At 39.7% G+C, this 72,089-nt stretch overlaps 1 protein-coding gene across 1 annotated transcript; it reads right to left on the bottom strand.

Moving 5' to 3' along the window:
- Positions 1-22,494: 22,494 nt before the first annotated feature.
- On the bottom strand, positions 22,495-57,364 carry LOC140136345 (probable ATP-dependent RNA helicase DHX35). Its single transcript, XM_072158074.1, has 17 exons — positions 57,282-57,364; positions 56,604-56,746; positions 52,206-52,376; positions 49,950-50,054; positions 49,545-49,606; positions 47,882-48,055; positions 46,359-46,427; positions 44,767-44,895; positions 41,707-41,888; positions 40,243-40,444; positions 37,253-37,479; positions 32,184-32,278; positions 30,377-30,454; positions 29,753-29,801; positions 29,045-29,279; positions 26,685-26,796; positions 22,495-24,777 (listed from the first exon to the last, which is right to left on the bottom strand). The coding sequence occupies exons 1-17, from the start codon at positions 57,313-57,315 to the stop codon at positions 24,739-24,741; spliced, it is 2,106 nt and encodes a 701-aa protein (XP_072014175.1). The 5' UTR covers positions 57,316-57,364; the 3' UTR covers positions 22,495-24,738.
- Between the last annotated feature and the right edge of the window lie 14,725 nt (positions 57,365-72,089).

The raw sequence follows: 72,089 nt of genomic DNA, 5'->3' as shown, positions 1-72,089 counted from the left end.
CTTTTACCGGGATGAGCGTAACATCAGGATTGCGCACATCATTGACGTGACGATCCGGTACGAGTCGGCTGACTCACTTGCGGTGGCGGCAAGGAAGAAAGCGGCGAAGTACAGGCCACTCATCCCCCAGGTCGCCGAACTGACGGGAGTTCCACAGGCGAGCATTACAAGTCAGGGTTTGGTGCTAGGTGCGAGAGGCGCAGTTCCCCCGGCCACGATCAAAGTCCTTAAAGATCTTGGGGTCAAAAGGAAGGGGTTCTACGAAACTCTCGCTAGGCGCACAATCTTGATGTCGTTGGACATGATTACTGTACACGGCCGTGGTTGAATAAGACCATTTGAAAACTGTGAAGCGAGTAGACCCTGCAAAAAGCCCGGCAATGCCGAGTAGAGTAGCGTGGGTCAAAAACGACGAACGGACTCGAACTAGAGGCTCCCAAAAGCCCGTACTGTACTGCTAATCCTCTTGTTTGGGCAAAAGGGTTCTGAGAAATAGTCGCCAAAATAATTGGTGCCACAGGCTCTGCCCGGGGTCACTGTGTGAATGGTAAAGCGTGGAAATCGCTCAAGGGCAGAGAAGTGCAATTACCAGCCGAATGGCACGCGGTAACCCTTCCGTGTCGGTACGCGAGTCGGTAACTCTCTTGGCGAGGAGAATCCGATCGAACACCCCCTACATGTAAGGAGGTACGCCCGCTCTGTATCGGGTTCGCAGTCTATCTAAAGAGGTACGAGGTCAAGGATAGATAGATGGTAGACCTGCTTAGGCAAGTCTGGGAATAGGTGTCTGGTTCTCCCAAGATCAAAAACTTGGTTGTGAGCAGGTACGTGCCAACGGGACCTTGCCGCCAGTGATGATAGGAGGAAAGGGAGTCGCCTCCGATTGCGGTTTTCCCCTTCTGAGGTAGTTTTTCCATAGTTACACGGTGCTTGAGATACTCAATTTATTGGGTTACTCGCACCCGAGGGCATGGCGCCCATGAACAGCCATAATTAAACATACCGCTGAACCCTAGTGGGGAAGCTGGTCATGTACATAAGTAGCCAAGGATCAACTTAAGGAGTACTACTCGTAACTTCAGGAAAAGGATTGGCTCTGAGGACTGGGTCGGTCGGGCCGGGGCTGGAAGCAAGCACGGACCCTCTCTTGCAAAAAACATAACGGTCCGATCGTGAACTTGAAAACCCGGCCTAACTTGCGTAATTGGTTGTACCGTACCGTTTAAGGTATTCTGCAAATCCGTGTTTAGGGTTGCACAAACGGCGCGGCGACCAATTATTAGCCCCCTTTTATGCACTCCTTCGCCTCGGCGGAGTTGAGGGCTGCTTGGAGGGAAGATTGGCTGAAGGTGAGTTTGAGTCTCTCCAAACGCTCGGGAATTCGATGTGAAGATTACCCATTGAGCGACAGGATGCTGTGAGGCACACTCAACCGTCATGTGAACATCTACGGAACAACTGAAGTCAGACGGCGGAATCTGTTAGCCTTTCCAGAACTCCATCTCTGAAAGGCGCGGCCTGGTAAGCGGCTGCAACTGTTAATTAAACAAATCAAGCTAATGGACGTTTCCTATTCTTATATCCCCCTACAGATTCTACCCTTGATACAAGCGTAAAGATGGAGGTAAGTACCCCTAGTATGAGCAGAAAGCAAACCAGCCTTTCAGGAGAAAGAGACGGCTGGAACGACTGAAACACAACGAGTCTACTCTAACCGCCCCGTCGCCGGGAGTCGGCGTAAGTAGGCCCGTCCCCATACCGAGGAAAAGGCTTTTCTGCGAAGTGTCGGATGGGAAAAAGTCGTATATTAATATTGACGCCGAACGATCTAAGAAGCTGGGACGATTCCAGCTTTGCGTTGCTGATGAAATTCATTATAAATGCAGTACCTGTGGTGGGCACACATTGTCGAGCCTTGAAAAATGTGTGGCGCATTTGAAAACGAAGCATTGCCGTGAAGACTTCGAGGTGGTTTGCGGGATAAGGAGCACCTGTTTGCAGCGGTATAGGTGCATATCTTCTTGGCGACAGCACCGCACATTTTGTCTTAGGCAGAGGCACATTGAACAGGGGAACGACCTGACAACCCGTTCTCCTTCCAAGAAAAAACAGCGGAAGAGTGAAACAAAGTCGAGGTGGCTGAGTAGGGGTGATCAAAAACAGGACCGGCTTGATGCAGGCAAGCTGCGTACCTCGATCGCGGATGCGTTATCACACAGGGTTGGTGGTGTCCCAACCCCTCTTGGTGATTTAACTTTTGGTACCCTCGAGACAACGCCTCCGGCGAAAGCTGCCTTCGCAAAGGTTGCCGCTGCTTGTCCGGAACCGAAGGTCCGAGAATACTTGGAGGGTATAATCGGCGAGGGCTCACCCCTTCCGTCACTGGGACAGTTTAGCTTGGATTCTATTGCCCTGGTCACCGACCGTGACAAAGTCAGACAGGTCGGTGCCAACCCCATGCAACGGCAGGGACTAGGAACAAAAAAGGGAGCCACTGGCACAGCAACAGAGCAGCGAGAAGTGCTGAGAAGTTCCATGCGAAAGTAGGGGACTCTAAGAGGTGGAGTAGCCATCGGCCAGGTGTGAGGTCGAAATATGCCCATGAGCTTTTATCGGGCAATGATGATGGTAAATGTGAAATTCCGTCAGAGGAGGTGGCGCACAAGTTCCGGGAAAGATTTGGGGTGGCCTACGACCCCATCGACGCAAGTGCATGGCGTCAAATGGCGGTAGCTGACAACTCGGGCTTGCCAGAGCCCATCTCTGTCGCCGAGATCAGTGAAGCAATAGATCATGCCGGCAAAGGGAAGGCACCCGGACCTGACGGATTAACATTAGAGGCGCTCCGCAAAGGGCCAAAGGCCCTTGCAGTACTTTCCGCGGTATTCAATGCTTGGCTCTTGTTAGCGGAGGTACCTGCTGAACTTTGTATTGCCCGAACACTGCTCATTCCCAAAAAAGGGGATCGTAGCAAAATAAAAAACTGGAGACCTTTGACCATCGGATCTCTTGCCAATAGGTTGTTCAGCAGGATTCTCGCCAGAAGGCTGGATCAAGCCGTTGAAATAAATCTGTGGCAGACAGGTTTTAGGAAGAGTTTAGGCTGTGTCAACAATTTATTCATGCTACGGGAGGGTATTAGGCTGGTAAGAGGGCGGAAATCGGAGATGCAAGTGATCTTTCTCGACATCCTTCAGGCATTTGACCGGGTGCCCCACGCCCTGATTCATGATGTTTTAGTCAATAGGGGGTCCACCCTCATTTCATTAGGCTTATCATGTCCATGTATCAGTCTGCGACTACCAAAGTCGAGACTGCCGCCGGATCGACCGAGGATATCCGAATCCGGCGGGGGGTGAGACAGGGTTGCCCGCTGAGTCCTACACTCTTCAACCTCTGTATCGATCCCTTAGTCGAGACCCTTTCCAACATGAAGGGGTTGACTTGGGGCAAAACACCCAATGTCAATGGTTTCTCCGTACTCGCGTTTGCTGATGACCTGGCACTAGTCAGCGAAACTAGGTTAGAGATGCGGGCCCTGCTCGGAGTCTGCCAACGTTACCTCCGTGACTGTGGCCTGAAGTTCAATGTGAACAAATGTGCTGCGATGGCGTTTAAGAGAGGTAGCTATAACGCTGGAAAAGCGATACACCACATTGAGGGTGAACGGATCCCTGTCCTTGAGCAGAATCAGTACACACAATACTTAGGTGCCCGTTTCGGCGGGAGCCGTATTGAAGTCGGCGAGTCTGCGATGGGTCAGCTTGAAACTCTCCTTGATAGGGTGGACCAATGTCCGTTGGTGATGCACGAAAGAGTGGGGTTGCTCAATGTCTACCTGATACCAAAGATTATGTATAGTCTTGTGGAAGGTTTCGAAGGTGTAAAAGCCGACCTGAATGAGATGGACTTAGTCATTAGGCAGAGTTAAACAGTGGCTCCACCTACCGATGTGCACACCCGATGGGCTGATCTGATCTGACAGCCGCTGAGGGTGGGCTCGGCGTAAGTCGCCTGGCTAAGCAGGTCCCTTCCCTGCGTGTTGGGATGCTACTTCGAATTGCGAAGCAGGATGAAGACATAACTCTGAACTCACTGTGTGTGGAAGTGGATGTGGACGGGCTGATCACCGAGCAGGTTGATAAATTTGCTCTAAGTAGTCCTGTTGCATGGCAGGTCTACCAGACGGGCCGTTGGCGCAAAGCTGAACGTGCCGAGTGGAGCCAATTGGGTGTGGCTGGCCACAGGGTGCTCTGCTTCGGCGAGACCCCCATGTCGAATAAATGGATCATGAACCCGCCGCGGAAACTAATGAACGGTGATATTTGGAAAACCGGTCTGTTACTGCGAGCAAACATAGCGCCCACGAATACTAGGCGTCACTACGTCAAGAGTCTCGCCAGCGTGGCCACCAACAATTGTCGGTATGGCTGCGTAGAACCCAGTGGCGATGAGGAGGGGACCTTGGTCCCGTCCAAAGAGACACTGGGCCATGTCTTGGGCCCATGCGATCATGGGGCAGATCCGATTAGAGCCGTGATAAGAAAAAACGCAAAGCCACAAAAACTGGTTAGATGAAACCTAAAAGAGTCACATATGACAAAGAAAAAGTGGTATAAAAACAGCAAATCAAGACCCGAAATGGCCCACATAATCTTGACAAAGTCAAAGGCGGCCGAATGATATCAATAGAAGTAGAGTGCACATACAGGGAGAAATTGGAAACAGACTCATACAGGTGCAAAAGTGACAAGTGGAGAGGCATGACCCATGCTGACAACAGCAGTATCATGGTACCCATAAGTGTACAAGAAATAAAAGAAGCCTTAGAGCAGGCCAAAACGGGCAAAGCCCCAGGCCCAGATGGTATCAAAACAGAAGATATCAAAAAAGATGCAGATTCACTTAGCATAATATGCGCCTTATTAAACTGTTGGCTCTTAGAAGGCAGAGTACCAGCCTCACTAAACAAAGCGCACACCACACTTATTCCAAAGAAGGACGATTTAAGCAAAATTGCAAATTGGGGGCCTATAAGTGTGGGCCATGCAATAAACCGGCTATTCTGCCGAATTATAGCACATAGATTGAACAATAACATCAATTTAAACATACGCCAGAAGGGCTTCCAAGAAGAAGCGGGGTGCGGGGATAATATTGAGTTACTCAAAGATGCGATCAAGTTGGCGAAGAAAGGCCATCATAATTTGAACATACCGCTCATTCTACAAAATCCGGTGCCAATCCACTGTAAAAATTGAAAAAAATAAAGTTGTTCAAAAAGACCTGATTTTTGTGTTTTTTAAGAGCAAATGTATCACTACTTTCAGATGTAAAGATTGTCAACACCACTTGTATATTTTTCTTTCAGGAAGTCATGATGTTTTTTAACACTAAAACTCAATGTAATGTGAGCTACGTTACCGACTACAAAATGGGCTGGTTTTACTTAATCCAAGGTCATAAAAAGCAAACGAAAGATCACTTGAGTGAAATGTAACACCTATTTCACCATTTCATAGAAGTTTTGAAGATGCATAAATGAGTGCGTAACGTAGCTCACAGTAACGTAGTTCACAGGTTTTTAATGTTTTTGATGTGATTTGCGAACGTTAGAATGTTATGTCGGTTAATTCTAATATAAATGGGGTTCGATCACTGGTACCTATCACATATTATTAGGAAGTACTTGTTATACAAGTGCATACTATGGAATTCTGGTAACGTAGCTCACCAATCTTAACATGGTCGGTCGAAATTTCAATGTTTACAACATTTCTATGCCAAAAATGCTACAGCATCACGATTTTTACTGTTATTTTTAAAACCTATGAGTGTTTCCTTTCAAAACCGTAAACTACGTTGATACCTCTGTTTTACGCCTTTCCAATAACGTGTGTTAAAAAGTGGTAACGTAGCTCACAGCGCTTTGGTGGAAAGTGCAATTTATTTTAGAATTACACAAAGACGTTTTAATCACTAAAAATAATGTTGATATGCAATATGATGGTGCCTTATCTAATTAAAAACAACAAATATGTAAAGATATCGCATTTATTCAAAGAAAATATGAAGGATCAGATTTGACACTTGAGCAGTGGAAACGCAATTTTAGCGATTTTCGAGCCTTTGCAAGGGTTAATCAGGCTGAAGAAAGCATTTAAAGTATGGACAACTATATATGTCCGTGTAGATCTCGTTTAGTTCTACCAGAAAAACAACATATTTGATGCCCTAAATGCTCGACAAAGTATTTGTGGACCAAAGAATGGAAAAAGGGCTATTGGCACCGGATTTTGTAGAATGAGTGATACCCTTCCTCGATTTAAAGGCTGCATTTGACAGCGTGTCCCACCATCTAATCTTAGAAACACTGGCGGACAGGGGCTTAGCCCTACACCTAATAAAGCTCATCCAATCTTTATATACAAGCACCTCCACCAAAATCAAGACAGAGGCTGGATATACAAGAGAAATCCAAATAAAACTAGAGTCAACAGACGCTGAATACAAGCCGCAATTTGACCCCTATAACTTGACCCCTGGGTTACGGATGGGGTCAACTGCTCTTGCATTGTGCTTAGGATGTCATAAGAAATATTCCTGGTGAATTTCAGCTTAATCGAACTTAAACATGGATTTTGATTTTTTTTTATTTTTTTATTGACCTTTTGACCCCCCTTAATGACCTTTGACCTCAATGAAAAAAAAAACCTATGTACACAGACAAAATGCATTGTTCTAATTTTAATTTAAAAATTCTACTATGTTCAGTTGTCGAGATAAAAATTCTTGAAGTTATTTAGTTAAAAACAGGAAGTGACCCCTTAATGACCTTTGACCCCCAAAATAAAAATACTATGCATACATCAGGTAACACTGATTCATGTATGATGGTTATATTACTCTGGTCTGTTTACATTTTGAGATAAAAATTTTTGAACTTTTTGGTTTTTGACCGGAAGTAACCCCTTAATGACCTTTGACCCCAAAACTGTAGGCATCCTAAAGATCCTGGCTAGTAGCAATCCATGTGTGCTAATGGATACTCTCTGCTATATAATTTGTAAAGACAGTGATTTTTTTAATATTTTTAGCTTTCAGACCGGAAATGACCCCTTAATGACCTTTGACCTCAATTCTTTTTAGGAAGTTTTAAGCACTGCCACATGTTGATTCATATGCATGAGTCACATGATCATTGCATGAAATTTGTGGAAGGAGTAGCATTTTTTGTGAAATCACATTTTTGACCATTACAGCTAGGTCAAAGGTCACAGCAAGGTCAAAGTCAAATGGAAGGTTTGGCCTAGTCCAGTGGTCATTTGGTTCAAGTATGGTTGAAATCTGTCGAAGCATAAGAGAGCTAGGGCAAAACGTGGCAAGTCACGCAAAAATGTCACGAGTTGCCAGAAGAAGAAAGAAGAAGAAAGAATTGAGAAGAGACAGAACAAGCCGACATTCGTCGTCGGCTTGTAATGAGAGGTCCGTCAGGGCTGTCTGCTGAGCCCCATACTGTTTAACATCTGCCAAGACCCACTCGTGCAGACCCTTTCTGCCAACGTTACCTCCGTGACTGTGGCTTGAAGTTCAATGTGAACAAATGTGCGGCGATGGCGTTTAAATAGAGGTAGCTATAACGCTGGTAAAGCGATACACCACATTGAGGGTGCAATGAACGTATCCCTGTCCTTGAGCAGAATCAGTACACACAATACCTAGGTGCCCGTTTCGGCGGGAGCCGATTGAAGTCGGCAAGTCTGCGATGGGTCAGCTTGAAACTCCTTGATAGGGTGGACCAATGTCCGTTGGTGATGCACGAAAGAGTGGAGTTGCTCACCCCCTTCGTCACTGGGACAGTTTAGCTTGGATGCGATAGCCCTGGTTACCGACCGTGACAAAGTCAGGCAGGTCGGTGCCAACCCCATGCAATGGCAGGGACTAGGAACAAAAAAGGGAACCGCTGGCACAGCAACAGAGCAGCGGAGTGTTGAGAAGTTCCATGCGAAAGTAGGGGACTCTAAGAGGTGGAGTAGCCATCGGCCAGGTGTGAGGTCAAAATATGCCCATGAGCTTTTATCGGGCAATGATGATGGTAAATGTGAAATTCCGTCAGAGGAGGTGGCGCACGAGTTCCGGGAAAGATTTGGGGTGGCCTCCGACCCCATCGACGCGAGTGCATGGCGTCAAATGGCGGTAGCTGACAACTCGGAACCAGCTCTTTCTTGCTTGGCCCAAACTATATAGTCAAGTAATACCCAACAGAGGTTGGCCGGCGTAAGATAGGTCATCGACTTTGCAAAAAATCCTTAGCCAGGGCTGTGGCGAGAAGGTAGTTCTGCTAGCGCAGAGCCAAAAAATCTGTAACTCTGCCACTGCTCAGGAGGGGAGGCAAAGTCGACGTCAGATCAGCTAATCAAGGCCCAGTCGCTGAGCCACGCGACCTCACCCCGCCAAAGTGGGAGGAGGTCGTTGGGGCAATGTGATTTCTGCCGCAGTGCTTTCCTCTGTAAAATATTACGAAATTGACTGTCGCGCGGGTAAACGGCGGGAGTAACTATGACCATGTCGAGGAAACTGCTTTTCTGCGAAGCTGCTGACGATGGGGATAAAACGTGTATGGTAGACGCCGAACGATCGAAGAAGCTGGGCCATTTCCAGCTTCGTGCTGCTGACACAGTTTCGTATAAGTGCAGCACCTGTGGTAGGCGCGCACTGTCGAGTCTTGAGAAGTGTGTGGCGCATCTAAACACGAAGCATAACCGTGAAGCCTTCGAGGTGGTTTGCGGGATTAGAAGCACATGTTTGCAGCGGTATAGGTGCATTGCCTCATGGCGTCAGCATCTACATTTTGTCTTAGGCTTAGGCATTTTGAAGAGGAAAACGGCCAGACAACCCATTCTCCCCAGAAAAAACAGGGGAAAAGTGAGACAAAGTCAAGGTGGCTGAGTGTGGGAGATCAAAGACGGCTTGATGCAGGCAAGCTGCGGACCTTGATCGCGGATGCTATTAAGCACAGGGATGGTGGTGTCCTATCCCCCATTGGTGATTTAAATTTTGGCACCCTCGAGACTACGCCACTGGCAAAGTCTGCCTTCCTTAAGGTTGCCGCTGCTTGTCTGAAAAACTATATAAGCTCTTCGCCTGCGGTATCTGCCTCTCATTCTTCTCCTAGTCAGCATGGCGTGCAGAGTAGTATTAGATTTCATTCAATTCGATGCACCGTCATCGGACGAAGAGATGGACATATATGCTGAGCATATGCTAGCTGACATTGACACTATATGACGAAGATGCCGGGAAATTACCCACGATCATGTGCCAATTGCAGGTTGAATAACATCTACTGTCCATGCGGTAAGAGACCGCGTTCTTCTTACGGATGTACAACGTGTAATCAGTACCTCTGCAGGGATCATTGCTTTGTAGAGTATCACAGCCTGTGAGAGTAGCGGTGGTTGTAAAGTAGCCGGCAGTTACTGCAGTACTTTTTCTTCTTTTTTTTCGGCACCAGTTGGTAGGATTTGAAATAGGTGTTTATAGAGGCGCTGGAACCCTGGGATGATCGTGACTCAATTATCGATGTCATTCGTGACGGTTCCGGCGTAACCCCACACGGGCGAAGGGCTCCCTTTGCCAGCTCTAGAGTGTGGGTACCGATTGGTGTTCGCTTTTCTTTGTCCCCTAGAGTCCCTGCCAAAAATAGGTTGCAAAATCACATCGTCCGGCAAAATTTCTTACTCCGTTGCCCACCAACGTGGAATGTTACACGTGTTGAAGATATGTGCTAAAAACACAAGTCCCGTACTCCGTTGCCCACCAACGCATTTTTTTACAATACGTGTGCTCCGCTGACCCCAACGCTCATAGGATCTATCCCAAATTACTATTACCAAAAAAAAAAATATAAAAAAAAATTAGCGTTGGTGGGCGGTGGGCAACGGAATACGCGAAATCAAGCTCTGCTTGTACAATTTCAATGTGCCTATCCTTTACATGGGTTCCGTTGCCCACCAACGTGCATAGACTTTACGTGTACTCCGTTGTCCACCAACGCTAAAATCGGAAATTAGCACAAGAAATAGAATTTTTTTTACTCCGTTGACCCCCAACGTTCGTAGAACCTATTCCCGATGTAAAAGTATTGCTTTTCATCAACGTCTTCCTCGTTCCATCTGTCTATAATCTTTCTCGAAATTTCATTGCTCCGTTACCCACCAACGTGCATTGACTTTACGTGTACTCCGTTGTCCACCAATGCTAAAATCGGAAATTAGCACAAGAAATAGAATTTTGTTACTCCGTTGACCCCCAACGTTCGTAGAACCTATTCCCGATGTGAAAGTATTGCTTTTCATCAACGTCTTCCTCGTTCCATCTGTCTACAATCTTTCTCGAAATTTCATTACTCCGTTGCCCACCAACGTGCATTGACTTTACGTATACTCCGTTGTCCACCAACGCTAAAATCGGAAATTAGCACAAGAAATAGAATTTCGTTACTCCGTTGACCCCCAACGTTCGTAGAACCTATTCCCGATGTGAAAGTATTGCTTTTCATCAACGTCTTCCTCGTTCCATCTGTCTATAATCTTTCTCGAAATGTCATTACTCCGCTGCCCACCAACGCATTGACTTTACGTGTACTCCGCTGCCCACCAACGTGGAATGTTACACGTGTTGGAGATATGTGCTAAAAACACAAGTCCCGTACTCCGTTGCCCACCAACATACCTTACAATACGTGTGCTCCATTGACCCCCAACGTTCATAGGACTTATCCCAAATTACTATTACAAAAAAAAAAAAATTAGCGTTGGTGGGCAACGGAATACGCGAAATCGAGCTCTGCTTGTACAATTTCAACGTGCCTATCCTTTACATGGGTTCCGTTGCCCACCAACGTGCATTGACTTTACGTGTACTCCGTTGCCCACCAACGCTAAAATCGGAAATTAGCACAATTAGAATTTCATTACTTTTCATCAACGTCTTCCTCGTTCCGTCTGTCTACAATCTTTCTCGAAATTTCATTACTCCGTTCCCCACCAACGTGCATTGACTTTACGTGTACTCCGTTGCCCACCAACGCTAAAATCCAAAATTAACACGACAAGAATTTCATTACTCCGTTGACCCCCAACGTTCGTAGAACCTATTCCCGATGTGAAAGTATTACTTTTCATCAACGTCTTCCTCGTGTATATACTTAACGCGTCTGTTAGTTCGAAAACTTACAAATAAAACACAAGTCCAGGGTTCTGTTGCCCACCAACGTGCATATGTTTTACGTGTACTCCGTTGTCCCCCAACGTTGTGCTGCAGATGATAAAGGTGCGCCATCACAGAGGATCTTGTAGGATGCAGTACTGTTCCATTCAAAAGATATTTTAGGGGTTTTGAAGGCTCTGGGGAGTGCCCTAATGCTACGGTGAATTGGGTGCCCGGAGGATGCAGTACTTTACCCGTTACAACTTGGTAGAAACGGAATTGGAGGCTCCTGAAGGCTCTGGTACTCTGGCACAATATTGACTATTGGTGGTTAGGGATAATGATTCATTTTTGTTTTAAAAAACACCTCTCAAAAGGCCAAAATCCAATAGCTTCCAGGGGCCTTCGCCCCCTGGACCCCCACCAGGCGCCCTAAGACGGGCCCCTGGAGCCCACACGTTCGGGCTTTTTTCAGCTTTTTTTTTAAAGCCTAGTTCACACCGGTCACAGCAGTGTATTTCACACTTTCCATATCCACATAACTTTCTTGATTTTAATTACAATAGGATTCCCCCAGGGAGCCTAAGTCAGTCTATTTAGTTCAAGTATATGGACTGTTCCATTTTCATTGTATTGCAGTTTTTCAACTTTGAGTAATAACAATAGAACATGCATAATTATTTAGGACTCTTGGTGCTACTAAGCAACCAAGATGCATTTTATTTCACTTGCATTTATGAGATCTTGGTGTGAAGGTGGAATTGAGTCCATCTCCAAAAAGCAATTCAATTTGTTTGTAGTTCAAATGATAGAAAGTAATGAGACTTCTATCTAGTTTTGTTTGTGAAGCAAATTGGCCAAATTTTTGTTCTACAACACACCATCTGTGAGATGATATCCAGAAGAGCTAGTGTAGCCTGGAGTTTGTGTGATGACGTCATCTGCATTTGCTGCAAGTCAACTGAGACATAATATGAAGGAGTAAATTTGCCTATATTTATTGAAGTATTAAATTTTATGCATACTTTGTTTTTAAGTAATTATTCATCCAAACATGATTGCTGATGATTAAAAGTGAATATTTAACTTTATCTTGTGATAGTTATGCATAGTTGTGCACCTAAAATATTATCACATTCTCTATAAGAAATCATTTTGAAGTAATGTTTGTTTTAATTTCACCTGAGAAATGAGAAATTTATTATAGAAACAATATTAAAAGTTGTTTGTGTTTATTCACATTATATAATCAGTACAAGAGAACTGTAAGTTTGTACCCAATTTTATAATATATATGTGTACATCCATATCAAAAGGATGCACTTGTCGGCTGCTACATGTGTCTCATTTCACAAAGCTAGAAATAAATACCAGACTCATTTCAAGTGTAGGTCACTTCAAATCATCCCCAAGTCACATGGTTAAGGAATGTTCTCTGTATTCCTAAACCATGTGACTTGGGATGATTTAAAGTGACCTCCACTTTGGAAATGAGTCTGATATTTATTCCTAGTTGATAAGTGTCACCTAAAGCAGGAAGAGTGTATCGTACTCCCCAACAAATTTCTAGTCCCCAGAATCTTATATAAGCTGGTTTAAGGTGGTGAGGGTAATGACCATGACTTCATTATTATGGACAGACTAGTAAAAGAATTGTGCAACCTCCCGGCTTACACACCAGACGGCTTATTGTATTCATAAAACAAAGCTGGAGGCTTCAGCATATTCCAATCAGGTGTTCCTACTCTACGTATAAGTCTCTTGAATAGGCTTCTTAATAACAACAAAGATCTCACCCTCCAATCAATGCTAGAGACCTATGAAGCTAATAAGAAAATATAAAACCTTGTCAAGAAACAACTGCAGTCAGTGAAGGATCAAAATAAGCTGCTCTTGGACAAGCTGGACGACCTAGAGAATCACAGCCGTCGCAACAATATTGTATTGTTTGGAGTACCTGAGGCTGAAGGTTCCGTCAAGGCTGTATGCAGAGGGTAAATGACATTTTTCACTTTGCCGGCCTTTCTACAAAAGATTATGCAATTGAAAGATGCCACCGGACACCTTCATTTCGTCCTAGAATCATCCATGTGCCATTTTCTTCCTTTATCATGAAGGAAAAGGTGAGAAAGGCATGTATCTTTAAGTTCAAGACCAGCAAGTATCATAATGCCAAGCTCTTTGTGTCTGAGGATTTCTCCCAGCGTGTTCAACAGCAGAAAGCAGAAAATGACAGTTTAAGAAGCTTCAGGAAGAAGGAAGAAAACCTTTTTTTGTCTTCCCTGACATTATTAAATATAGACTCTCCAATGGTTCGGTACTCACGGCTAAATAAAGTAGAACTTGAAATAAAGTAGGCACTGTTTTTAGTTTTTGAAGAACCGGGACATTATCGTTCTACGGTTTTTTGAACTTTGAACTTTTGAACTTTGAAGATTAAAATGTTTTTGTATGATTAAATTTTGTGTGTGAACAGTGATACAATTTGCCACTTGAACAAATTGCCACTCGTACTGTAAACCGACATTTTACGAGAGAATCAAGCGCTTGCAAGAGGGAGACTGGAGATATTTTCTCATGCATCAGAGCGGTCAACTGACTGCAACAGCCTGGAAGGACCGCAGTCGTCAGCCTGGAAGGACCGCCGGGTTATTGTGGTTATGTCAACAGCCCATCAACCCCAACGCAACGCATATGACTTTGTGATGTGTTAGATGAAGGGCCATGGGAAATGGCTGGTGCCTGCTCCGCTTCATGCTATTGACTACAACAACTATATAGTATATGGGAGAGGTTGATCGCAGTAATCAACTCATAGATCAGGTAGGACTACCCAGCAATGGTGGCAGCATATATTGACATTTCTCATAGATATCACTCATGTCAATGAATACATGTACGCAGAGCAACAACGAAGCGGACTCAAGCAACAGGAGTTTTGTCTTCCGCTACTGAGAGCGATAGCTACTGAGAGCGATAGCTACTGAGAGTGATAGCAGTTTCAAAGATTGTCCCACTTCTCACCATTGCCAAAGGAAATGAGGCAGACAGAGACTTTCCTGGCCCTGAATAGACAGATGCCAATGGTCGGTCTAACAGGCATAAGCCTATCGCTGTCAATAATTTTGATGCCAGTATCATACCGGGAATACAATTTAGGAAGATAACAGTGTAGGAGTGGCCCGAAGAGCGATGCAGAAAGCACCAGGTAAGAACCGCTGATCAACAGCAGACTGATGAGAGAGACTCCGTGAGCCTGGGAATGATTTCTAGTGCATTTTCTGCCACCGGTGCAAGCGGCAACAATTCGGACGAATTGTGGCAGTACTCAACTTCCGCTACCAAGAGCGATAGCAGCTTTGAAGATGATCCACCAAGGGCCGATGCCAATGGTTGGTCTAACAGGCGTAACTATCGTTAGAACAATTTTGACCCGTATTATACCAGGAGTGCAATTTAGGATGATGTGGGTACTTGATTATTTCATGAAGTTCTTTCCTCTCCAGCTATTCAATCATATTGCAGACTAGACCAGTGAGAATCTTACGGCAAAGAATTTGATACCAACAAGGGTTAAAGAGATATTGACATTCTTTGGCATACAATGCTCATGAGATTTTCCAAGCCCATATGCTGAATAGGCTTCATACTTGGATATTGAGCTAATCATCAGGATTCTATAAATCTCCAGTTTCATACACATATTTTTTTTATATTTGTGAATTTAATAAATGTTTCCTCAGTTTCTTCAATGATTATATGGCTATGTTATTAATGTTGATTCATAACCTCATTAATAAACGCGATGCGTGCGATCCAATCATATTTTATTATTTGTGAAAACGCGAACGCAAATCGAGGTCATTAATATCTCACAATTGACCTCAAAATGCGTAATTGTTCCAATGTCGCACACAATTGACCGGCGTTATGCGTGTGTTGTCGTCAAACAAACTGTCAGGCGCTGGCTGTCAGATTTGGATTATGCGCGCTACCATATTTGCACAGATTGTGATACGCACTTTTGTTATTGGTCGTCATGTTTTAACCTGATCGATTTTGGGAAAGGGAAGATGTAAAAATCATCTATTTTGATAAAACTTTTGTGTTATTTTGTAAGGTGAAGAGATTAAAGTGACGGTTATGAATGAGGTTAATAACTTTGCATCAGTAATATGTCGGGCATTGTGAAAATTCTAAACATTTTGCTTTGGACCTCGGAATATTCCTCGGTTCCAAAGGCAAAATGTTTTGATTTTTCACAATGCCCTCCAAATAACCGATGCACAGTTATTAACCTCTAAACTGGGCATAGCAACCAGCATCTGCATTGACCTGTGTATTGATTTCTCAAGTGCAGATCCTGTCTTCATAACAATAGTTAACAATGTATAATTTTTCTATGCCTCAGCTGATGGAAACTCAAACTGAAGTAAGAAATATATATGGGCGAGCTCAAGACTTTGGAAATGCCGGAAGAATCTACAGAGAAACCATCGGTAATGATAAGTGTCCCAATGAGCGTAGTAGTCAAGCATCTCTTCTAGTCAGAGTGCCAGGCTCAGGGCATAGCATCTGGATTGATGACGTTCTCCCCAATATATCTCGGACAGTCTTACATGAAATGGCCATTCCCCAAGCCCCCCCCCCCCACATTCATTCCCAATGTCTATCAACTCCTGTTACTATTAACAGATCTTCTACTAGTACTATGATCAACAACATGTCAAATCCCCATGACCAGTGTCATCTTCAAAATAAACTTATCACGCAACTTATGATCGCTTCCAAACTAAATGGAAACTAGTGGACATTAGCAACAGCCAGATCTTCGTTCAAACCCCAAGAATCCCCATTCCCGTCATCACCTAAACTCCAAGGATCCCCAGTCGCATCTATCCCTCTGGCAAATAGGTTCAGCGGATTATCAACAGATGTGCCTGATACTGACACAACCTCACAGCATGATGGTATTACCTCACAACCAATATCACAGAGGCCACATCTCGTAGCCCCCGTGCATGCCTGGAAAGAAACCAAAGCTGCCTAAAGTTGTAATAATGGGCGATTCTATCTGAAAGCGGATTGATAGTAAGCGATTGCTGAAAAACGCTGATATTTCAAATCTCAGCGAGAGTGGTCGCTGCATCGAGCAAGTATCTGAGGATATTATCAGACATCAGTCAACTATTTCTGCAGCCGACTCCCTAATTATTCATGTCTCAACCAACAACTTGCAACACGATAATCTTGACCAGATTCAGAGAAAGTTAACAAAACTACAGAACACAATCAAGTCCCATGTAGGTCGCGAATGTGAAATGGCGTGCACTTTGCCCAATGAAAACCCAGCTCTTATATTCAAAGACAATAGGGTCAAGCAGGCAAAATACAAGGCGGCACATCCTCTCTAGCCATTGCAATCTAATTGGGATGCAGTGCAAACTTCCAACCCAGACGAGAACCATCTTTAGATGAGGCCATGATTGGCTACAAGGGGAGCAAATCTTGGATCAAAACAATGTGGCTGATGAAAAACAATGTGGCTGATGAAAAACAAGCCCACACCATGGGGTTTCAAGTGTTACATTATTGCAGACGTCCTCACGGGATTTGCAATTTAACTGATCATGCATCCAAATGAGAGAAGACAACGGTACCGGATTTGGTGAAGCAGTCAGTGTGCCAATACTCGATGAAAACCATCAAATATTTACACACAGATTCTTTACCAGAGCTGGACTTGCAAAGATGTTGAGGAAAAGGTAAAAAGTTATAGGCCTTAATCTCAAGTTCAGTGTTTCTCTTGTAATGTGTATGGTCATTATCAACTAGATTGTCCATATGATCATAGATCTAATTCATCTACACAAGGTGCAAGACGATGCAAACTGGCTTCAGCTACATACACACTTTTCCAGGTACGATAAATCTGCTCCATGCCCACCCTTGGGGTAAAAAAAAAAAAGCATGTTAAAACTGCTTTGGCAAAAAGTGTAAATTCAGCTTTACAAATCACTATGATATGACACAGGGGAATCATTTTTGTTTATTTTTCACAGAATTTATCAGCTCAAGAAGATGTTAACTGGTATTTCTGGTATACCTACAAGAAATTGGTCAAATGTCCCTGCGGGAAATTGGACGGGTGGTAGCGACCCACATAGGCCTATTAGTGATGTGTCACATCAACAGGTTGGTGGTAGCAATTCTTTAACTTCTTAAAGGGCGGACTACAAGGGCCACTATACGACCTGGTGAAAACAAGAAGGCTCAAATTAAAGAAATATTTGCATTGGTAAGAATGTGGTCAGGATATTAAGATGTTAGCAGATTCGGGTTCTCATTACCCTTTTATTCAACAGAGTATTTGGCACCAGACGTAAAGGATAGTCTTCGTCCTGACACTGAACCACTTCACACTTACACAAGATCCGATTAAGTGCATGGCATCGTTGACATCATTTTAACTTTTGATAAGGTGGAAATTCACCACCTTGTCCGTATAGCTAATATAGCTACGGCTGGAATTGTGGGAATGGATTTACGAATGGTGTGCACGAAGGCATTACTGATTTTGGTTGTGGTTAACTAAAGAAACTTTTCTGCCATGTTGCAGTGGCATCTACCAGTCTACCACTACCATTCTGCTTGGAAATAAACCAGGGTTGGCGCGATTTATATCAAATGATTTTTTTTTAATCGCTGATTTAAATCAACTTTTTCAGTTTTTACTGTTTTTGATAAATTTAAGTTAATTTCTATCTTGAATTGCCTGTTTTACTTCATTTGTAATGTTTCTACACATTTTGGATACAATTAAATACCTCTATGATGTCATTTTATCTATTGCTAAAAAATCATTTTCAAAGTGCAGAATTCAACAGGTTTTTTCCCATGATTTTACCAAATTTTTTCTTCGAAATTTTCACATCTTAAAACATGTTTTGATTTTTTGTAAATATCTGATAGGATTGTGCATATGTCTAGCATTCCACTTGTCTCTTTAGACTTTATCATGGGGTATAGCAGTTCTTGCTATAAAAAAATATAAAAAAATCATTTAAATCAAAAAATCCGATTTAAATCAAATAAATCAATTTTTTTATTTTTTTTTTAAAATCAAAAAATCGCCAACCCTGAAATAAACCCATGGTACAGGGACGACTCATACGACGGCCCAATACTCCCAAGTGGAAAGGCAGTTTTTGTGGATTTTAAGAAATTCCAGAGTGATTTTCGCCTCAGTCTTTCTACTGACACCACTGAAGACCTGTTGAGGATCTGTACATCAGGGTCAGAACCAGCATTTTCTACCAAACCAACCATGGAGAGATGGTGGGCAGAATTTACAAGATGCCCTAACACAGTCCCCTATGGTCCATGAAAATGAGACAAAGACAAATAAATGACACTGCGATGAGAATTGACTACATGGTACTAAATGTTCTTATGTGAATTTATTTGTTGTAATGTATTAATCTTGTACCAGGGCTCAATTTATATCAGGTTAGTACTAGCTTCTCTACCAAGTCTAAAAACTAATAGTTAACAAATTTTATCTACAATCCATAGTCCATATACGTGAAATTACTGTTTTATGAAATGGCCTTGGTGATTTTCATTCCAAATTTTCATTTGATTCAAGAAGAAAAAGTATTAGCTTTACTTAGACTCAGCATACAGTGAGAACTCACATTTGGTCAAAAGTCGCTGACAAAGTTCCAACAAGAAATTTCCTGCAAATGCCGGACCCAATGGTAAGACAACAGGGCTTTGCTTTGATTTGCTGGGGTTAGAAAATCACTATAGTAATCACAAGTACACATGCACACATATAAGACATGTATGTTCAAACCCATTCTATAAAGAGACAGAAAGGAAAACTCAAGTCAATTTGATATGAAAAGTAAAGAACTATTATGAACCTTATATGGTCAGAGACTATTGAACTTATGCCACAAGCAATCACATCAAGCCAGCCAATCAAAATTTAATCAATTTTCCTTTTTTTTTGAAGGAGTAAGAATGTTGGGATTTGCTCAATATCATTTTAGGTCATTATAAATTCATTGTGGCAACACCTTGGGTACGATTATCCAATTATCTAAAGATATGATATTTGATTCTTATGATTAAACATGATCATTATGAACTGATAACAAAGTTGTGACTCTCAGTCTTAAAACAGCTGAGTTATTGTGGTGATGTCGACAGCCCATCAACCCCAACGGGATGCAGCATGACATGACCTGTTACTGACTACAACATATGGGTTGGGTTGATCGCAGTGATCAACCCAGGGAGTACTACTCAAGTGGTAGAAAAACCCAGCAATGGTGGTGGCATATATTGACATTCCTCATATATATCATTCGTATCAATGCTTACATGTGCGCACGTGGAGCAACACCGACACGGACTCAAGCAACAGGAGTTTTGTCACGATTTGACGGCTGAGTTGATAGGAAGCTTCCAAGGTAGCGCCCGAGCGTTCAATCGGGTTATCATTTATTATTTTTCCCCAACCCAGAAAATCCCTTTGTGCCAGAACTATGTGATAGCAATCCATAGGAGCTAAATTGCAACACCAGATTGTAAATTTCAATCAAAATGGAGATTAAGCACCCTGGCTGTTCTTTATAAGAAAGGTGATCAAACATATCCAGGAAACTATTGTGGTATAGCAGTGTCAAGTAATCTATGCAAATTATTTTGCTTAGTTTTACATAATCGTCTTGTTTCATTTACAGATAAATACAAGACCAACAGAGACCAACAGAAGAACTATCAGATGCCAAGACTGAATATCTACATGTAGTGTGAGCACCTATGTATGGTGAAAACTCACTGAAACGTGCATTTCAGGCCAAGAATGGTCATTTTTATGGATTCATTTCTTTGTCCAAATTTTCATTTGATTCAAGAAGAAAAAGTATTAGCTTTACTTAGACTCAGCATACAGTGAGAACTCACTATAGTAATCACAAATACACATGCACACATATAAGACATGTATGTTCAAACCATTCTATATAAAAGAGACAGAAAAAAACTCAGTCAATATGATATGAAAAGCTGAAGAACTATTATGAACCTTATATGTGACACGATCTGGTCCATGGGGGCCAAAGGCTGCAAATTTGAAACTGAGATAAAGGTAAACATATGGAGTAAAAAACAATAAAATACATAAGAAAATAGATATCAAAAATCTTCCATAACTTTAGAACCAAATATGCTAGACCTTTGGTGTTTTCAGTAAATGATAGCCTATTGTATGTATAATGTAATAATTACAGTAACTCAAATTGCAAAAATGCCTTCTTTGGCCCCCATGGACCAGATAATGTCACATAATGGTCAGAGACTATTGGACTTATGCCACAAGCAATCACAGCAAGCCAGCCAATCAAAATTGAATCAATTTTCCTTTTTTTGAAGGAGAAAGAATGTTGGGATTTGCTCAATATCATTTTAGGTCACTATAAATTCATTGTGGCAACACCTTGGGTACGATTATGATGGCCGATTATCTAAAGATATGATATTTGATTCTTATGATTAAACATGATCATTATGATCTGATAACAAAATTGTGACTCTCAGTCTTAAAACAGCCGAGTTATTGTGGTGATGTCGACAGCCCATCAACCCCAACGGGATGCAGCATGACTTGACCTGTTACTGACTACAACATATGGGTGGGGTTGATCGCAGTGATCAACCCAGGGAGTACTACTCAAGTGGTAGAAAAACCCAGCAATGGTGGTGGCATATATTGATGTTCCTCATAGATATCACTTGTATCAATGCCTACGTGTGCACGGAGCAACACCGACACAGACTCGAGAAACACGAGTTTTGTCAAGTAGCGCCCGAGCGTTCAATCGGGTTATCATTTATTATTTTTCCCAATTTGTTTCCAATGTGATAGCGATCATAGGAGCTGAGCATTTAAAAATTGCAACACCAGATTGTTAATTTCCATCAAAATGGAGATTAAGCACCCTGGCTGTTCTTTATAAGAAAGGTGATCAAACAGATCCAGGAAACTATTGTGCTATAGCAGTGTCAAGTATTATGCAAATTATTTTGCTTCGTTTTACATAATCGTTGTTTCATTTACAGATAAATACAAGACCAACAGAAGAACTATCTGATGCCAAGACTGAATATCTACATGTAGTGTGAGCACACATGTATGGAGAAAACTCACTGAAACTTGCATTTCCGGCCAAGAATGGTCATTTTTATGGATTCATTTCTTTATCCAAATTTTCATTTAATTCAAGAAGAAAAGGTATTAAGTTTACTTAGACTCGGCATACAGTGAGAACTCACTACAGTAATCACAAATACAGATGCAAATATAAGACATGTATGTTCAAACCCATTCTATAAAGAGACAGAAAGGAAAACTCAAGTCAATTTGATATGAAAAGTAAAGAACTATGAACCTTATATGGTCAGAGACTATTGAATTTATGCCACAAGCAATCACATCAAGCCAGCCAATCAAAATTTAATCAATTTTCCTTTTTTTGAAGGAGAAAGAATGTTGGGATTTGCTCAATATCATTTTAGGTCATTATAAATTCATTGTGACAACACCTAGGGTACGAATATCCAATAATGATGGCCGATTATCTAAAGATATGATATTTGATTCTTATGATTAAACATGATCATTATGAACTGATAACAAAATAGTGACTCTCAGTCTTGAAACAGCTGAGTTATTGTGGTGATGTCGACAGCCCATCAACCCCAATGTGATGCAGCATGACTTGTCCCGTTACTGACTACAACATATGGGTGGGGTTGATCGCAGTGATCAACCCAGGGAGTACTATGTGTGATAGAAAAACCCAGCAATGGTGGTGGCATATATTGATGTTCCTCATAGATATCACTTGTATCAATGCCTACGTGTGCGCAGAGCAACACCGACATGGACTCAAGCAACGCAAGTTTTGTCACGATTTGATGGCTGAGTTGATAGGAAGCTTCAACAAAGGTAGCGCCCGAGCGTTCAATCAGGTTATCATTATTTTTCCCAACCCAGAAAATCCCTTTGTGCCAGAACTATCTTTCGGAAAAGTCACCTACTGTTCAAGAAATGCCGGGTCTCGTAACAACAAAACAACGGCACAAAGTGCTGAAGATATCTGAAAATGAACACAAGTCCCACAATCTATTGCCCACCAAATGTTAACATTGGTAGACCCGGAAAATCCATTTGTGCCAGTACTCACTTTTGTTGTAGCAGGTTATAAAAATATTGCGCAAGTGTTGCGCCCAACTGCATGTATGCCATTCTAATGATTTTATATCAATCCACAATGTTATGAGTCTTTGCCAATTATAAGCCGAACAAAGTATAGCACATTTCAAAAGGTGATTCCTTGCCCATAAATACATTGTAGTTTTTTCATACTGGTAGATTTAAAATTGCTTACACAGTACAGTTCAAGCACAAAACAGCTAAAGTACCCTTTCATTGATAATGAAGTGGTGCAATTACAGTGCTAAAAAGTGACTTATGTTGCATTATGATGCCCAACCCAAATACATTTGTATAGGGCCTCAGGACACTTTACAGCAATCACTGATTACTGTAGCCAAAATGATGCTATATGGTTTACGGAGTTTTCTTGAGGTACAGTAATCAGCATATAAGCCAAATCGGCACTGGAAGTTTTCAATGCATTGTGGGACAGTTTTTGGAGTTTTGGGACGCTTTACCCTTTGACCTATTGGGAAAATTCAGAAATATTGGGTTTTGTGCATACAAAATATAATCTAAAATATTTTACAAGAATGAAAACAAACCCAAAAAACATTTGATAAATTAATTATTTAAATATTTATAATGATAAGATTATGACAATAATAAATTAATTACCGTAATAATTATAGCAATTTCCCTGATATGTCGGAGGTCAAAGTGTTCCAAAACTGCTCTCAAAAACCGTAAGTTACAATGCCGATTAGGCTTATTCCTGTAGCCCAAAACATGACTTGGGCTACAGTAATCCAAGAAGTTCCAAAGAGTACCGACTCAAAATTGCCCTTTGTGTAATGCTAAGGTAATCTGCAATTTTGGTTTCTTGGACGGCAAATAATGTTCCTTGGCATTTGTCGGCTAAAACCCAAAATGGAATGATAATTGCCGTATTTAAACATTACAAAGGCTTGCACAAGCAGTGCTTTGCGCATGTTTTTTGGCCCAACGCCATACATGCAGAATACAAATAACAATACACTTTGAATTGGAGTTTGTCAGGCGCATAGGGAAATTATTTGCCTTCCATGGACGTCAACACACACATGGCAGAGTCAGTATACCCTTTGGTTCTACCTCATTGATTACAAGACACTCCATATGCCATTGGGCTATTCCAGTTGAAATCCATACACCCCCTATGGAAGACATAACTATTGGAATGTCATCTTTCCCTGGGAAAGATCTGACAGCAGGCCAGACCATGGCCAGAGGGTAAACATGTTTTGGTTTCTTCCACCTTGAAAGCAAGGATAGTTGTGAAAATAATGGGCTAACTTTCCCCTAGGCCATCAAATATGCCATGAATTAGTAGGACTACAACTGGTATCTACTGGCCAGTTGATACTCCTATTTCCACATTTTTATGTGATCCTTTTAATAATCTCCCACACAGGGAGTGTGAATTTCAAACAGGTTACCTGAATGGGTGCTCCATTTGAAATCTACACTCCTGTGTGGGAGATCAAGGTCATGTCTTACATATATAGGTGGTGTATGAATTTCAACAGTAATTACCCATTTTAGCATCTTTCAGGTCCAGGATGCAATTCTACCCATCAAAGACTAAAATGCTTTTTAAAACTTTACAAAAAAGGTTATAAATGTTTTGGTTTTGGTCAAAATGTTTCAATAACATTAGAATTTCAGGTATATTTTAAGGTCACGAACACTACATTTTAAAATGTTATCAAAACGTTTAAATATAGTTGGGCAGACATTTGTGCAACATATGTTGGCAACATTTAAATAACAATATACATGCATTAAAATGTTTAGAGCCATGGTTTCAAAAATGTTTTTTGAATTTTATTAAAAAATTTTATACCCTTTATATACCCTTATAACCCGGTAATTTTAAATACAAATTTGAAAATGTTTTCTGTAAAACATTTTGTATTTGATGGGTATACACAATATTTTGTACAGATAAAATTGGACAAGCATCAGGTAAGTTCTCCGTCCAGGAGAAGTTCAAGCTATGACTCTATGGTTCTAACTCATTGACACACCATAGGCCATTTTAGCATCATTCAGGTTCAGGATACGACTCGGAGTACTTTGTATAGATAAAATGGTACAAGCATAGGTACGTTTTCTGTCCAGGCCAATTTCAAGCTAGCAATTTTTCCCATAAGTATCTATGAATGCTTGAACAGGTTTGCCACCATACCAATCCAGCCTCAGTCAAGGCTTGAATAGGCATGACCAATTACTGATTTAGCTTACGTAACCAGCTGTCAATCTGCTTTAGCTCTCTTGGCTGATATCTCCATATCCTGGAGAAAAAAAAAGAAATAGAAACATCTAAGTCTAGTTGTCATCGGTGATCTTTTGATATATCATTATCAATTTTGCTCACTTGAACTGCACCATTTGACGACTGGAGAATGACATTCTAGAATCTGCTCATGTATATAAATTAAATTTATTTAAAATTGTAATGTATATAATGTATTTTTATATTAACAATAATATTTATTTGAATTACCTGCAAAACAGTACAATATATGTATGTAATACACAAAATATAGAGCAAAAGTAAAAAATAAAACAAGGTACTATCATGAACATTCAGGAAGTAACTCTGGATGAATGAATGACCTATGCAAACCCAAAAACATTTAAGTGCGCACTTCTCCATAAATCATCCATTATGATGAATTTTTCTACACGGGTGATTTAATTAAAATTTACCTTTTCAATAACTTTTTGAATTGTGCCTTATTTTGGTTGTAGTATTAGGTAATTATTTTCTTGACATTCATAAATTGCTTGTTTCAGAGCGCATATTCTGAAGAAAAAAAATATACCTTCTTTTTTTCTTACGTTTTTAATTTTCAAATGTAAAGATCCACTGCCAGAAAACTCTTTTTACTATGACCCTGTTTACACACAGAGAAGGCGACTTCAATTGCTATTGCTATTCAATCGATTAGTATAAATTATTCGTTGATGGGGTGTTGACACGCTTATCAACTTCAAAATAAATTGTGGCTTCGACTTTTCCATCATCACTTGCTCATGCTTCAAATAACTATAATGAACTTGACCTTTAATTGCATGTCTGTTTACACTGCCAAAGTCTAGTTTTAAATTGAGTTTAAATTCAGTAAATGTTGCTCTGAGTCGTCATTATAAGTCAACTTGTGAAGTCAATTTCAAAATGCAGTGACCCTGTTTACACACAAACAAAGTCGAGTTAAAATCATCTTCAGGCTCTGTGTTACAGGGTCTAAAAAAGGGTAAAAAGAGCATGAAAATACAAGTGCTCCCACAGGTTACAAAGGACTGAAATGCTGTTTGCATAATCACTTCTAGCACCGGTCTCTCAGGGGTTAATGACCTGTATTGAAAAAAGAGGAACTTTGTTCAAAAAAGAGGAAAAGCACTGAAATATGCTCAGAATGGCCTGCAAATGAAAGACAAATCTAAAATTTTGCCTCAAAGAAATTTCCAAAAATGAGGAATTCAGCTTAAAAGAGGAGATTTCACACCCCTGCTACTAGTACGATACAACCTTAACACATAGGTATGCATGTATTCGACATCGTAGTGAATTCCTTAGTCACTGGTTCACACTTGGGTTTAAACACCTGTTAGCAACCCATCAATAATGTGTTGTGATCATTTTTATCGTGGTTCTGATTCCGAACACATAGCATGAAGCAATTGACTTGGCAATGACTGATTTTGATGTCACACTATGATGGCCAATATGCAATTGTTTATACAGTCCAACCTCTCTTATCTGCACCTCTTTTATATGGATCTCTCTGTTATACGGACATGTGATCTTCATAGAAAAACATGTTGATTTCATGCACTGAAGCATTTAGAAGGACATAACTATGTGGCATACATAACTCAAATACCATATTTCAGTGTTATTAACCCATTTTGAGTAATCTTTTGCTGTCTCAATGTTAGCACTTCAGATATTCAATGCAGAATTACATGTTATTCACTTATTCAGATTTTTCACTTATCCGGCCAATGCTTGGTCCCATGATGGCCCCATATATCAGTGATTTTTTTGATGATTTTTTGATGTGTTCTCAAAATTGCTCAAGTGGATGTAATGGGTTTTGAAACTAAGCTCTTCATATGTATTGCCATAAATGTCACTGTACAGCTAAGTAACAGAACATTACCTAAAACCTAACAGCCAATTATGTGTACATACCGTTCCAAATTGATAGTAGTGAGGAGCTAACTCATACAACCATTCTGGTTCAACAACTGTTATATCTCGCATGTAATCCTTGCTGGTTTGAAGAACCTCATGAAACACCACCCTTAATGATAGAAAACAATCAGAACAGAAATAAAAAAAATCATTACTATTGGTGATTTCTGATAGTCCCAAAAGAAGTTAAGGTTAGGCCTACAACCCAAAAAGGTCCACTTTTTTATGTACATGTGTTAAAATAGCTAGCTAGAACATCAGATGGACGATGGACTACACTGGTTACAGAATGGATACCTGGAAATGGTACTAGGCACACAGGAAGACAGAAAGTTACCATATTAGTTCCATTAACCGCCCATGCCGCTGTAAGCGCCCACCCAATGACTTTACAAGCAAACTGATATTAGTTTATTAACTGCCCATGCAAATCTGAATCATGGTCTGAAACATGACACGATGATGATGGATATTTTGTACCTTTTTTACTTATTGTCGGCTTAAACAATGTAAGAAATAAGCGCCCACCCAAAATGACTTTGTTAAGCACCCTGGACGGTTAATAGAATGAATATGATAGATGGAGGGATGAAATTACAAAATTCTTGATGTAACCTGGATGAGAAAAACGTGGGATAAATCAGATTGGCGTCACCTTGGAGAGGCCTTCACCCTGCAGTGGGTCGACGATGACTTATAGGATGTGTTAAAATGTGACCAGAAAGGTCGCAATTTGTAAGAACAATTCACTGAGTCCACTCATAGAACACAGGAATAAAGAAGATGTTAGACTCCCTATACTGCTCTGTGTTGGCGCTGCAAGCTATGGGGAGTAATTCAGGCCCTTGGCAGTAGCACACAGACAAACAAAAACAATACTGCATCAAATCTTGCATTTGCGCTGATCCCTGACACAGTATGTCACACCTGAAGCGTTGCAAATTTCATCTACTGTCTGCGAGTGTGGTTAGCACTGGTTCGTTCCAGGATGTAGTCCGTGCAAAACAGATACCTCAATTATCCTCATGCCTGAATAAACAGGATGATAAGTACTGCTACTTCTCTATATCTGTGGTTTTTTAATCAATAACTAATTGGGTGTATTACAGTGACGGATGTCAAAACTGGGGTGTTTTACATAGTGATGGATGTCGATTGCAAATTGATCAAGAAATGGACATTGGGAAAACGTTGAGTAGGTGAATAGTGAATGGTTATAACTTGCTATTAATGTTCAGCAATTCATGTGTTTATTAGAAGTAGACTTTTGAAGGCTTTTTTGTTGTAAAAATCTACATCTCACAAATGTACTAGATTGCCACAGTTATCCGTGACAAAAATTGTGAAATCTCAACATCAATAAAGTTACAATATGCGGGAAATTAATTCTGATACCAAATTTTTTGATAAAAAATATTACCCTGTTTTTCCCCGGTCCCCGCACTCCGTGCATCCATGGTATTCATGCTCGTCGAAAATTTCAGCGAAATAAGGGGTGTTTTCAGATGAAGAAACGCGATTCATGAAACACACAAAATAAGGGTGTTTTTCAAACCACATGTTCGCAAATTAAAAAAAAGGGTATTTTCATCAAGCAGCCTACTTGTTTCTGCCAGAAAAGGGTATATTAGAAATATCGTTCGCGTTTTAGCGAAAATAGGGGTATTATCGAAGGGCAAATAATTCGCGAAATTGCTAAAAAAAGGGGTGTTTTTCCCCTAAAAACTTCGCGAAATGAGATGCAAAAGGGGGTGTTTTTAAAGTTCACCGAAAAGCATGAATACCCGCGGATGCACGGAGTGCGGGGACCGGGGTTTTGCCAAATGAAACATAGATAAAAATCTTAATCCTGTAGTTCTAACTGGCAATAAAAGTAAAATTTGAATAGTTTTGCAATTTCAGGGGAAAATGGCCAAAAACATGCAAGTTTGCACGATTTCTGACAATTTCAGTCACAAAATTCAAAGACTTGGAACAAGTCTAAGCATTCAAAATTTGTAGTCTAGGCCGTAAGTTTGCTCATAAATTTATCTTTTTATGTTAACTCCGATAATAAAAGATACAAGAAAATGAGTTTTCCAAAAATTAGACCGCATAACATGAAATTAGTTTTTGTACAATTCTTCGGGCTTGATTGTCAACAGCAATGCTGAAAAACATCCTAAAATGCATGTTTTTGGCCCTTATTTCCAAAAATTGGCAAAATATTAAAATTGACCTTTTATTGCCAATTAGAACTAATTAAAGGATTGGGATTTAGCTATGTTTCATTTGATAAAACAGGATAATATTTTTTTTAATCCCTAAAATTAGTGCCGGTATTTTTCTGGCATAGGGAGTAGGCATGTAATTCTTACCATTGTGGCGGTTTTTCTGTATAAAGTACTGAAGTTGGATGGATATGCAACTCATGGTTGTCCCTGATAGTCCTGTAACTCCCACTAGGGTGGAGTCTGGCTGCATTAGCAAAGAATCCTGACACGATGCAACGACATACCACATCTGGATCGCCCTCGCTAGACTCCAGTTTGACTTTAAATTTACGCAAGAGCCTCTTCAGTTGTTCTCTTATTGTTAGGGCTCTTGTTAAACCTGATAGCAAATTGATGAAAAAGGATTTAGTGCATAATATATATTACTTGTACTGGAGGATCGCACATGGTGGAACCATGCAATGGGTGTATTGCAAAAGTTCCTGTGGTCATATTCATAATCCACACTTAGGTGCATTATTCCTAATGATTTCCCTTAAAATACAAAAATATAAGTGAATCCATTAAATAGTGAAATGGCCTATTCAGTGATTTGCGGACCAGGAGGATCTTTGTTAGTGTCATAGATGTACTAACATATCCTGCTGCTGGTTAAGCCGTGTATTAAAGACAAAATAAGATATTTTACATAAATCTGCAATTTCTCTACTAAGTGTTGAATAGGTTACATAACTGCGGACTTCCTTTATTTGAGGTGTTTATTTTATAAATCACAAAAGTTATTTCAAGCTCCAGGGTCAAGTTTTATGGCTTGATAACTGCTCTTGGTAATTAAACGGCATGACGGCTTACCTTTGTAGTTGAGGAAATTTTCATGGCACCATTTTGAATTCTTTCCATACTGCAACCAAAATAAAAAGGAGATACTTGTTAAGTAAATAAGTACAGAGGGAACCAAAATAAGTCAAGAGTCCCATCTACGAAAAGCTCACCAACCTTTTCAATCTGACAGTGCACCTATTGAAATGTTGTTGCTTTTGACAAGTGTTATGGCAATTACTATTTTGTACTATTTTTTGGTTCAAGCACGGTATCACCACTATCACACGTACAGCAAAGTGGATGAATAACATGATTTTTACAAAATGAACCATCACCAATTTTTCTATAACTCCTGGGGATGACAAGGCGAGTAATATCCAGCTCAGAGCGAAGGCCTTTCCTAGGTGGAATGTAGGTAGTGATGTAGTCAGTGAGTAGTCCATTTAGTACTTTGAAAATGTGAAGAAATGTGAAGAAGAATTTTAAAACGGATTCGCCCAATTTCCACCCAATTGGGCAGTTACAACCCCAGTAATGGCAGAATGAATTCTGATCATCACTTGGCTCGTCGGATTAGTGTATACTGCGCCTCCACATGTTGACATCATTGCCTCGCCAAGATGAAAAATGATATAATAGATGTATAATACCTACCTTAATAAATGCCTCATATACATTCAACATGGTTAGATGATCACCCTCGGTAACAGCAAATTTTCTCTTTGCTCTCTCCTGGAAAACGGATGGGAAAAATGATGTATAATAAATTAAATCTGGATATAGGTAGAAGGTGTCACAAATTTTTCTTGGTGGCTGTGCTGGATCTATATAGCCACTGTCATCTTGGGCTACTTATGAATTGGTTCAATTGAATCATGTCATAAAATCCCAAAAATTAAACACAATATAATAAAATATCCAATGCTACTGCTATACAGGTTTCCCAAGTTCCATAACTAATCAGATGGAACCTATAATACATACGTATAATCAAATTGTGCACTTTTCTCAAAAACTGCTCATTTTTGAATGAACCTGTAAATGCTTCTTGCCCTCGGGGCAAGTCCGCCCACCCTGTGTTTCTGATCTTGTGACTACTGGAAAAGTACAATGATGATGTAATTAGCTGGCACACGTCATAGCTAAGTACTCAAGAAAACAAGACAGTCCGACACATCTCGCCACAGAAACTATTGTCAAAAAATGTTTCTGAGTTAAGGGATCTAAAATGAGCGTTTATTAACGTTTTCGACAGTATTTTTTGTGGGACATGAGAGCACCTCAGACCTATCGAATTGCATTCTGAATACTGAAGCATGTCTTTCTGATATCAAATAATTTTCATTTTTGAAAATCACAATATAATACAAATTTTATGACAAATTATAAAAATTTGATATTTTTCAAATTTTTGATATATAACAGTCCTTGAAGTAAATTATATAAATCTAATGACATATTCTTAAAGTGTATGTAGCAGGGAGGAAAAGCCGACGGTCAATTGAAAATTTTGACCTTTCATATTGAAGATATGGATATTTTTCCCAAAAAGACCTAATTTTTTTTGGTGTTTTGGGGAAAAAAATCCATATCTTCAATACGAAAGGTCAAAATTTTCAATTGATCGTCGGTTTTTCATCCCACCTACATACACTTTAAGTATAAATCATCAGATTTATAAAGTTTACTTCAAGTACTGTTAAATATCAAAATATCAATTTTAATGATTTGCCATAAAATGTGTATTAAATTGCGAATTTCAAAAATCAAAATTATTTGATATCAGAATGACATTCTTCGATTCAGAATGCAATTCGATATGTCTGATGTGCTCTAATGTCCCACAATAAATACTGTCCAAACGCTCATACCCCAGCCCTTAAGGAAGTTTACTTTTTTTTAATTAGTAATATTGTAATGATCTCAAGACCTTGCAGAGGCAGTTTTCGTTCTTATATTTATTTGGAAGGCGAACATTTTGCCCAACATTTATGCAGTAAAATGATTGACATCTTGTGTTTAGTAGGCATAATACGAGGTAAAGAAAAAAGTAGGCCCTGTATGTGAAGGGGCAAGTCCACCCTGTGTTTTCCCCAGGCGAACTCCCGGGGCGGATTCGCCCCATTGCATCGTGATTTTTATTTTCCCTTCTCCTGCCATTACTGAAACTCAATGTTCTTACAAATGTGGTAGTATTTAGGTACAGTATACAGCTTTAAAGTGTAAAAACTATAGCATTCTAGCATGAGAAATGCCCTCTCTAGGCGAGATTGAAAAAAATAGGGCGGACAAGCCCCGGTCTCCCCTACATATCATCATTATTTTTAGAGATATAATAAAAAACAATGTTTAAATTACAGCCTTGTGGAAGATGTATTGACTATATTCCTTCACTGGTTATGGCCAAGATAAAATTTAACCTTGTTACTGGAAAAGTGACCAGTAGGTTTGCTCTACTTACCGCTGCTATTTTCTGGTTAGATGGAGTGAGGAAGATATTTTGCACTTGTAACAAGGCAGCTATGCTTAGTACCTCTTCTGAACACCCAAACTCGCCTGGAAAATGGCAAACAGATAAATTAAAGAAAGAAAGAAACAAATCAATCAAACAAGCACACAAAAACACTTATTACAGCTTCATTGTAATGTTTAAGAAATCATTCTGCCCTAAGACTCATAACACCGCCCTTACCAAACATTCTGGTTAATTTAGCCTGAATCTAAACAGAAATTATTTTAAGACCAATAAATTAACCAGAATATCAATTTCTGGTTAACAAATTAACCAGAATATCAATTCTGGTTATTTAATAAACAGAAATCATAACCTGAATCCAATTTCAGGCTAAAGTCTTAACTTGAAAAGTTATCTGGCTAAGATATTTAGCCAGATTTTGTATTCTGGTTAAAACATTAACCAGAATCAAAAATATGGCTATATATTAACCAGATTTGGTATTCTGGCTAATTATTTTTCAGGCTAATTATGGTCACATGATATTAGGTCAGAGGTCACCAACTGTAAGGAAGCATGCAGATTACTGATATGGCTCAGAAACTGCCACAACTTTTTGAAAAATTTACAGTTTAAAGGGTATTTTAGGGTCTTTTAACATTGTATAGTTGATGGGGAACATACCAGCTATGTCTGTGGAAGGAAGATCAGCTGTTCGTAAGTTTCAAAGGCTGTATTTTGTCATTCTTTTTCCCCAGGAAACATTGCCTAGAAATTGTTGAATTCAGCAGACATGCATGCATTATGCATGTATCATTTATTTATAATAATTATGTGGGTATACTGCAGGTTGATGCTGGCTGACCCAGGTGAAATGTGTTACTGATGTTGTTGGGGTGTTAATTATGCTGATGTCTTGGGGAGGTTGTACTTTGAAGTGGGGAGGGTTATTTAGCGAGTTCAAATATGGCGAGTTGTCATTGGGAGAGTTCAAATAAGGTTGTCACATCATAGTAGTATATGTTTGTATTGGTTTTAAAGTTGGGATGATTTGGTGGGCAATGTTGATATATTGGGGATTGATGTTTCTACTTTGAAGTGGGGGGGAGGGTCATTGGAGAGTTTAAATGTGGTGAGTTTTCACCTTCACCAAATTTGAAGTGTTGTATTTGGTAAACTTGGGGTGTGGTTAGCTCGAGATACTCTAGCTAAAATACAGGTTTACATTTACTATCTTACATTATCTTGCTGTATTTCAGCTAGAGCTCCAAACGACAAGCTTCCGGGTTTTTTGGAGAACAATACTGTTACGTAAGATGAAGAAGAAACCCGCCTCGAGCCCGCCCTACTCATTATTTCATTGTACTTATTGCAATTTGCCTCCACACATTACGTAATCAACACAAAGCTTTTGTGAGGATTAGTGAGTGGATAAGAAATTGACAGTGGAGGATACGAAGGACACGCCGATTGTTAGTTGTCAATCACGAATTGCCGCAACGTATTAATATTTTACTGCATGGCATTCCGCAAACACCAAAACAAATTATGCCGTATATTTCCAAAGATCATCTCATATGAAGTAAGCTGAATGCGATCTGCTCTTTTGTAACATTCCGATCGCTTTTGATCACCTATTATCGGCGAATTTGCTTAAAAACACCTGAGTTCATGTTGTGTAAACATAATTAGCATAGACACAAATGAAATTACGATGCAATACAATGCAATTTGAATGCGCAGCAGATCTATAGAAATTACGCTGCCCGGTTTTATGCAGAATTAGACCCTGTCTGGGTGTGGTGTGTTCTGTTGATGCATAAATTGGGAGTGTTTGTACTTTGAAGTGGGAGGAGGGTCATTTGGAGAATTCAATGCACCAGGATGAGCACGTTATCACCTACACCGAATTGAAAGAGTTATATCCGGGAGTTATATTTTGTAAAAGTTGCAATGTGGTATGTCATGTTGATGTCTTGGGGATGTTTGTACTTTAATGTGGGGGAAGGTTCATTTGGAGAGTTCAAATATGGTGAGTTGTCACCTTCTGCATATTGGGAGAGTTGTGTAGTACCGTTAGGATGTGCTTTGTAAACATAAACTCTTCCAATATGCTAAAGGTAGCTCTGAATATTTGAACTCTCTAAATTACCCTCCTCACTTCAAAATAGAAACTTCCCATTACATTGACATAGCACACCACATCCCAACTATACAAACAAAACTTTTCCAATATGCTCAAGGTGACAAATTGCCACTTTGGAACTCTCCAAATGACGACTCACCATAGTTGAACACTGCAATTGACAACTCGCCATATCGGAATTCTCCAAATGACAACTCACCATATTTGAACTCTCCAAATAACCCTTCCCCACTTCATAACACCCCAAGAACATCAGTAACACTTTTCACCTGGGTTAAAGACTGAAAACAAAACTGACAAGGTTGTGACCAACATTTGAGAAAGGAGAGCATTAATTTGTAAAGAGGGTCAAGTGCACAGTATGAAATATGAATATCAAACTTCTTCAAGGTTTGGAGTTCAAATAAACTGATGTTATCCAGCAAGTTCTGATAACACAATCCTATAAAAGGTGTATTCCAGTGGCAAAGCATGTGTCATCCGATGGGGGGGTGCACCAACCATGATTGGGGGCACCGGTCTGATTGGGGGGACAAGCTGTTTTTGGCAATTTTCCTATGGGATTTTCTAAATTTTGCAATCGATTGGGGGCACATGCCCCCCATGCCCCTATGACGCTATGCCACTGGTGCATTCTGATCATGGCAAATGTGGGAATTTCAATCTACGTGTACACACGTATGAGGCTAAAGTTGAGAAGAGTGAAGTCTGGTTAATATTTCTGGCTAATATTCTGTTTAATAACTCTAGCTAAAATTCTGGCTAATTTGTTCTGGCTAAATTTTCAGGCTAATCTCATTTAAATATTTCGGCCCTTTTTCAGGTTAGAATCAGGCCTGATTTCATTTCTGGTTAATATTTCTGGCTAATAATTCTGTTTAATAATTCTAGCTAAAATTATGGCTAATTTTTTCTGTATAAATCTTTCTGGCTAAAATATCAGCCCTAACATTTCTGGCTAATCTCATTTAAATATTTCGGCCCTTTTTCAGGTTAGAATCAGGCCTGATTTCATTTCTGGTTAATATTTCTGGCTAATAATTCTGTTTAATAATTCTAGCTAAAATTCTGGCTTATTATTTCTGGTTAAATTTTTCTGGCTAAAATTTCAGGCCTGACATTAAATTTCTGGCTTATCTCATTTAAATTTTTCAGCCCTTTTTCAGGTTAGAATCAGGCCTGAATTTAGTCATTATTTCAGGCCTGATTTCTAGCTGAATTCAGGTTTAATTCAGGCCTGACACTTTGGTAAGGGCGTGTATTGATATAGAATGGCGTGCACGCTGTTGGGCACAGTACTTACGTTAGTAGTAGTTGTGCGTTGTGCAATGCGTGACTGGCGCACGCTTATGTGAATTTACGGGAGCGTAAGTTGGGGCTTTATTGATGCTGTTACGACCAACGTATACACCAACCTTACTGATGGCCTAGGGACAGAATACCCTTTACTACCAGGTTCACACAAAGTAAACACAGTACACTGTAGTTAATATTTCAAAACAATAAAACACTAGTAACATTTATTTTGGGGTTAATTACATCATCAGGTTGGGCTTTAACCATGTTAACTGTAAAATGGCCTGCTTCACAAGTTTCCATGAAGAGTCAGCTGTAGCTAGTAAAACAGATAATGCATGCATGCAGCTCGCGTTTTTGTGCACAATATTCAAAGTCAAGTCATGTCATGACAGAAATAACACAGCTAACTTGAAGTTGAACTTGCTTGAAGTCTACAGTTTTTACTCACTGCTTAAGCTTAACAGTTTGGGATGGTTCCATACCAGCTTCACCTCCAGTGAGTTCCTCAATAACTGATAAGTCTTTCAATTTTCTAAAAACTCTTGCATTTATTCTGCAAATGTTAGATGTAAAAACGGAAACAATCTCAGCACATGTGTGCTATCCGTTCTGCTCATGTAGGCAGCCATTTTGATCTCTACTATCTCCAGCCTGTAGGCAATTAAGCCTGTCTCCCAATTAGCTGGCTGGAGGTGTCTGATGCCTGATGCTCAAGGCCTCAATCAATCCTATGATATACCAGGGGACATCACAACACGCACAGTAACAAAAACCGAATAATTTCTGCCTTATATAAACCGAACAAACTTTAGGGTTGGAGTGTCCTCTAAGGATCATTCATGAGTAAATTGCCCTGGTTATTGAGGTCATTCATAACTTGTGTGCATGAAATGTTGCCATCTTTGGCATGCAATGAAGAATCCTAGGGTGAGTAATTTAGATATTACAAACCTCTGGTTATGGTTTTAGAGCTGCTGTTGGTGACAAAATCTTCTGATTAACTGGAGCCAAAGTATTGGACCATTGAGTTCAGCCCACTGATTATCATTGGATCTACACATGGGTTGCATATTCAGCCACTTGGTGTATCAATGACCCCTTTATCTAGGCCAAATTTGGAAATCGCCCAATTTTTTCTCACTGAAGCCAAAATTTTACAAAGTTCACCAAATATTTTGTTAAAAGTTATAAAATCTCTAGCAATTTGTGTTAAATTTGGCCAACAATTTGGCCATTTGTATAACGATGGGTCCAAATTTCTTGGCAAATTGGTATATTGATGGGTCCACTTTCAGAATAATTTTTGCTGACAGTGCTCTTTTGTGCTTTCAGTGTTCCCTGGCAGCTCATTAGACCCACTTTGTTGTTTTTGTCTCAATTTTGTTGTCAATTGCCAGATGAATAAAATAAAATAAATCAATAAATAAAAATAATTCTGGTATACCCTGCGCAAAAGTATAACCCTATAAGTATAACACATGGTGCGCAGAACAAACCAGAATTGTACCTAAAACACACTCAGCCATGCGTACATCCATTGGTTGTGTTAACTTGGCATTATTATCCAATGCACCTAATGCATACAGAAGCTCTAAGCCTCGTATCATGGCTTTATAATGCATATAATTACCTGACATTAACAGCATCTTGGCAAACAACGGATCCAATGGAAACTCAGCCATCCGTACACCCATTGGTTGTGTTAACTTGGCATTATTATCCAATGCGCCTAATGCATACAGGAGCTCCAAGCCTCGTATCATGGCTTTAGATGTGGGTGGTGACAAGAAGTTGAAGCGTAAAACATTGTCAATGCCCAAACATTTCAGCTGTAGGATCACTGTACTCAGGTTGCTCCTGCAATAAGAAATGGGCTATTCCATTTCATATCCACACACCTTCATGGACTAAAGCCATGAATCTAAAGCCAAGAATTCTCCGCGATGCGGAAATTCCGCGAAAATCTCAGAATTTGGAGGTAAAGTGGAAAACGCATTTCTGAGAACATTTTTTTTAAAAATAAGCAAAAATGACCTAGAAAAAGAAAAAAAAAAATACAATTTTCACAGCTCGAGTATCCAACAATCTTTTGATCGCCCAACTAAAAATAGCTCTTGGGGCTTTCCCTACCTTTTGAACGCGTTTCAACATGACTCGGACACGTGCATTGCGCTACTACTCCCTGGATTCTTGTGAAATTTTATTATGTCAGAAATGTGCTAAAATTACAAAGCGGAGAAAAGCGGAATTTAGCATTTGTAAAGCAGAAAATTCTTGGCTTTAGCTTAATCTTTCACACAGGGGGTGTGAATTTCAAATTGAGTTATGACACTCCCTGTGTGATTGTGTCTGCCATTCAGGGGTATATGTGATGCGATCAAGCAATGCGACAAGTCTGATGTTGATCAAAATTCAGTTTTCAGTACATAAGTCACACTTAGTAAGAGCTATATTTTGCTGAAAACCCCATCATAATTTGATTTATAGTTCCAGAGATATGGCCATTTTAGTGCTGCTCAGAACAATAAAATACAAAGGAATACTATTATTGGCTTTATTTCAAAATCAATATTCCCGACATCTGACTCATTTTGCTTGATCACATCACATATGGATTTCATATGGAATAGCCTAATAACAGATACATTCAAGAGCTTTTCCTAACCAAATACACAATAAAAATTCATCACAATGAGATTTTGATTTTTGATCGTGGTAATAAATACACATGTACAGTGTTTGTCACAACTGGTAAGGTATCGTATCACAAAATGCTCCAGATGTTGGATAATTAGACTAAAAGGTATTGTTTTTAGTCGCTGGAGTGCATCTATCGTCTCATATAACACGGGCGACATCATTATTTTAAGTAAAACAAGGAGGTGAATCCGATTTGTTTTACGCCAAAAATAATGATGTAGCGTGTTATATGAGACGATAGATGCACGACAGCGGCTAAAAACAATACCTTTATTCTCATTCTTAAACACTTCAATTCGAATAAATGTGTTAATCATAGGTATACCAAATTTTAATCAAATTAAATCCTAAATTTCACAAGGAATTACCTAGGACTTAGAATCGATCAGTCCCGTTGTTGCTATGCGCCTCCGATTAGTTCAAATAGCGCGTACGAGTATCGCGTCGACACGCACGTGCTAAGGTGTGTGATATCGTGTCATATCACACGGGTAAGAACCAATAAGATTGCTGGAACATTCTCAAGTGTTTAAGAATGTGCTACAAAAACAATGGTAATCTTATACAAAATAACAGCTGAATACTGACTTTACTACAATTGCTGATTTGTTTCTAGTAGCATGCGTGCATTGCATTCGGGAGGCAAGAAAAAAAAATGAAAAAGCTAGAAATGGGGCTAGAAATAATAACACCATCAGTGGAAGCAACAAGGAAGCGATGAAATTTTTCATAATCACATGGTTGATTAACATGGTGGTGACTGGTGACAAATTGTGAAATGGTTCCTGTTGCGCATTGCAGTTTTCTGTATTTGAAATAAAAATTTCAAAACTACAATTGCTCTTTTTAAACCTGCTACTAGAAACAAAATTTTTTGGCCTTACATGTACCCTCTTAAAGCCATAATGTACAATCTTTGTAAATGAATTTGTTTGTTTTTTTGGACAAGTACCTGTTATTTTCCCCAAACCTGCCTGTCCAAAATTTGACCTTGGAAAACATAAATCACACATCTGCCCCTCCAGGGAATGAGTCAGTTCAAATACTGTATTTCGTCAAATAAACGCCCCCGGGGGCGTTACATTTTCCCAAGGGGGGGTTATTCAAGGTCAATTTTAGAACAATAATTCCTGTTAAAATCATTAGGTAAACTTAAAACTCGCGCTAAAATGACGAACTACGAACTAGAAACACTGATTTCTGGTTCACTTCCTGGTTTCCAATCCAGATTTTTCGCCAATTATTGACGCTATTATTGACCATGTGAGCAACTTGGAAAGCTTACTACACAAGATAGCATGGAAATATTGGCATTTTTGAAACATCTTGGTTGAAAAAAGTGGTGGGGGCGTTTATTTGAGGGGGGCCCCGACTATTTGACAAAATACGGTAGATATTTAGAATCTCTATCAACCAACCTGGGAAAAAGGTCTTTTTCTCAGCTCTCCCTGCCCTTTGTACAACTATAATTTGATTCACCTCAAGTTTGGTAGTGACGTCAATACTCTTTCGCGGTTGCGCCGCAAGCGTGCCGACAAATCGCTCCTGTACGCGTGCGTGTACACTCAGGGCGTTTAACTTTACGCGCGCGATTCGATACTATGGCGAACAAAATACGCACGTACGTCACTTCCAAACTTGAGATGAACCAAATTATATGCCTGGGAAGTTCGGATGCTCACAATGACCTTATGCCACTAAAATGTGTTCATTTTATATAAGGTGGAAATTATTCGGCTTTTGTTACCGTCAATAAAGTCCCAACTCACGCTCGCCTAAATTCCCATAAGTGTGCGCCAGTCACGCATTTCGCAATGGCGTGTATGCTATTCGATATCAATACATAGTGTTATGAGTCTTATTTTTTCTGCCTTATATAAACCGAACAAACTTTTGAGCTCTTTGACCTCATCATTTTACCTTTGCATTTCAGGTACTGTTGACTTTGGTAGTTTATGAAAGTCCTCTTCTGTGTATAGCCTATATGCCTTCCCTGATCTGACTCTACCAGCTCTCCCTGCCCTCTGTTCTGCCGATGCCTGGGACACTGGCGTAATCACAAGACCCTCAATCCCTGTCTGAGCGCTGTAGGCACGGATCTTGACGAAGCCACTATCAATTACTGAAGCAATCAGAAAAGAAAACGATTACTGTTCATGGATACTGAAAACATTGGGCTATTCCAGTTGAAATCCATACACCCCCTATGGAAGACATGACCTTAATCTCCCACACAAGGGGTGTAGATTTCAAATGGAATCACCCATTCAGGTAATCCCATTTGAAATTCACACTCCCTGTGTGGAAGATTAAGGCGACGCGATCTTTTGTTGGTCGAAGCAACCAAAAAATCAATTTTCATTGTCTAAATCAATATATTATTGAGAAATAACACTTTGATGTTTTGCCAAAGTTCATTCTACAAATCATATTCTTTGAAAACTTCCTTGATTTATTGTTGTTAATGAGTTATGTACATTTTACAAAAGTGTTGTTGTTTCAGCCCTCTTTACAACATAACTCAAGAACCACAGAACCTACAAAAGTATATCTGTGATATTTGAATTTGTCTACACGCTCGCTATGAAACGATCAATGCAATTTTTGCCAAAGCTCACTACCATTCGCACGATGCTGTGAACTACCAAATCGCAACAGTTTAAAATAGGTGCTAACCTTAAGGTCAAGTTTAGCCTACTCGTGCATGTAAACCCTTACTCAGTCAATCCACTCACTTACTTGCTTGATTACTCACTCACTCATGCTTGTAAACACTTACTCAATCCACTCACTGTACTTGCTTATCACTCACTCATGTATACACTAGCTTGCTCATTCCCCATGAATCACTCATTCACCCCTATGTGCAATCGCCTCCAAACATGGACACTGTTTACGACTATGCAAACGTGGACGTCTGAATTCGTACTCAATCAACATACCGAGGACATTTTCCGCCATTTTTTGTGTGTATTTATGTGGTTATGGAATTTAACCTAGTAACTGCAGGCGTAATATCTAATATAACGACGGAGGACGTATTTTGCAAATATGTTATACATGCATTTACCGGCGTTTGCAGACCTCCACAAACTGAGGACAGTCCCCCATTGCCGAGTGGTCCACGGTTGGAATATGGTGTGTGTGTGTCCTCGGTTGAAGGCGACTGCACACACCCCCACTCACTCACTCACTCACTCACTCATTCATTCATTCACTAAGCCAACAACCAGCCAGCCACCTTAACCATCCAACCGAAAGTTGGCAAAAGTTTGTTTTGTCACCCTTTCAATGTTTTGTTTGCTTTCTTCATTGCATTATATGTATGATTTGTGATCAAAATTACTGAACCGAACAAATAAACCAATCAATACATTAACTTACCATAGACAATTCCACTAATGGTGATAGATGTTTCAGCAATATTGGTTGCTATCACAACTTTTCTGGTATTTTTTCCAACTCGTTCAAACACTTTCATCTGATCTCTGGCAGGTAGACCACCATACATCGGTAATGCTAGCATCTTCATATATTTGTTGGGTGCTAAATTTCTAATTTGTTCACTGGAAGAAGAACCCAAGACAGAATTAGATTAAATGAATTATTTTCATTCTCACTCAGCCTTGTATTTACCAAATGTTTACTGCTCTTCTTATAGTGTCCCTGACTGGTTAGTCACATGATATAGCCATACATGTATGAGCTTAACTTAACCCCCTGAGCACTACCTGCTGATGTAACACTACCTCTGATTGGTCAATTACATGATATCTTCACTTTAATCACCAATCAGAATGGAGCTTTGCAAATAATTCACCCCAACTTTTTTGTGTGGTGAAATCATTCTAACAATGTTGCTGATTGGGCCAATTGATAATGAAAACTTCTTTTTGGCCAATCGGCAGGTAGTTCTCATGGGGTTCGACAGCCTCATCCCACCCACTTTATTCAAGGAAAATGAAGATTTTGGCATCAGAAGAAAGCTCCTATTTTTCTCATAATCCCAGTGAAATATCAGGATTGAAATATTTTCCGTTTCCATGTTATGAACGAAAAGGTGATAGCCTCATTGCCACATATGCTGCAAAATGTTTTGGCTTCTAATATCAACACCGCTAGTGCAATTTAACCCAAAACACAATATTAAGAAATCTGATCATGCCCCTTTGATATAGTAATCTTTGAATAGTTCTAACATGTAGATGCCGTAATTTAGCTACAGGCTACACACTACCAAAGCAATTTTATCTGAGCAAAAGCTCTCAAGTAGCCTAAAATATAATGATACACATCATTTGCCCCAATATCCACAATGTGGGTGCATCACTGGGCAATCTACCATTTTTTTTACCCAGCATACATGTTTCTACTAATGCTTAACATGTGCACCAATTATGCATTTGCTGCAGGTATGTTACCAGCAATGGTCATTCCGAGAAGGAAAATGCCTTTTGTATGAGAAATCTGACCTTGACTGAGGGAGATACAGAGTACAAGAGGGACTGATTTGTCATGAAATGACATTCTTTCCATTCCAATTTCACATGAAAATATTTATCATATTTTATTTTATTTTGGCCCCTGATTCTGGCATCTTAAAGGGGCCTGGTCCAATTAATTCATGTTCTGTTTTCGAACATACATAGAGATGATAGAGGCCTAGTTCCAGTAACTAACTCGTCATACCTAGAGTTACAGGGCACTCTATTGATATCTATTCCACAAATAAGAAACATCACAATATGTGGGCTCCTTTTGGGCTCGAAGGATGTAGCTGAGGAACTCTCTCAAGGACAGTTTGGGCATGCACTGATGATTTTAATCCCATTGTACCAGGGTTTGGGCGTGCGTGGATGATTTTAATCCCACTGTACTACTAGTCTATAATCACAAAGTTGAGGTAATTGATCTACATTGATCTCATCTTTTGGGTGAGTTCAAAATTCCCTGAGTTGGCAAAACCTGCAAAATTCCAGTAACTGTAACTCGTCATACCTAGATGTCATTAAGTTTATGATAAAGACTGAAGTCTTGCTGCCAGGACTAGATAGAGGCCTACTACTAAAACAATACCCTTCAAAATTTTGAGTTGTATTGCTCGAATGGTTTTGATGAGAAACAAAAACATGTATACCAGGATAGTACACATAATTCTGGTGTGGTTACAATTCACCAAGTTTTTATTCACACCATTTAAATGAAACTCATCTCAGGCGTTAAGATTTTACTGAGGTAATGAGAAAATATTAGCTTTCATCTGAAACCTAAATCTCAGTTTTGATAAGAGAAATGGGGGATGAGGCTGTCCACAGAGTCAAGTTTTATCAGAGAGGAAAGAGTCTGCCATTTTTGGCTGTTACTCATAATATGGAAGGCAAAATTGGGTTACCTCCACATTATTTCACTACACATCTAGCAAACCTTGATTCAAAGTGTTCTGTCTGTATTGCATGGTGGCAACTGTGCTTGCTAATCTGTACATAAGCAAACTTTTGTACTTCAAGACACATTTGGGTTTATTGCACTGGAGACATTTTAAATTTACGCAGCTCATGAATGAAAAGCCAAAAACAAATTTTGAAATACAAAATGCAGAGGAAGATTTAACTGATGGAAAACAAATACATGAAATCTAATTAGACTTGACACGCTTAGATTTTACCAGGCAAATATTTTTGCAAGCTTTAGACCTGCCACACCCAGTTAATTAAGGCAAAATAATTTGTTTCCCAAGTCTAAATCCCAGATAAATTTGCCGACTCAACACCTTGAGTAATTGTATCTACTGGAGAAATGAATAAAAAAGATTTTAAAACTGAGAATATAATTTTCTCCTTAGCTACAAAGGGCAACTATAGTTACAAAACCGCAGTGGCTTCGTCAGCAATCTCAGAAAAACAACAGCTCAACAAAATTCATCAACAAAATTGTAGCCATAATCTAGTTCATTGGGAAAAACAAAATTCATGCCAACAATCTTGCTAACATAACCTGTGTCAAACATCATCAAGTACTATTAAAAGCTTAACCCATAAAAAAATTCATTTATCCATGTACCCAAAATCACTCAAGTAATAATGCCCTACTTATTTACCTCCAGATCTGCATGCATGGCTGGCAAAACTCAAGACTGATCAGCAAAACCAAACAGCCCAAGCACTCCCATCAAGCACACAAAGGAAAAAAACCAGGTGCAAAATATTGATCCCAAAAATGATTGCCAACTCCAAACTAAATTTATCACCCTCACTTGACACCCAATTTAAATCTCCCTCCAATTTAAAATGAGGGCAGTATTCCAGAAAATTTATGACCCAGCCCAGATGGTGTGAGACCTGAAAAAAAAATGCTAAACCAAATTTGTAACAACCTCACAGACACTCTCACAGACTATCAACTTAAACTTGGTGACTTAATAAGCTTTTGAACTTTGACCCTTACATGACTAGTCTGAGTATTTGTTCGACCTCATCTTGCCCGGTGACAAATGCCAGGATATCTCCTGCTGGTTGAGTCTTGTGAATCTTCATAATCGTCTCCACAGTTTCCTTCAGGTAATCAGGAACAGGACTGAAAAGGTAACCATGGTAACATCGGACATGAATTTCAATCAATGCAAAAACAGAGATGATTAAAAAACTAAGAAAAAAAAGGTAAAATAATGCCAAACTGCCCATAAACAGGCTGTTTGTGGGTGGGGAAAGGCAGGGTATGACTGGGGTGCATGTGTGTGTGGGTATGCCGATGTCTGCAGTTCCAGTTCCAGTGTGCCTCATGGTTATATATAGATTTCTCATGTGTTTGTTTACAAATGCACACATCCCCCAACACACCCCCACATCCCAACACATAATCACCGGTAACCGGGGATTCTGTACTGGATGAATAAACATGGAGGACGAATGTTTTCTGATTTTCTGCACCTAAATAACCGGGGACGTTGACACATTTTACATTAATCGTTGGGTGCATTACATACTGACGGATCTAATTGGGTAAAATCCATAGATAACTTAAGCAATCTATTACATATGTGAGATTAAACGATTTTACAACACTCTTTAACCTTTTGAAAATAATTTTCAAATGTCAAATAGACACATGAATTGCTGAACATTAATTGCAAGTTTAAGATCTATGCCCAATCCCGATGTCCATTTCATGATAAATTTGCGATCGGTATCCGTCACTATGTAATACACCCCGGTTTTGACATCCGTCACTATGTAATGCACCCGATAAAATTATACACATTTTTTTTTGGATTCTAACCTATCAACACAGCAATGAATTTTATATCAACAATACAGGACACACTCGCAAATGCATATTTTGCAGTAGATTGCACATGTCAGTTAAACAGAGTCGATCATTATCCCGTTGCAGTACCATCCACGGTTGGAATGTAAAGTTTCATATTAAACACCTACGCACCCACCCGGCACACCAGAAACTGGGATAGTGCATAAACAACATCTACAAGATTGTTCTTGCTTCTACTGTCAATATAGCAGCAATGTCTAAGCTGGGTATTCCCAACCTCCCCCTCCACACACACAACACACAAACCCACACCCATGTTTGTAATACCTGCAAACAAGGACCTCGTTCTGCATATGAAATAATCCTATCTAACCGAGGACACACACACCCGATTTCAATCGACACACCATGGACCACAAACAAACACACCAGACAACTTACTATCCAACCGTGAGCCGTCATGTACTCCCTCAACATGGACCACTTTTAAATGCATTTTTACGTTATTTGCGTTGTCCTGGTTATAGCCAGCAATCATGGACATCCACAGTTGCAGATGTGTCTATGTTTGTGATGTGTATATCCTAATGTAGGTTCACGTTTGCAGGTAATTATAAACACACCCACACACACCTTACCTTAGTGCATAGAAGACATCTACAGGAAATGTTCTGCCTTCTACTGTCAGTATCGCAGCAGTGTCTAAGCTAGACACCCCACCCTCCCAACCCCAACCCTACACACACACACCACACACATACACACCTTACCTTAGTGCATAGAAGACATCTACTGGAAATGTTCTGCCTTCTACTGTCAGTATGGCAGCAGTGTCCAAGCTGGATGGATAAATTGACACATTAACAAAATATTACAAGCAAACAAATAAACAGATTGACAAGAACTTGTATTTTTACACCAATCATTGTATTATATTAATGTGCCATGGTCAAATTGCTGTAAAACAAATAAACTTTATTTTGCAAGGGGTTGAATTTGCAAACAAACAAAGAAATGACAGAAAATTAAACTGATGTGCAGTATACATAAACATATTCAGACCCACATAATAGACTACAATCAAGTGCAAATTTGCTAGGACACTTCCATAGTTCAATGACCCTCCCCGCTCCCCTTATTCAATGTTGTATACCAAACACCTCATTTTTTAAATGGGCTATATTTTTGCTCCAACATTGGTTGGTGGGGGAGGGAGGGGATTCGAAATAGGTTGGAAACTGTACAATTAAAATATCATATGGTGAACTTCATATGACCGGTTTTATTGAACAGAGGGCGCGAAATATGAACAAGTGTCCCAGGGAAATTTGCACTAGATTGTAGAATAGATGTCCCTATCATTTTCATGAAGAAAATAAAACCTGTGAATGTATTCTGAATAATTGTAATTTGTAACAACACATGTTACAGCCATTAAACCTCAATGCCCATATGGTTGTCATGTGATGCAGTTAACTAAATGTGTATCACATTCTAACCCTATGTGCCTACTGCCTTTATTACAGTGTCTCTGATTGGTTAATTACACAATATAAACATCTGAGTAACCAATCAAATTAGGGTTTCTAACCCCATGGCACCACTGCCTTTCTTATAGAGCCTCTGATTGGTTATTTTTACACATTATAATCATCTGAGTAACCAATCATAATAATCAAATATGTGCATGTTAGAAAAATCCACAAGGGGCAAAAAACATGTTTTTAGTCCAAGACCACTTCTGATATATGGGTCAGTTGATAAAAGGGTTTTTTTTTCCATGCATTCTCAATTGTTATTGCGCGCATCAATAAAGTCCCAACTTACGTTCGCGTAAACTCAAATAAGCAGACACCAGCCACCCAACTGTGTGCCATTCTATATCAATAACGATGTTATTAAGTCTCATCTTTTGCCAAATATCAGGCGAACAAACTTTAAGGACTAGAGACACAATCTGACACTTAAATTCTTGTCAACAACACCCCACTTTGCAAACCAATGTCAAGTAAGGTCAATACTTCATCCTTCATTCAGTCGCAATGTTTGGAACCGTCTATAGGATGAGGATAAGAAAACAATATTTATTTTGCCTTATTGGAGGGGTGTTAATTAAGTTGACTACAGTCAGTCTAGTCTGAAGTACAAAGTACCAACGCGGATGCAAAAATTGTGCCGACTTTGAAGTCGCGCATACCTGCAGCAGAGACGCAGCACTGCACGCTGTATACGCGCGTGTTGTCACTTTGTATTTCGGAGTGGACAAACTGTATGATCAATAAATCACTCTAACCTGTTATCCCGAGAGTCATTCTGGTTGAAGAAATCCCTGAATGCCTCTGCATCCAATGTTGCTGAAGCTACAATAATTTTGAGTTGAGGTCTTTTCCTTTGTATCTTCTTAAGTAATCCCACTACTATATCTGTGTAGAGTGTCCTCTCATGCGCCTCATCCAGCATAATTACACTGAAATTTATCAAGCAATTAATCAATCAGTCAATCATGCAATATGTAGACTCAACCAAGCAAGCAATCAATAAATCAATCAATCGATTACCAACCATTTGATCAATTTGTTCATTTATCAAGTGATCAATTGCAATCAATCATTAACCAGGTGATCAAATCAGCTAACCATTTGATAAATCAATCACTTATCCTGTAGTGAACCATCTTTCATTGAGGTAAGACATGCTTATTTTGCTCTGAGCTTATCTTGTTTCCTAATGAGTTCTATTTGAACTTGCCTTCAGTTTTTGACTTGAATTTGTTTTTAAACTACAGCATGCAGTTTTCCTTGTTTGCTTTAATTAATATTTTTTTGTCTGTCCCTGCATAAGAACAGTTTATCTGCTCAAAACGTCGGTTGTTTTTTTGTCTATTCGGTTTTGTTTGTCTGCTCTTGTGTACTTTTGTACTGTTTTGCTGACACTTCTGTGGGCTCTGAAATTGGCAATTTATGGCCATCGAACTTTGCTTATTTTTGTGCCTACATTGGTTGTTTAGTTTACTGACTCTGTTTATGTGCACAGTGATTTCATCACTTGTTCTAGTGTACCATTGTATTCCTATTGATCCTCGTTGTTTTTGCAGGTTTAGCACTTATGAGCCTTGGAACTGGTAATTTTTGGCTATCGAACTTTACAAACTTCTAATGCCTACATTTGCTGTTTTTGCCCCCCTCCCCCTGCATATATTGTCTAGTCTGTATTTTAGTTGTTTCCCCACATCAAGTTGGTGTACCTTGCTCATTTTCTTTCCAATCACTAATCAATAAATCATTCATTCATTCAATTAGCCAATTGACAGGTGATCAAATCAATCATTAACAACTATTCATATCATACAGTCAATAAGTCATCAAAGCCAACTGATTTGGTGAATCTATCAACGAGTCATACAATCCACCAAGGGGTAGTTAGGATGGGGGTTATATCCTAGCCCTCCTGAACAGAGGGCGACATATTAGGTGTTGGATTTATTGTATTCAGGAGGGTTATGGATAACAACATTTTGTAAGGTTGATTCATATCTACCTATATTTTGATAACAGCATATTGGACATCATTTCTCTTACTAGGTAATCATCACCCCCACTCCCCTCCCCCTGAGGCACCTTGATGTTGGATTTATTGTATTCAGGAGGGTTATGGATAACAACATTTAGTAAGGTTGATTTAGACCTACCTATACTTTGATAACAGAGTATTGGATGTCATTTCCATTTCTCTTACTAGGTAGCCTCCCCGAAACAGATGGAGGCACATAGGCATTGGATTTATTGTATTTTTGTACGGTTGATTTAGACCTACCTATACTTTTATAACAGAAGATCGGACATCATTTCTCTTACTAGGTAGCCTCCCCCTGAACAGAGGGAGGCATCTTGGTGTTGGATTTATTGTATTATGAGGGTTATGGATAACAACATTTTATAAGCTTGATTTCGACCTACCTATACTTTGATAACAGAGGATCAGACATCATTTCTCTTACTAAGTAGCCATCTGTCATAAACTGGATAGAAAAAACATGAAAATAAAATATAAATATTTAGAGTAGAGTCCTCCGAGTTTCATCTAGAATAACTACCACAGCAGCTGAAGGGACTCTCCCATCATTGTGTCATGTATTGCAGTGTACCTGCTTTCTCCATAGGGTTAATTATGGGTTTATCCAAGCTTCATATCTAATTGGGATACTTTGTGACATATTTCTATTTCCCTTCTCAGTCTCTTTCATATTTGAGTTCCAGATATTACATTACATTACATTACAGGCATTTATATAGCGCATCTACATCAAGAACGGTGCGCTTGGAAACACAAGAAACAACAGATAGGAATCATCAGCTACATACCTTAACTTTGGTTGACTCTGGGTCTGTACAATCCTCAAATCTAATTGCATAACCTACTTCATGACCTATTATTGCACCTTTTTCTTCTGCTACTCTCTGAGCAACCTGCAATTAAACAATGATTCATAACCTCATACGCAATACATGCGATCCAATCATTTTTTATTTATTTGCCAAAACGCAAACGCTGTATGCGGTCACTAATATTCAACAGTGGACCTCCGCGCCGTCAGCGCAAATATTTTTTAAATAAATTTTGGCTTTATAAATATTAGTAACCTCCACGTGCCGTGTGTCAAACAAATTACGAGAGTGCTGGCCGCCCTATTTTAATTGCGCGCTACCATATTTTCACAGATTGTGATTCGCACTTTAGTTATTGCTCGTCCTGATCGATTTTTGGAAAGGTTAAACATGAAAGTTGTTTATTTTTGAGGAAAATTGTGTGTTATTTGGTAAAGTGAAGAGATGAGAAAGTGATGGTTATGAATGTGGTTAATAACTTTGCATCGGTAATATGTCAGACATTGTGAAAAATCTAAACATTTTGCTTTGGACCTAGGCATATCCCTCAGGGCTTGGGATTTTCCTCAGTTCCAAAGGCAAAATGCTTAGATTTTTCACAATGCCCTCCAAATTAACCATACTAAAATATTATTTTGATCCCAGCAAGGAACTTGATCCATGTGATATGCCAAAATGAGTTGCCCTCCCTCTAAATTTAAAATGCATGCAGGATCTCCATCAAACAGTATAACAGGTTGAAAAAAAATAAAGGTGATAGGTCATGAGGTTTATTCTATACATACTTAAGGCGATATAATACCCGATTTTCATCAGTACCCTCTTCTTTTTTTTTTTTCTTGCAAATTTATTAAGTACATATATATGTTTATCACCTCATGTCCTGAACTTATAAAATATATCTACATATAAAGTGAATTTCAACAATTTTAGTAAGTCATTTTAGCCCTATATATTTTTTGTTTACTGTAACCTAGTAACTCAGATCTGTGTTTCATAACAAACCATAATTTATTCTTTTGAAAATGTTCAAGTAGGGTACATGAATAGAATACATTAAATCCTTTGTTATACTCTCTATAGAAAATCTATAGTGGTGCATGCAAAATACCTACCATGATATAACACTGAATAAATTAAATAAACACTTATACAATGGATGCATAGTCATTAGTTGTTAGGAGAAGAAAAGGCTATTAGGTCACCGTATGTCAGGTTATAGGTCAATTGGTTCAGGTCAAATTTAAGCATCAATTTTGAATACACATGTGAGAGTCTGTGATATCATATGAGGCATAATTTTGATATTCTGTCTTTAACTGGATATATATCGAGAAGTGCATGGTGGATATACTAATATACCTTGGGATGTAAATGGTGAGTACAATTTAGAATGCCTAGTTGAGACGGATTTCACAAATAAATATAAAATAGTTACCAAAATCACAAAACTTAAGCTTACGGAAAACTACCCAATATGGTTGTATAGGTGACAAGAAATACATTTTTTTTCATCATTGCTGTAGTATGGTTGTTGTAACCTGTTACCTATGGCTTAATTAAGTTTCAGTGCAATAATGTCGCAAGTTAAAAATGCAAAATATAGCTCAACATTGAAAATAGAAGCATTTTAACCAGTTCCTTTTTGATAGTTGTGGAGCACCAAGTTCATGAAGTCATAAAAGAAATCAGGAACCACTTATTCCCATTTTACATATCAACTTTATTTCCCTAATGTGTTAGCAACACATATCCAAAATTTTAACGAAATCCGTTGATAGTAAGCTTTCCAAAATGAAGTGAATTTAAATCATCAGTGATGTACCTCCTTTTGGCTTCTATCTGTAAAAGCATGTAAGCTACATTGATACCGATACCACCAATAAAACGAGAAGATTTGCCCCTTCATTTTGCATACCACTTTGTCCAATTTTTTTTTTGTAATTTCTTCACAAAATGCAAAAAATGCAAAAAAAATCAATGGGTGTAGTACTCCTTAAAAGGCACCAATTGAACATAATTTTGGGTGCATTATCCCATTATTATTCAAAATGCAATCCAAAATGTTCTTGATTATGGGCCTTCTGTGTTAAAATAAATTAGTTGAAATAAATGTTACTGGTATAGTTATATTTATGGAAAGATCATCCAAACAAACATAGAGGGTAATTCAAATATTTTTTGTTTGACAAATCCAATGAAAAAGTACTCACGACTTTAGATATTACTTACTGTAACAGCAGCAACTCTCCTTGGTTGTGTGATTCCTACAACATGACCATGTGCAGCCCAGCCAGACTCCAGTAGATACTGTGGAATCTGGGTTGTCTTGCCTGACCCTGTCTCACCAACAATCACTACGGTTTGGTATTTCTCTAGTAGATAAAGAATGTGATTCCTATGCTGTCAAAATAATTGAAAATTGGTAACGAATAATTAATCTATAGAGAAAATTAATTTGGGAATAATTCTGGTGTTGTAGCGATGCAGGCGTCGATATTGTCGGTGTGCAAGAACACCGTCTTATTACATCATCCCCCACTGACGAGTTATGGTCAGACGACAAGAACTGGGTACTTATTTACAGTTCTGCCACAGACCAGAGGCAGGGTGGTGTTGGACTTCTAATGTCAAGGCACATCCATAGGTGTCTTCAGAGTGTGCAGACCATCAATCAAAGAATACTAACAGCTTCATTTAATGGGAACCCCCAGCTTACGGTTACAATTATTTATGCCCCAACTGAATCAGCAACCTCAGGGGAAAAGGACAGTTTCTATAATCCACTAAAAGACCATCTTGAAAAGGTGAAGAGGCACAACATCCACCTCGTCATTGGTGATTTCAATGCCAGAATTGGCCAAGATAGCCATGTATCTCATCCAGCTGTGGTTGGTCCTCATTGTTTTTACGACACAACAAATGACAATGGAGAGAGACTAGTGAATTTATGCCAGGAATTCAAGCTCCGTCCTTCACAATCAAGATTTCCCCAACCCAAAAGTCGTCTCTGGACATGGATGCACCCAACGGGCTCAAAACACCAACTGGACCACATCCTTGTCAACAGCAAGTGGGTTAATTCCCTGCGCAATTGCAGAGCTTATAACTCTGTAGAGCTGGATTCAGACCATCGAATACTCAGCATACGACTACACACCAGTCTCCGAACCACCAAAGGTAAACCTTGTAAGAGGCCTAAGTACAACTGGAAGAAGCTGCTTCATGCTCCTACTAAGAACCGTTTCCAGATTGAACTTTCAAACAGATTCCAGGTCCTCCAGTCTGACGACAACGACCAGTCACCAATTTCTGAGAGGTATGAAATGTTTGAGAAAGTAGTCGAAGAAGTCGCGGAAGAGGTTGTTGGAAAATGTAGCCCTTGTGGAATGCCAAGCTGGGTGACAGACAAGACCCTCAAGTTAAGATCAGAAAGAGATGCAGCCAAGAAGACATATCTACTTGTTAGAACTCACCATGCCAGAGAAGTGTGGAGAAAGCTCAACACCCAGCTCAACGAGTCATATAGGGCTGATAAACTTGCCTCTATACACAGGCAGATGGAAGACCTGCAAGTAGCAAATGAAAATGGCAATTACAACACCACATGGAAAATAATCCATGACATCTCGGGGAAGAAGAAGAAATCAAATCCCAAAGCGAAGAAGAGAGATGGGACAATCCCCTCAAGCGACAAAGAACTACTTGCTGAGTGGAAGGACTACTTCTGTGCCTTGCTGAACAATGACAATGGACCACCAACATCTGATCTCCCACCACCCGCCGACCAGGACTTGCCTATTTGTGCTGATCCCCTACCCTGAAGAGACAAGAAAAGCCATTCAAGCAATGAAAACAAACAAAGCTGCTGGACTGGACTGTGCGATTACCACTGAGGCACTCCAGGGTGGTGGTGAAGCTATGGTAGACATCATCCATAAATTCTGGTGTAGAAGTTTTTACAAAGCTTACGCCACCAGAACAGTGGATTACCAATGTTATTGTTCCCCTTCCAAAGAAAGGAGACCTCAGCCTCATGAACAACTATAGAGGAATCACACTGATGTCAGTTGCAGCCAAGGTGTACAATAGGATCCTACTGAATAGAATTAGGGACCATGTTGATCCTGTAATAAGAAGTAACCAGGCCGGATTTAGACCAGGCAGAAGCTGTGCACAGCAAACGCATATCCTCCGTAGAATCATGGAGGCTTTCCATAGTTACCAACTTCCACTAACTATAACATTCATTGACTTCAAGAAAGCCTTTGATTCAATCAACAGGAATATGATGTTTTCTGTTTTGCGGCACTATGGTATCCCTGAGAGCATCGTAAAGGCAATACGTGTACTGTATACTAATTCGCAAAGTGCCGTATTGGTAGATGGCAACATCTCGGATCCCTTCCTAGTGACTACTGGAGTATTGCAGGGGGGTGTTCTAGCCCCATTCCTATTCATTGTTCTCATCGACTATTTGATGACGATGGCTACCGAGGGGAATAACAGCGGTGTTGAAACACACCCACGCCGCTCCAGGCGTTATCCTGCCAAGGTTTTGAACGACTTGGATTTCGCTGATGATATTGCCTTGCTTGAATCTTCCATCCCGCGGGCACAGGCACAGCTGACCAGAACAGCGGCTGCAGTCTCATCATCAGTGTTCCCAAAACTGAGTACATGACCATCAACTGCAATCCTCAGCCACCACTCCAAGTATACGGAGAACCCATCAAGTATGTCACTGATTTTAAATATCTTGGTTCCATGATGGGCTCTAGCATCAGTGACCTCTCCCGACGGAAGGCACTTGCTTGGTATGCATTTTGGAAACTGGAGCATCTGTGGAGAAGTTCAACAATCACTGTTGCAACAAAAGTCAAGCTATTTAACACCACTTGTGTTACAGTATTGCTCTATGGCTGTGAGTCCTGGGTGATATCTACTGATATGGAAAATAAGATCAACGCTTTTGGTACATCATGTTACAGGATAATGCTGAACATCAAGCGCACCGACCATGTTAGTAATGAAAGGGTCTATACCATCACCAACACTGTGCCTCTTATCAACTCTGTCAGATCACGACAACTACGATTCCTGGGACATATCCTGAGGATGCAGGAAGATGAACCATGCAGAAGATATGCTCTCTACACCCCATTACATGGTAAAAGAAGACCTGGAAGGCAAAGAACATCCTACTTGTCTTATGTGCAAAAACTGTTGGGGATTTCGACAACTTTCTACTGCCAGATGCCATTGCCACTTTGGCTTCAGATCGTAGTACATGGAGAAACTTTGTAGTCGCCTGCTTCGCAGCCGAATGAAATGAAATGAATTCTGGTGTATCCTGCGCACAAGTATAACCCTAACCAGAACCTAACCCTAAAACAGGGTAAACCAGAATTGTACCTTAATTTATAAAAACATTTTAATATACAAATTGGAAGGAGCCGATCAGACACAGTTGCTGTGTTAGTCACTGATATCTGAAAAGACCCGCCACATGCAAGGTAGTCAGTTGAAATCAAAACTGGGGTGTCAAATTTAGTGTCCTGCCTGATTGGATGGTAGCAAGTTCTGTCTGGTGTAAGTACTATCTATTTAAATTTATCTAAATCAAAGAGATTCAATCGGTTAATATGCTACAAGGTTTTGCTAATTATGAAAAATAATTGTAGCCACAATATACGCTCTTATAATATGAAATTGGTTAATTTTTTCAAACCTGATTTTTTTTGCATATTTGTAATGTTTACACATGTCCCAACTTGCACTTAAGTGGAATCAGCCAAATTTGTTGTGTTTGTAGGGCCAAACAGCAGCACTGCTCTATTAAAAGGGCATTTTGTGATCCACAGCCTCATCCCCCACTTTTCTCAAAAAAGTTGAGATTTGTATATCACTGGAAACCTCTGGCTACATTATGTTTATGTACAAAATATTTCTTGCAGATTAATTCGCTTAGCAAAGATATCGTGAAATTTGAATTTCGTTCTGGTGCACCAGAACGAAATTACAACGTATTGTCTATGGAGCAGTGTAATACACATAATCATGCACATAACTCATAAACGCAATATCGGAATCAACTGAAATGTTAGGAATGTGCTTTTTTCGTGGATATGTACTGAAAAATGTCATAAAAGAGGATGCTAGGATCACGAAATACTCCTTTAATTTAATAGCTCTCTACATGTATACCATTTTTTGCCCCAATGTGACAGTGACATCAACACACTGAGGTAGCTGTATCGCACACACATCCATGCGGCATCTTTAATTAATACAGCAAATTCTAACAAGTTGAATCTGCGTCCAATGATATGCGCATTGATGTCACACACATCAGGATGAAAAATGGTATTGGCAATGTTCCCACTGAGAATTTTGTTTTCAGGTCAATTTGACCATTTACTGAGATTTTTGGTTTGGACTTGGCTTGTACCAAAATCTCAATTGGCCTGAAAACATCTTTCTCATTTTTCTTCATGAAAGACTTTGTGCCAATTCCGGCACCTTAGCAGTTGTAAGTTTTGCACCAATACAGCATTAGTGGGAACACTGCCGCTAAATCAATACATGTAATGTTTTTTTGAATATGTCCAACAATCTGAACAAACATACCTTAAATACAGGCAGTCTTTGTCTTTGTTGTTCAATAGATAATGACACATACGGGTTGTAAACAACACAGCTGCCACTTCCTTCTGTACCCTCAGTAGGTTGAGATCTTTCTTCTTTGAGACCTACTCCTGGAGCTTCAGTTCCTGATGACATAAAAATATTATGATGATCTCATAATAGACAAACAAGTTGGGTAAAATGCAAAATATTCAGAATTTTAACTCCATGGTTTTGAGATACCAAGCTCTAACTTAAATTGTAATTGTTGGTCGCAACACATAGTGGCGTAGGATGATTTTGGTCATTTTTATGCAATTTGGCCTGACAGTTTTAATATCAAGTTCCAAGTAAGAAAGCTCAGCTATACTTGATTAATTAATATTGACCTATGTTAACAATACCGGAAGAATCCAATATCCTCCTTTTCAAATACTGATGTATGATCAACATACACCATGCGGATTTGATGACATTTTAGGCACATACATGTAATCAGCATCATCCATCAATGAAATAATGCAAATTTGGTGTATGGATAAAAAAGTAAAGCTAAAGATTTTCCAACAAAAGAAACTTTTCTGAAGTGAAATTTGGGAGTACAAACTGAATCTGCCACAATATGCACAATTTGCTAAACAGGCAAAAAAATGTGGGGAGCCAAGGGGTTTATAAAATTACCTGGTTTCCAAAACTTTGGCTTTATGTTTGCCATGGTGTCCTAACAGCTCCTAGCCACCTGTTGTCTGATATGTCCTCCTTGCAGCTGTGTTATTTTATTCAATACAATTCCACTTTGTAGTAGTGTAAATTCCATTCAATATTTCTTTCACAATTTCACTTCCATTTCTTCATCTTGATGTGGTAAAAGGCTAGGGGAGATAAAAAAAAAAGAATGTGAGCTGGAGCCTATAGTAATTTGCAGAATAGATTTGCTACGTCAAACCTCTATATATCTAGCGATCCGAAGCATGTGGAAACAGGCATTATGCATGCATGACCCTTGAAAAGGGGACAAATTTCATTCATAAAAATATATCATGGCTTCCAAGTGATTAAAGGTAATTTGAGCTGATGATGTCATGGGTATAGTTAGATGCACTGTTCTGTGGTGTCCCAATTGCTCATTGCTATGCTGTGGACTTTTGCATGTACATGTATACATGTAAAAAGTGGTACTCAGTGGAGTCTTTCAATATAAGTATTTACTTAAACGCGCCCCTTTTTTTAAATTTAAATATGCCCCATCTTTTTTCAAAGAAAAAGTGACCTTATGACAGCGTTCAAGCTTTGACTTGCGTTTGGCGGACAGAATGGTGGAAACTTAAAGTGAAAGATATCCTACTTAAAGGAACTTTTTCTAGGGTGAAATTTTGTGTAGAATCTGAATCTGACATAAAAAATGCATAATTATCAACTTGAAAATTTTCCCCATAGCACTGTACAGGCATATTTCTGCCCAAAATCGTCAAATTTGAGCAAAATTTTTGTTAAAAAATAAGTCCTTCAAAATGGAGATACTAAATGGGGCTAAACAAAAACATGTTGCTCTAGAGAAAGGTATTGGTTAGAGCAACATGTTCTTTGTTTAGCCTTACACCTCCCAGTTTTGAAGGACTTGTTTTTTTAACAAAATCCATTACTTTTTTCACACCCTCAAAATTCTTAGGGGTGGGGGTAGCATATTGCAAGTTATTTTCTTTTCTGTAAATCTAGCTTACTTATTTGTTATATCACCATTTAGCTATTGCAATACTGAGAAAAAAGACACTTAAAACATCCCTATAGCTCATACCATTGTGGAGATATGGCATTTTCAAATCGAAAATGAGGCAAATATTATACTTTTTTCCAAATCAATTGTCACCCGAACCTTTGAGTTTCTACCCCTGCTATGAAAATTATAAAGAAATATATGGATCCCATTCAATGCTTTTAATATCACAATTGTACCCTTGTTACACAATTAGCATAGAAAATTAGGCACTATTTGATAGTTTTCATGTTCATACACTCACAGGAAATTAGCAAGTCAAAATTTTTGTCACCCCAAAACGGCCATTTTCGGCCAAAATTGGACCAAAATATGAATTTTTCTCAAAATCAGTGAAAAATAAGGGGTTTTAAGTGCCAAAATCTGAAAATATGTGACATTTTACCCATAATAACATTTAAGTAATCAAGAATTTTGACTGTTTTCACCCCTAAATACTTTTTTCACGGTTTGTCCGCCAAACGTAAATCAAAGCTTGAACGCTGTCTTATGCAGAAATTTCTATGCTACAGCATGCCAACTGACATACTGTCATGATCGGAAAATTCAGACCTTTGTTTCTTACAGAGCGTGATCACACCAGTACTCCTAGAATGCTCCTGAACTGGTAATCAGGAACACTATCAGCAACACTCCTTAAATTTCCAAGTAATTACAATTCCCTGATTTATAAAACCAGTTAATACCCTGAAAAATTATGGAAAATTAAATCGAAAATCTTGAACACTAAATTTGGAACATTGTAACCCATCTGTCAATCACAGACTTATAAACAATAATTTGTTGTGATTTAATATTCATTACCCCCTACTAGGCCTGTTATCAACTGTCGAAAGTATCGATAGTCGGAAAATTCAAAGACTTCCGACATGTTGGTACACTCAATGGTAGTATCGATACACAAACGATGTACCGTCTCCCAACATCAAAAGCCACTAGCCGCTGATAGCTTAAACACTTGAAACAAGACCAAACTACCATTCATGCAAGAAAGCAACTTTTTGTATGGAAAATTACTAGGCCACATCCCCGGCATAGAAAGTTTAGTCACTTGTGCACTCATCCAGGGTCCAACTTGTGACGCCCCGGCATGATTAAGTTTGTTGACCTTAAGTTTGCAGTTCAAGAGCATAGAATTGAATTCACATATTACATGACATGGCACAAGATGTCATCACAGTGATGTGAATAATAACATAATAAATGGACAAACACATATGTAAATATCATGTCAGTGACATGGGCACCTTCCAACCAATTCCAGCTTTGGAATATCATGACATGATGTTCACTATTGTGCAGATCACATAGGGGTAGAGCAGTAATGCCACACACACGATCTTTGTAGAGCATTTGTTTTGATGAATATTGGGTAAGCTTAATTGGAGGTTGGTGATCAATGGGCAAGTAAGATATTTCCCACGCTGTCAGGTTGTTGACTGTCGATACATGTTGATTGTCTGAAGTATTTTCTTCCGACATGGCGATACACACAATCTCTATCGATAACAGGCCTACCCCCACATAATGAGGTTTCAGCCACTCACATTGGATTTTATACAATTTTTGTACATCATCTGGATGATCTGGTTGCTAAAAATCTGACTTCATTCTTCCGATTGGTCAGAGAAATACCTGCAGAGTACTATCGATTTATGATCTGTATCTTCAGATAAAGTTAGCAAATTTTTATGAGATTAACCATGCTAACAATTCGCAGACATGACATTTAAGCAACTACATGTACATGTATGTATTACATGTATTCCCGTCGTGATCGGCATTGCCATTGGCCCTTGTTTACATCATCCGATTTTCCATTGCTCTACAATCATACTATACACATGATACATGCATGGTATCATGATGCTTCACTGACTCTGAATTGATTTGATATAGCTCCAAGCTCTATTCTCATATCCATCATCAGTGGCCTGGATAGACTTCTCGATCACAGTAGTCTGCTCATGAAATGGTACCGTAGATTGGGGTGAATAGGGACAGTTTTAGCACTCTCCAGATTGTAGTTTTTTTCCTGTAGCCCCATGAGCCAAACTTTTGAGGGCATATTATGTCCACCCATGATGCCTTTAATCCACAATTATAAAAAATTGAATATATGTGGGGGGTATATATTTTTTTAATAAAATTTTGGTGTCCCTATTGACCCCCGACTTCGGGGTCAATAGGGACAGCACTGGTTTTGATAAGGAAAGTACAACTTTGAATGAGTGTACTTGCATTTTTACCCCACTTGGAGGTAAAAGGGACACCAAGTGAGTTTTAAAAAACAATAGAAACATGTCAAGGTAATTCATACCATCATAACTGATTAAAATCTGATTTCTTGACAACGTTGATCAGGCTCGTCAGTACAAGAAGAGGAGGGGTAGGGTGTGGTGGGGTAAGGATGGCTGGGGTAGGGTTCTGGGTGGTAGGGAAGTAGGTGGGTAAGGTAAGGTGTTGAGATAGTGGGATCAGGGTGGTGGGGTATAAGAAAAGGTATCATGGTGGTAGAGGTAGTGGATAGGGTGGTGGTGGTGAAGCAGTGGATAGGGTGGTGGGGTAGGGGATAGGGTGGTGGGGTAGATAGGTGAGGTAGGATGGTGGAGTACTGGGGTAGGGTGTGGGGTAGTGAGTTCTGGCAGTGGCATGATAGTATTAGGGGTGGATGAGGGTGGTAGCCTGGGTAGGGTGGTGTTGTAGTGGGGTAGGGCGGTGGGGATGGTAGGTTTAATGAGGCTAGTGGGGTCAGGGTGTGGTATAGTGATTTAAGGGTGGTGGTGGTAGGGTTAAGGTGGTGGGGTAGGTTCATGAGGGTAGTGGGGTAAGGGTGGAGCAGGGTAGGGTGGTAGTGTAGGGTGTGGTGGGGTAAGGGTGGTTGTGGCAAGGGTGTCCCTATTCACCCCGTATTAGGTGACTTATACCTGAAAAATATTTAAAAATTGTTATAAAAATTCCTGTCAGAATTAATAAATAATCTTTTAGAGAAAGTTGTAAGACCTAACAGGCTAGGTCCTGGTGAATTTCCAGCTCATTTTCTAAAATAGTGGCCGTGGGAGCAGGAAAGTTTTGACCACCCCATTTTTTAGAATTTTTTTTAGATAATTTTATTTTGGACACCCTGTATCCTAAATTTATTCTTTAACATCTGCTGAACCATTTTCTGAACACTGTTTGATTGGTCTTTCAATATGTGGAAATAAAAAAAATAAGTGTTAACCAAATGTGAAAAAATGAGATTTCAAAAACTTTTCTCATGTTTGTCCCTATTCACCCCTGCGTCCCTATTCACCCCAATCTACGGTACACAGGGCAGTAATGAATGGCATACCGTACTACATTAGAACCGTGCTATTACGCTATGTTTTGTATTCGGCGAGGATGACGATATTTACATCCAGAACTTGCAAACGGCCACAATGTGTTTTACTTGATATTTTTCACCCTAAATAAGCTTGTGATAATCCCTTACTTATCTCTCGAAAGCGCAATACTTCAAGCTTCTGGATGGGCACTGAAATGTGCTAAAAATCCAATTTCTTGCACTTTCACCTTCGAAATGTCTTGCTAAGTTGCTCATCGCGAATCTTGTTTGCATGGACAACGGAAATAAATATGGCCGACCCCGCATTTAGGGTTCATCCCATTAGTCTTCAACATTGTCAACTGCTATGCACGGTCATCGAATGAGAAATGGTCATTTTGTTCCACTATGTTTACTAGCTTCAAGATCGGGGCCAAAAGACTTACTACATCGCTAAGCGATAGTAATTTTTTTTGGGCCAATGAGGTAGACCATTTTTTGTTGCGTTTGAAAAAGCGCGTATCTCATTGGTCAAGTACTGATCGGCGATGGAGTATAAATTCAGCTTAGCCGCGCATGCTCCATATGCCAGTTTAAAAGCAAATACTCGAGCGTGTGACGAGAGAAACTGCGCTAAAAACGTGGTCTACAAATTGGTTTTTTAAGGAATGCAGAACGGCTATTGACGTCAATTGTACACCCAAACCTCGTATTATATAGAAGCAACAATTTGGAGTGGTTCATATAAATGCAGGTGAGACAAATTCAACAAAAATTGACATAAATACCACCATGGACTTTAGCATTGTAACCAATTCAGTCGCTATACAGATGTTGTATTGCGACTGATTATTCGGGTCTGGCGGCTAGGGGACGAGGGGTAACCTTGTCAATCAATGGTTATTCTATTGTCCACCAAAGTTAAGCTTATGACATCACCAATACGTTTATATCCATGATCAATTCAATCGATAGGCAATTATCCCGAAGGACCACTGTGCGAAATTGACCAAGTTATTATGCTGCGTGGAATAAAAGTTAAATAAATGTAAAATATTACAATTTGAAATGAAATAAAAATATATAATAATAATGAAAAATCATCACAATGTTATAAATAATAATATAACTTTTATGTTAAATCATTGTCCATTTATAATATAAAGCTACCAAGTAATCTACATTTTAATGTGAAGGTCTGAAAGGCCATCCCGGCAAACACACAACGTTTTTAAAACGTTTTAAACAGGTTAGGCCTATTTTTTTGGGTTTTGGTTTTGGTAAAAACGTTTTAATAACATTAAATGTCTGGTTAAATAAGGTCATGAAAACATTTTAAAACGTTTTGTATAGAAACACACTATACAAAAATGTTTTCAAAATGTTATTGAGTAAAGTATTAAAGCGCGCCGCCATAGCTTAATTCCATGATCTCGATCCTATTTTTATCGATATACATCGATCACTTATCGGATTAAGAATTAATGAAAATGTGTAAATAGGAAAATGTGTAATAAGAAACGCAAAATTTATGACAAAGCCCGCAAAACTGGTGATTTTGCTATGTGGGACAAATATACAAAGACATTAGACGCAAAAATGACAGAGAATTGAGGAAACTTCAAAGGAAATACATCTGCGATGTTTGTGATACCCTGGAAAGCAACAATACAAAACCTTTTTGGAGATATATAAAATCTCTCCGTAGGGAGGTTTTTGGTGTTGGTCCATTAGAACATCTGGGCGCATAGCTTCCAGTGCCAAAGACAAAGCGGAGGCTTTGAATGCCCAATTTTGCTCTGTTTTCACGGATGAAAACATCCAAACATTCCCAACTTCACTCAAAGTACTGTTCCTGATATGCCTGATATAATTATTACTACCCCAGGGATAGAAAAGCTTTTGAAAAACCTCAATGTTCAAAAAGCAACTGGACCTGATAACATTCCTGCCAAGATTCTGAAAGAATGTGCTTCTTCCATTGCTCCAATTTTGCAAAAGATCTTTCAAAAATCTTTATCATCCAGTGCATTATTACCACAAGACTGGCGTGATGCAAATGTTTCACCAATTTACAAAAAGGACAATAGATCATCACCTTCAAATTATCGCCCAGTCTCCCTCACAAGTATCGTCAGTAAACAATTGGAGCATATCATTGTTAGCAACATAATGGCTCACTTTGACAAGTAGGCCTACTCAATTATCAGTGATAAGCAACATGGTTTTAGACGAGGAAGATCGTGTGAGACTCAGTTATCGGGTCTTGTTGATGACCTAGCTCAAGTGCTAAATGTCCGTGGCCAAATAGACCTGTGCATCATGGACTTTAGTAAAGCATTTGATGTTGTGCCCCATCGCCGTCTGCTTGCTAAACTTCACCACCTCGGGATTAGAAATAATATGCAGAATTGGATCCAAGCGCTTCTTTCCAATAGGACCCAGAGAGTCATCATTGATAGTGAACATTCTGCTAAATCTCCTGTTGTGTCGGGAGTTCCTCAAGGCACAGTTTTGGGGCTTCTGTTATTCCTCGCTTATATAAACGATCTCCCGGACAACATCACATCTCAAGTTAGGATGTTTGCGGATGATTTGATCTTATACCGGCAAATTGACTCTATCAATGATTGTCACACCCTTCAACATGACATAAATTCCCTCTGCAACTGGGAAGCCATGTGGCAGATGAAATTTAATAAAGCTAAGTGTTTTATCATGAGGATGACTCATAAGAAAACCCCCTTGGATCATCAACATTTTATGGGTGATTCGCTGCTTCAGGAAGTAAATCAACACCCATATCTGGGTGTTGAACTCTCAAATGATCTCGCGTGGACAAAGCACATTCACCAAACTGTCACTAAGGCAAACAAAATTCTTGGCCTCATCAAGAGAAACTTGTGGAACAGTTCATCTAAAACAAAGGAAATAAAGCCTATAAAACACTAGTTAGACCCAAGTTGGAATATGCTAGTCCAATTTGGGACCCCTACCATAAGACATTAAAAGATAGCCTTGAAAAAGTACAAAGGCGTGCTGCGAGATTTGTAAAAAGTGATTACGGGCGGACAAGTAGTGTTACAAACATGCTTCAAGAACTTGGATGGGACACCCTGGAAACTCGTAGAACTCATGCTAAACTCATCACCATCTTCAAGGAAACTCATGGACTCATCCCAAGCAATATCAGTCATCTCCAGGTCGGCAATTTCCCTACTAGTACTATATGTACCCGTTCATCACATAATTTGAATTACAATATCCCCCAATCCAACAAAGACTGCTACAGAAAATCCCTTTATCCTTGCACTATCCCTCAATGGAACTCTCTCCCTCCTGAAACAAAAACAGCAGCTTCAGTTCAGTGCTTCAAGACTATGCTAGTCGGGATTTTACGTTGTCACTATTACATTCGCATGGACGGACATTTTTTTGCGGGCTCGCTAGGATTCTAGCGAGTAGTTTTCTTGCAGTATTTGGCTTATTTATCATCCAATTTATATCCTTCAATGTACCTGTATATCGTTAGCATATCACGCCAGCGGTCAAAAAAAAAAAGTTTTTGAGGTTTCTGATCGTCACGATGAAACATTTTTTAAAAAAACACGACTTTCTCAGTTCTCCCAGCCATTTTGTTTACTTGTTGTTACCGACGTCACCAATTATTCTCGACCCCACTTGTGCAACGTGGCTGTATCGCGAACACGACTTGACGACAGAAACCGGCTGTAAATGAGGTGGGTCATCTCGTGACTTGCATTGTTTCACCACCGATCACGCTCGTCGGACGTAGGGGGTTGATGGCTTGGAAATTATCTTTTAAGTATCAGAAATTCCAAGTTTAATTTACTTGGATACATTGAATAAGATAACTATGATTTGGAGATCAGATATGTGAGTACCAATTTCATATAAATTAAACTGAATTGCAAAAAAAATTGTTGAAATGTTTGAGCTGCGCAAAACGTTAAGTGTGTAAATCCCATTGACACACAAAATGGCATAAGCCAGTCTCAGTGTACAAACAGCGTACACAAGACTGGCAAGCGAGTCTAGACTATGTCTATGCTGCAGGACGCCACACCAGTAACACCAACATGACCAAGTAATGCATGATGATGCGGAACTGCACGTCACGTCAACAGCCACTACTGGGGCGATTTGTGCAGCAACCACATCAAGATCAAGAATTGGACACAACAGATGAAGTATTTGATTGACAAGGTTACCCCTGCGTCCCCTAGCCGCTTGTATTCGGTCTAGTACTACATGTACATAATCATGTATGACCATGTGACTAGCTCGAGATACTCTAGCTAAAATACAGGTTTACATTTACTATCTTACATTATCTTGCTGCATTTCAGCTAGAGCGCCAGACGACAAGCTTCCGGGTTTTTTGGAGAACAATACTGTTACGTAAGATGAAGAAGAAACCCGCCTCGGAGCCCGCCCTACTCATTATTTCATTGTACTTATTGCAATTTGTCTCCATATATTACGTAATCAACACAAAGGTTTTGTGAGGATTAGTGAGTGGATAAGAAATTGACAGCGGAGGATACGAAGGACACGCCGATTGTTCGTTGTCAATCATGAATTGCAGCAACGTTTTAATATTTTACTCCATGGCATTCCGCAAGCACACAAATTGTGCCGTATTTTTCCAAAGATCATCTCATATGAAGTAAGCTGAATTCGATCTGTACTTTTGTAACATTCCGATCGCTTTTGATCACCTATTATCGACGAATTTGATTGAAAACACGTGAGTTCATATTGTGTAAACATAATTAGCATAGACACAAATGAAATTACGATGCAATACGATGCAATTTGAATGCGCAGCAGATCTATAGAAATAAGGCTGCCCGGCGTATGCAGAATTAGACCACGTCTGCATGTGACTGTACATGGTAAAATTCATGAAAATGCCCCGCAAAATGCACATCAAAAATTCCATAATATACCATGGAACGAGGCAATTGTCAAGAATAAATTTAGTTGCTGACGCTATTTCTTACCGGAGGGTGGCAAAAACTTGACAGTTAACACATGTAAACTGCAGATAAGATGTGTTTTTGATCTAAATTTGACCGTCTGACATTCTAAAAAGTGAAGAATCGAAAATCGCCTCTTCACGCTATTCGCAGCATGTCGCCCACCCGAAGGGCGACCTCTCTGGCTGGCGCTCGCACTTGATCATCATTTAAGATCATCATGATTGTTTCTGCGGCGTGGGGAGGGGCAGGCTATACATCGTGAGAAGAATTTAACTAATTATACTAGGGCCCTTTTTATAGGGCTAAATAGATATGGAGGATAGTATGATGTCAAGGATGTAAATAACAAAAATAAAATAAAAACACGACCAACAGTTCCAAATCTACACCACCAAATTGGACCCCTTCACCAACGCGCTTTGACCACTGCAGTGGAACGACCTTCAACAAGACTGCATCAACCAGCCTTCAAAGACAACATTTAAACAAAGCATCTCCCCCGCCCTTAATTTTTTGTGACCACCCACCTCCTGTTAAAATGGGCCCTTCTTCCTATGTAAGTGCAGACTTCAAAAAGAAGATAATCGCACTGCAGTGTGTTGTGCTCTCCGCATCCAAGATATTGCAGACAGCAAAGTTCAGTGCAAAATATTTACAGTGATGAAGTGCTTTAAAAATACTATAGATGGCTGCTGGTTACTTGGCATCCCCCTTTAATGCCAGTCTGAAGGCATCAAGGGTTGGGTATTCAGCAGGATCTGTCCTTAGAAGATTCCAATCCCGGCTGGATCTTGGAAAGAAGGAGGAAGCAAATTGGTTGGAGTTGTAGTGACCAATCCAGAATCTGGAGCTATGACCTCTGGTGTGGGATTTCGCCTCGTTGAGGTACTCTCTAAATCTGAGTGATGTCAACCAAGTTGTAGCGGATGCGATACAGCATGGACATTCTGCTTTGGTGACGTCTGCTTTCCAGAGTTGGCCATTGAAGGTCTTTCAGTAGGCCAGTCACGCTTGTCCTACGGTCATATTTCCCCATGACATACCGGTTAACGGGCTCCACTGCGCTGTACCTGCTCAACCTTCTTTATGTTCCGTTGAGTGTGTGGGTCCCAAGCCACTGCGGCGTATTCTGCTATTGGGCGAACATAAGTCATGTAGGTGGCTTCTTTGATTGATCTGCTGCAGTAGTGGAATTTGCGTCCCAGGAAAGCACAGGTTGAGTTTGCTTTCTTTGTGATGGCGTCAATGTGGTCGTTGAAGTTAAGTTTGGAATCCACGTGCAGGCCCAAGTACTTGGCTGACGAGACAGTCTCCAGGATTTCACCATGGATGATGTAAGGTGTGCAGATTGGTTTGCGTTTATTTGTGATTCTTACGACCTGGCATTTGGATGGATGGAATTCCATGAGCCAGGTACGTTCCCATTTCTGCAGTGCATTCAAGTCATCTTGAAGAAGTGAGGAGTCTGAGGCAGATGATATTCGCTTGTACAGCACGCAGTCGTCTGCGAAGAGACGGACTTCTGAGCTCTTGACACAACTTGGCAGGTCTTTAATAAAGATGAGGAAGAGCAGTGGCCCCAGCACACTGCCTTGAGGGACGCCAGATGTGACTCTCACCTCGTTAATAACTTGCCCTTCTATAACTACCTGCTGAGTACGGTTGGTTAGGAAGTCGCTCGTCCATTTCAGGATGATACTATTCACGCCATAGTGTTTGGCCTTATGCAGGAGGAGTCTATGGGAGACCATGTCAAACGCTTTGGCGAAGTCTAGAAGGACGAGGTGAGTCTGGCTCTTAGGTATATTCGTCTCAGTTCTCATCAATAGTCTTCGCCAAGTCGTGGATGGTGAGTATTAGCTGAGTATCGCAAGATCTCCTCTTCCTGAAGCCATGCTGCGAGTCGGTTAATATGTTGTTCTCGGAGAGGTGGTTAATAATTGCGCAGTGTACAATGTGTTCGCATAACTGGCATAGGATACATGTGAGAGAAATCGGCCTGTAGTTTGAAGCGTCTGCTCTGTTCCCCTTTTTGAAGACTGGACTGGCTTTCTTCCACGCAGCTGGTAGGCCCCTATGGTGCCCTGGTCTAGGAAAGCCTGGAATAGTAGTGTGATAGCAGGCGCTATCTCTTCTGCTGTTTCCTTTAGCAGTCTGGCTGGAACTCCATCAGGACCGGTTGCTTTGCGTGGCTTCAGGTTCCGAAGTAGTTTGATGACGCCAGCACAGTTAACTTGGATGTTAGGCAGCGGAGAATGTCTGGTGGCTCCTAAGTCAGGAAGCTGGGTTGCTTGGTCGTTTGTGAAGACAGAGGCAAATTGGCGATTTAATATGTTGGCCTTGGTCCTGGGATCGATGTGAAGTAGATTACCATCCCTTAATGGAGCGACACCAGTCTGATCACAGCGTTTGGCTTTTATCAATGCACCCAGTCACTTGTTACCTCTGGATCGCTGTTGATGATCTTGGACAGGTATTGGTTGTATGATTGGCGGCAGGTAGTCTGAGTTTCCTTCTTCAGGCGTCTAAATCTAGACCAGTCACGTTTCTTATTTGTTCTTCTTGCCTTTCTGTATGCGAGTGCTTTCTTTCTGCAGGTCCTCTTCGTAGCAGTATTGTACCAAGGTTGGTTGAACCGAGTAGTGGTTAGCTTGGATGGCACTTCTCCGGTATTCTACGGAGGAGAAGTTGCTGGAGAACCAACCAAGTTCGTAATGCCCACCCACTAAAGTCAACTTTAAAGTTTTAAGTGCAGTGGCTTTGTGAAAAGTTGAGTAACGTTGTAATATTTTAACTTTATTAGGCAATTTTGAGAGTTTTAAGCAAATTTGTGAAACCTTGAGTAACTTTAGGCAATTTTGAGAAAGTTTTAAGGAACCTTTTAAAACTTGAGTAACTTCAGGCAATTTTTAGAAATGCAACTTTTTGAAATTTTGAGGGTATGGGTAGGCCTGCATATGAAAAGGTTTGGCTACAAAACGATTATCTTATAAATGCATCTAGACCTACGCACAGTTTCCACCTCGATACACCCGAGTACAGAGATTTTTCGGCGAATCTAGCCTCTACACAGTCTGTGTTTATACTACACGGTTTTTTAGGGGGGGGGGGGGTTGTAAAATGCGATTAGAAGTGACGTGACACAGGTCAAAAAGTATAGGCACATAGGCACTATAAAAGACAACCACATGGGCCAATCAGTGGTTCACAGCAGCTTAGAGCGGGAGGGTTGCTGGCCCCCTCACCCCATATACACACCTAAGCGGTGCGGTGGGGGTTGGGTGTGCACATGACCTAAACTGAGCATCCTGAGATTCAGAACAGTTCGGGCATCCAGATGGCAGACGATACCTCTCGGTCAAGGATAGGGTGGTCAGTGGGGTCAGTGCTTTAGGTTACACCCCTTACTACCCAGACGGTTGAGTGCATAGCATCATAAGAGCTGTGTGAGCTGGCGACTATTGGAAAAATACGGCATCTGTGATACCTTGTAATCGGTTTTTGTCAAAACCCCGAATGTTCCCTTCATCCAATCAGAAAATCAAATGAAAGCTAACACTTCCAGCTAAAAACATTTTTTTTCATTCCGTAAACAGATATCGCAATACAATGTTTATAGCAACACGAATGTGAAAAATCTGTTTAAACCGACCTATTCAAGCGCAATTTTTGACCAAGATTTGCAGACGGAAACAGACAACAGACATTTATTCTTTGCAAATAGATCAGTTTCGGACAAAATTCTCAACTTTTGGCGCTTACAATTAGGTATTCAACATGTAAACTTATAATATACCGTAAACGTTCGCCTAATGGCGCTTTTGGATTCTTATAAATGTGAGAGCGCCATCCTTGTAAAATCTCAACAGCATTAAGGATACGTGTATGTTAAATTGAGCAACCTGGACATAATGTCTCAGAAAAAAATATCGTGACATGACCCAATACTTTAGGTCACTAGGTCAGTTGCTAGAGCAGCAAATGTTTTGGGGTTTCTTCAGGTATTCTTTCTCAAAGTGCCATTGGACTTAATTTGTAAATCGATTCATACGTTATACCTAACTCATTTTGGTAAATCTTTTTATAACATTGTTATTTCTTCATACTTTTTGTGTCAGTTCCTGCAGAACTGACACCTTCTAGTACAGGTTTGACGATCACGTGACAAATCGAATCTGTGACGTCAATATTAATATCGATATCAATTTAAGGCTGTTCTAGTTTAATATTCTTCAGTTCAAAATTACACCCTTCTATTGTCTGACCCGTTAGCTCAGTCGGTAGAGGGTGCGCCTTGAATGGTGAATGGTACTTGTTCGAATCTTGATTTCTTCCCCCACTTTTATGTGAAGAAGGGTCAAGAAATATTTTTGGATTTTGTCCCCATTTTACGAACGAATATTGTGAATTTTTTTAAATTTTATTTTAATTTTCTTATTTTTTTTAGATAAATAGGCACTGCGAACAAACGGCAACAAAAACCGCTGACAAAATTTGCTCCACCTGCTACCTATCAATGCGTGATATATTCCACTACATTTAACAGTTAAATGACCTTTGAAAAATAGAACGGCCTCAATGTTTCAAATTGTGTAACTACATTACTTTATTCATTTATGCATTATAAATGATCAGCTATTTTTTTTTTTTTTTAAGGATCGAACCCAAGTAGATCAGACCATTTATTCATATAACTATCAGACCACGAAGTAGTTACGTAAATCCGTGATGGTATCGGAACCAAGCACTGTTTGTATGGCGATCATTACGATCACGCTATTTTGGTATGCCTTTTTTGTGTACTGATTGTTTCGATCGTGGTTCATTACTTAAGCGCGTGATCCCGTTGACATAGTAACATTACGTAACTTCGATACCAGGCTTCGATACTGAATAGTTGTTGAGTGCACATAATATGGAAAGCCATTGGGGTATTGTGTGTCTTCCAAAGCGCCTTATAACATGTTCTCATTGTGTTGTGGAATCCTAGCCAGTATTCAATGATAGCTATAGAGGCCTTGCGTTTATCGATTGGCTCCAAACAAAGGATTTAAACAAGTTTCTTCCCCGTAATCATGGCGCAGTGCAGTCCATTCAATCAAATGTTGTCATCAACCTATTTGATCGTAGTGCATTTTGTTATGTGTGTGAGACGAACTGTCGCGGTAGATGCAATCATGCTTTTGTTGAATGCATTTGAGTAGTCCGCCATATTTACGGGATGATACGTCATATGCACAGCCTCTATTCAGTTGGTCGTTGTATGATTTTGTTCGTTCACTCATTCAAATTTTATTTATATCATTTGAAGACTGAGCCTATTATGATACATCCTCCGTGGAACAGTTTCAAACAAATATAGCTAGGGATTATTGGGGCAGAGGTTATCTTTTGAATCCTCT

Source organism: Amphiura filiformis, chromosome 16, assembly GCF_039555335.1.
Source record: "Amphiura filiformis chromosome 16, Afil_fr2py, whole genome shotgun sequence".
Classification (NCBI taxonomy): domain Eukaryota; kingdom Metazoa; phylum Echinodermata; class Ophiuroidea; order Amphilepidida; family Amphiuridae; genus Amphiura; species Amphiura filiformis.
This window is presented reverse-complemented; position numbering and strand designations above follow the sequence as displayed.

Bases quoted from the DNA above. Each gene is read 5' to 3' on its own strand.
- LOC140136345 (XM_072158074.1), bottom strand. From the start codon at position 57,315: ATGGCAAACATAAAGCCAAAGTTTTGGAAACCAG. The intron at 37,480-40,242 runs GTAAAATGATGA...TTCTTATTGCAG, and splicing joins ACAGTACCTGAAATGCAAAG to GAGCAACCTGAGTACAGTGA. The intron at 30,455-32,183 runs GTAAGTAGAGCA...TCCGTTTTCCAG, and splicing joins CTAACCAGAAAATAGCAGCG to GAGAGAGCAAAGAGAAAATT.